Consider the following 61,078-nt stretch of genomic DNA (forward strand, 5'->3'; position numbering starts at 1 on the left):
GCAGCAGCAGCGTCGCGTCCTGGATACAAACGATCGCGCACGAGCAGGATCACGTATCTATGTCACATGATGCTCGTGCGCGAACCTCCGTGCGCGAACATCTAGATATCCCCCTTTTCCTCCGTACGGAGGAAAGACAAGAGCAATAGAACTAGAAACATGTTGCCCTCACCTTACCTACCTCGTACGCTGTGCACACCGTACACCACTCTTACTCTTGCTACTTAAGTGCTCATACCATAAGCAGCTAGCTGTCGGAGCCCATTCAACAAAAAAAGCATATAAATTAATAGTAGTATATATTACTAAAGGCAGTAATATAGCCTAGCTACTATAAGAATAGTACTTCTACTGTGATGACAAGCACTGTCTCTACCGTATGGAGCTGGGGAAGCATGGCAGAGTAGGTCGGCTCTATTTCAGCTAAACTAGGATGGGGAGTGAAGGAGGCGAAGGGTTTTCGCGAGAGAAAAGCTTGCGCAGCGCCAAGGTGCTAGCGCGCTCGCTTAACCCTTAGCAAGATCATGTGACTAGCAGCGGAGCTTGACAAGCAGCACCGTCACATCTACATTAATAAAGAATCTGCATATATAAGACTATTTAAACTGCAAAATAGACTATTATAGTGCTACTAATGCTAACAGCTAGGGCACAAGGCATTTACATGCACAAGGCAGCAGGTTTGTGCTAGGTGCGCTAGTAAAGAACACTACTACAGTAAATGCTAAGTAATAGTCTCTAAATGTGTACTTTATAAAGGCCTTTATAAATTTTTTTTTAGGAACTATTAAGTGCTATACCTTAGTTAGAATGCTTAAAACGCTTAAAATATTCTAACTTAATATAAAAAAAAACATAAGGTACTAAGTAGCATAATAAATAATAAGTAACTATAAGACTTTACTATATTAGCTATTTAAAAACTTTATACATAAAAAAATAAAGAAAAGAGAATTATTACAACACTAGCTAGACACACTTACTAGGCTAAATTTACGCTAACTGCATGTAGGGATAGAAGGTGGCCCTTCTAGAGTATGCTCTAGATATAGAAAGATATTAAGGCTAAATAGCTGCTAGTACAGTTGCTAGACCTTACAGCAGTAACACTACAACTACTTAGTTAAACAGTCCTAGTAGTGTTAGTCTACATTAAAATAAAAGATAAGTAAGCACTAAAAAAGATAACAAATTATATTTAAACTCTAATTTAAACTACACATAACTAAACTAGAACGCAGGTAGATGTAGTTCTAGTAGGTAATTTTAACTAACATAACTAATTATAAAGAAAGGATAATATGTTAAACACTTACTAAGGTAAAGTAAACTTTATTATACACCTTATAGTAGACTATTTACTTTACAGCTTACTTTCTAGGGGCCTAAAAATATAGTAGCAAGGAATAAGTAAAAGCACTATTAATTTAATACTAACTTTAGACAACCTAGTAGCTACAGCACTATGCTGTAAAGTCTATAAGACAGAACATAAGTTAGATTATAAAGTAATTAAAATAACTTTTAATATAAACACTTTAAAATAGTAAGTAAAAGCAAGACTATTATTTAAAAATGCACTATAGAAAGTAATATAAATAAAAGTTAAAAAGACACTTAAAGCTAAACTAATAAAAAGCAGTGTATAGCAACAGACAGATAGGCTAATAGAAGCAGTAATAAAGGTAGTCTACAAGCTAATCCTAAAAGCTAGGCCTTTACTATATGCAAAAAGATAGTAGACTGCAGACCTTACATAGCTATAAAGAGTATATACACACTAAAAGAACAAAGCAAAAGCAGAATAGTAAGTAAAAAGAATAAGTATAAAGACAGAATAATAAGTAAAGGCTATAGTAAAAGAATTTTATAACATAACATAGTAGCAGTGTAGAACCTACTAGAAGAACTTTCTAGTAGATAATGCTAACATTTAGAAAGCTATAAGATACCTTAAGCTAAATAGTACTATAATATTTAATAAAATACTTCTTCTAGAGAAAACTAATAGATTAAGCACAGAAAAAAATTTAAAAATAGTAGATAAGTTACTGCAAAATGCTGTAACATGCTGTAAAATGCAGCAAAATGCTGCAACATGCAGCAATTTGCAGCAACATACTGTTCGAGCTTATTGCTCGTACTATGTAGCAGCTTTAGACAAGCGTTCCTCCTGTCTTAACAGTAGGTGCGCATATCTAATAATAGTATAGCTACTATTTTTTTTTATAGTTTTAGAGTTTTAGAGAACTAAGCTTAGAGAGCTTAAAAAAATAAGCTTCTACTATTTTATAACACTTTTTATTTACTATAGTAAAAGTAGAAGTGTGTAAAAGCTTTCTACTTTTTAAGTAACTAACTTAAACTTTATATTTTCTAAGCTTAGGCAGATAGAATAGTAGAAGCAGTAAGAATTTATATATAATAGGCTTGTAGAGACAGACAGCACCCTACTACTAGCGACCTTCTAACGCTTCTAGGGAGCATCCTGGGCAGGGGAGCTTCTAGGAGAGTGAGCGCGGGGGAGGAGTAAGCGTGCTATTGCTTGCGGCTAAAAAGTTAGCCAATTACTATACAAAGGTAGGGAAAAAGCTATAGAATTGAAGTGTAAAGCTAAAGATAATAAGAAGCAAAGGCATTAGGCTATATGTACTATTGTCTAGGTGGTGGTGGTGGCGGTGGTGATGAAAGTAATAGTAGAGTTGGTTTAGTTGAAGCTGCTTGAGATCCTTGCTCTTCGAACGCGCGCGCTGCGGCGGAGCAAAGTAATTCCGCGCACTAGTCCTAATTAGACAAAGCCTCGGTGGCGCACCGCGGCTGGACTCTTCCCCTGCCACTGGAAGCTGATTTCAAAAACGGCTGTCCTATAACGCCCTAGATCTTTTTGTTCCACTATAACTATTTATAGACTTATGCGCTTGCCAAAAGCAAGCCACCAATGCATTGGGTAAACTGCGGCTGAACCATCTGCCTCGTATCATGCAAGGCTCCTTACCAAAGGAGCTAAAGCCCCCAGGTGAACTCGTTCGAAGGACATAAATGAACAGCCCTCCGAGCGACTTCGCGGCCATGGGCCTGGGTGTTGCTGTCTTTCACAAGGTGCTGCGATAACTCTGCCATGGCCTCATTACCACCGTTGCGGCCTTCAGGCCAAAGCTCATCAGCGCCAGCTCCACTCATTTCCAACGACAACTATGCCTTTTCGCTTCTACCAAGCCAAAGCACGTCAGCATCATACCCACTTAACTCTTCCAATCAGTACTCTCAGCCAGGCGCAGGTACTGCGCTACCTCAGAGCACGGGAGTGCCGCAGCAGCCGTATCCGCCGCCGCTGCTAGCGAACCCATACTCACAATCGTTGCCACAGGCGGCAGTGCCTCAGAATAGATACTCATCGCCTTATGCGCTACCACCCCAGAACGCATATTCGTACCCATCAGCTTCTGCAGGTCCTCTGGGTGGCGCATCGCGGGATTCATCCCTGCCGCAGCCGCAGACTTTCCAACCAGGCGCATCGTATACTTATGGCGCACCTCCGCAAGCAGTACCGCAGCAGCAGACGCCGCACTACCCCTCAGTCCCTACACAATGCGCACCAAATGCGCACCCATCAAGAACGCCCGACGGGCGGCTACCGCAGCACACATCCAAGGCAGATGTCCTCGCGACAGTCTCTATTCAGGATGGCGATGACCCCAAGTCTTTTGCCACTGCGGAGACGCTCAGTCGCTACACTAGGATGTTTCCCGAGGCGGAGAACGATCAAGGATGCCGGCTGTTCATGTACGGGCCGAAATGCCCTACCACCTTGTTGATGACGTTGTTTGAGCACTTCGACTTCCCGCGCTACTCGTTGTTCCCGTACGGTCTCTTCAACGACTTCGCAAAGACGAACAAGCCTGATACGGGCTCGTGCAAGTGCCAAAGATGCGCGAAGGGCGAGATCTGCGGCCATTGGGCCCTGTACTGCAACCTCCAATTTTATTTGCATCAAGATATCGTGCCGTCGTCGACAAAGCAGCCAAAGGTCGACGCTACGTCCGACGCGATCATCATTTCCTCGGGATACGAGTATGTTGAATGTTTGTTGTATTATCAGGTCTACGCGCTCACCAAGCCCCAGGGAGGAAAAGTTCCTCATGGCAGATTGGAATCTGCAGATTTTCCGCTTCCGCTCCCGGCGCGTTGAAACTACGGATTTCGCCTATGATGCCTTGATGTATCAAAACTACGAGAATTCGACCAGGTTGAGATCCGCTCCACTAGACTACCTGCTTTCTCAGCTTGAAGTCATTTTAACTAATTGGGGTGCACTGCTTACGGCATCATCGCGCTTCCTAGACTCATTTGTAAGTGAGAAATCTGACTTAACCAAGTAAAGTCTAACTACGTTGAAGAGATTCGAAGTCCTTCAAGAACGCTTAGAAACAGATCGCAACATCGTCAGAAACCTTGTTAGCGCGGCCCAGCGCTGGGAAGAATTTCGTCGAGTACTTCAGAATCAGCTAGTGAGCCTAGAGTCCCTCGAGAATATCCATGCCGATCCGAGGTGGACCGAAGGACGCGACGATTACTGGGAGATCATGGCTGTATGCAGCGGGTATCTGCGGCAGTTCAAGAACATTGACTTTCGTATTTGCACAGAGCTAATCAAAGAGACCGATAGCCTCATCCAGCGAGTGACCAATCTGATTAGCATCGACGAAGGGTATCGTTCGCGCGAGCAGAATGACAGTATTCGAAGACTATCATGGATCACCGTATGCACGCTTGATGCAAGACCACTGCGACCGGCTAACAGGCTGTATAGTTCATATTTTTGCCTCTCATTTTCGCAGCGGTAACTTACCCTCTTTAACGGGAGCCTGAGTTGTTACTAATCAGCAGACAGGGCATTTTCGGCATGAACGTGGACCTCTTCAGCGATGACCCTTCATGGCTATACTATCTGTACACTTCATTGGTAGTTATGTGCATTGCTATGGGAGGTTATACACTATTGCGTTCGAGAAGGCGGTTGACAAATCTGACCGTGATCGCTGCCTTAGCTCCATTTACGGTGGCGATCCTTCTCTGGGAGAAACTGAGCAAAGTATTGCCCAAGCGCAGCAAGAAGAATTACAAGCCCGTCATCGATCTTGAAAATCAGGAGCCAGATCCGAAAGATAACTTTGCAACAATGTTGAAGTGGGCTGCAAGTTCCGGCCAAACAGACGTTATCCACAAGCTCCTTCAAGACTCGAATCGCGATAAAACGAAGACGTCTGCATCTTTATCTTCGGGTGAAGCTATCATGATGGCGATCAAAAATGGACATGGAGATGCTGCAAAGTACTTAATCGAGTCGGAGCACTTTGAGGAGTATAGAGATGAGAAAAATGCGACGTTGGTCCATTGGGCAGCGAAATATGGGCAGCCCTCCGTAGTCGAGAAACTCGCTAGCAAGGGAATCAGTTTGAACGACAAGGACGCTGAAGGTCGTACTCCGCTGGACTATGCCCTCGATAGCAACGACGAGGACACAATAAATCTTCTCCTTAAAGGTGGCAAGCACATCAGCCGGCAGGATACCGTTAGCATTCAGACCCTGCATTTTAGCGCTCGGACGGGAGACATCAGCATGATTAAGCAGCTCCATGAGAAAGGAAGTAGTTTGGAAGCTCGCGACGGCAAAGGTCAAACGGTCATTTTCCATGCTGTCAAGGGAAAGCAATATGCGACTATGAGATGGCTTCTAGAGAACAACGCGAATATACACGCAGTCGACAAACAAGGATTTACCGCACTCCATATCGCTGCTCAAGAGTGCGATCTAGTGGCTACCAAGATTCTGGTAGAGAAAGGAGCAAACGTAAACGCCTTGTCGAGTGAGAGGTTGACGCCGCTGCTCTGCATCGTTAATTCTCAGGGCATTGATGTCCTCAGGTATCTGTATGACAAAGGCGCTGACATCGACGCGATGGACAACGACTCAGACCGCATTGCTCATAAGATAGCTCGAAAAGGAGATTCTGCCGCGCTGCTCTGGAAAGCTGCTTATGACCTGAGTTGCAACATCACAGTCTCCGGTAAGCAAGGGAATACACCAGCGCATCTGGCGGCAGAATCTGGAAGCATTTCTATCTTGAAGCATCTTGTCGAGAAGAAGGCAGACGTCCGCACGTGTGAGAACATCGCCGGCTACACTCCCCTGATGATGGCCGCCAGCGCTGGAAAGGCTGACTCAGTTCGCTTCCTTCTAGAAAACGGCTGCACTCACGACATAGTTGACGCCAATGGCAGGACACTCGTTGAGCTCGCCATCAGGTGGGGCAATCCCTCGGTGATGCAGGCGCTCCAAGACTTCGGCGCCAAATTCGATTCAGTTGACTTGAACAGCGACGCGCCACATCCAGTCTGGCACGCCATCTGGGAGGGCCAGTACGCGAGCGTCAAACAGGTCCTTGACAACGGGCTGGACGTAAATTATACACATCGCGGAATCAGCTTACTACAGTGCGCCATTGAAGCCGGTAACACTGACGTGGTACACCTCTTGATCGATGCTGGGGCCAACGTTGGGAAAGCAGATCCGCATGGCTGGTCTCCGCTCCATTCCGCTGCCTTTTCCGGCGATATGGATGCTTTGCTGCTTGCGCTGCAGCGAGCCAAGGATCCAAGTCCTAAAGATGAGTATGGCTGGACACCACTGGACCTTGCTTCGTTTTATAGGCACGAAGACCTTGTCAAGATCCTGGACCCAGATGGCAAAGTAACAGAGTTTGCGTGGTCACATCGCTCGTCGAAAAGCAGCGTGGGCGCTATGCATCACTACGTCCCGCCCATGGAGGACTCGGCAGTAACCGGATATGCAGAAGCTCCTAGCTCTGCAAAATAATGCACTCTGGGGATCCTCTTATATCAGGACCATGCAAGACGATGTTGGTGAATGAAGGTGTATTTACTCATAGCGTATTCTTATGACTGCTCAGACTTTTTTGGGAATATCCTAGACTTCCTTGTCTGGTTCTGATTCTTGTACCATCATCGTCTTCAACGCATAGTTGTTCAGCTTAGTATCGATGACCTCCCTTTGACTCTCATTCTGGAATCTGGAGCTTCTGGACGCCGATCTTTACCCAGTCGTTCCCTCGCCATGAAGAGCCCTCGTCACCGAAGAACTTCCCACTGATTGGTACTGTTTAATATCTTTTGGATACATCCGCCGAATGCTAGGCGGAAACCGAACACAGCGAAGAGGCCATACCAAGCCAATTTATCCGGTGCAATGGAGCACATGACAATTGGAGCAGGTGAAACTACGTCATATGACGTAGTGTTTCACCTCAATATGAGCGAGCGCAGCGGTGGTCGTTCTTTTAGTACTAGCGTCTTTCCTTATTGAAATTAGCGTCCTTTCGGCCCTTCACTATAGTGTTCGCTTGGAGCTCCCTTAAGCTCCTGAGACCAGACCTTACACCTTTGCTCAATCGATTAGTTTGGTTCTCGCCACCTGATTGATGACTCGCACCTCCTCACATGCCCTCTATCATCCGTCAGCTCCAACTGTGCGATACCTAATTATCAAATCCGTCCGCATCCATCACCATCATAACCACATACGGCTAGAACGATTCATCATAAATAGCCACCTCATCCCAATATCCAAACCACCCAGTTGAAAACGCAATCTTGTCATCGTACGTCCAGAACACATGTCCGTCTACCGCCCCAGTTTCAGAGGTCAGAATTTGCATGTCAGACCCGTCAGGACGGATTGTGCACTCGTCAAGGTCTCAATTGTACGCCGCGCGAAAACGATGCGTGACCCGTTGAGCGACTAGTCAGGCATGTTGTCCGTCGTGCCGCCCGTTATCGTGTGTTCGGTCGTAGTCAGCGCGCGCTTGGCTTCTGTTTCCAGATTGATGATTTTCAGACCCTAGCATTCGCGGAAAACGATTTGTTCGCTATGTCACAAGGAGCGTGCATCATTGAGTTGCAATCTTAAGCTAAAAGCGATCCATTGTCCGTCTAGCGACCAATTCAGCTGCATGGTGCTCTCAAGCTTTTGCCTCACTCACGTACGATCGACGTACATGCCACTCTTCATCGAGTCAAAGACTATTTTCTTTTCTGTGCCCTCTGATTTCATAACAGCGACGGTGCTGTTCCCCGTAGAGAATTCAGTGTTGGCGATTTTGCCTTGCATAGAAAGCGAAGGCATCACGGTTATGAAGGGGCACTCCCGTTCGTCATCCCAGCCCACAATAGGGTCTTCGACATGGCGCTCATAGAAGCCGGACACTCCGTAGACAACGTTCTTGCTGTCGGGAGACCAGGACAGTGAGCGCAGGTAGTGACGTTTGAACCGCGTGGCTTTGGCAGGATTCTTAGAAGAGGACAAGGTGTAGTTTACACTTTCGTAGTGTGGGTCGCCTTTCACGAGAAAACCAATGTCTCCCGTGTCGGAAATGCACTGCGGGAATAATTTGAGGTGGGGACCCTTCGACACCCCACATCAGCTAACTTATTCGAGCACTCCTTGATCTTGGATGTGAATGGAGAATATTAATGAAGGAACAATATACCTCTATGTACACCACCCTATCCTTGCCCATTTTAACATCAACCGATATAATCTAGGTCGAAAGAATGCTCCAAACGGTGATACATTGCAATCAAACACTAATCAGTATTCGATCAGCACAGGCAGCTCGGCTTGATAGAACTCACACTCCCCATCTGCCGCATCATACTTATCGGCCTCATAATAGATGATCCTCTTCCCGTCCTTCAGCCACTTCGGGCTCCTCAACGTCTTCTGCCAGCCCGCCATCGCCACCCGTCTAACCCACTTCCATCAACGCCGATCCCATAAATGCTCATACGAGGGGCAAATTCTCAACTTTCACGGTGCCCAAACCCAGACGTCAGCCAATCACTCGAGAACGCAATCCATTTACACGGCTGCCAACAGGGCGTAGTACGCTACGGGTCGCAGAATCCCAACCTGTAACTTCTTAGATTGTTAGTATATATGTAAAGGGTAAATTAAGTGGCTCTTACGCAGCGTAACTATAACTTCTCACTTTACTGCTACATACATCCTTCTTGCAAGCAGTTACGCTGTAATAGTTCTAATACAGGCTGCTAAAGCTGTTAACTTGCTATAAATAACGTATTAATAAAGCTAGTTATTTTAAAGTTTAATTGCTTTAATTATTACTAATATAAACTTTAACACTAAAAAAAAAGCTTACTTTACTATGTAATAATTAATAAACTATATAAGCCATAGTAAAAGACTTTAAGCTTAATACTAAGCTTAAGCATGTTAACATTTATAACTACTAGCTCTGCTAAGAGGTATAAGAAAGAAGGATTTGCATAAACTAGATCTCTACTATAGACATGCTAGCTAACAGCCTTACTAAGTTCCTACTTTAATAAAAGCATTAAGTGTTTATTAAATAACTAGGCTTTATTTGCCTAAGTAACACTCTAAAAGCTTACTCTACTAATATTAGCTTTAAAGCCTAAGCCTACTAACTTCTGTTTTGCTGTTTTGCACTTTTAAGTGCACTACTATACACCTACAGTCTATTAGTTATTTTTATACAGCTTTACTTTAGTATTTACTTTGTTAAAGCTAGGGAGGTGTGTCGCACGTGTCTTACGCGATATCACACCCATGTACTGCACTATTCACTTATTAGGCCTAGCTCCTTTCTCGTACAGTATATAGTCAGCCTAGAGCTCTATCGAGCTCCTTTGACTTTATAATACACTTGTACAATCCACTTTGTTTAGATCTTGGTACCTTGTTGACCCGCTTACCATATGCCCCCTCCCCAGCTCATGCAAGAAGCTGTGGTCACGTTCCTATCATGGCTTCTGGACCGAACGGCTGTGTCTAACTATTCAGCTCGGTTCGGATGAGATGAAAGCTATTTCCGGAATGGAGTTTACAATGCATGACCGGCCACCTCATCTACGTCTCTTCTACAAACAGGGTTCTTCGCCAGGAGATACGCGGCGCTGTCTCCAGAGGAGAGATTGGCCAGGCACTGGCTTCGGAGCATGAACGAGTTGTTGGCATCAGCAGATAGCATTACATGCTGTCAGGCCGCGATGCACACTGCCACAAGCTGACCGAATCATGGCATTAGTGTCGCTCAGACGTACGCGATAAGGTTTACGGATTAGGTCCGGAGGCGTGAACGGATCTCGCTGACTTTCAAATTGAAATTGCTGATAGAGGAGTAACGTACTTCACGGGCGAGTTGCTCACACACCTAAGTCGCTTACTTTTGCTAAGACCCTACTAAACTACCCTTCCTACACTAATGCATTCCCCATAACACTACTTAGACATGCTAAAAGAATGTTAGATACAGCTTATGCTTTAAGCTTTTAAACAAGACATAAAACTCTTAAAGAAATGTGCTATAGCTATGTGCAAGGTTTTACAAAAAATAATAAATAACTATAGCACTAGATAACCTTTACAAGCTAATTCTACAGCTAAATTATAAAGGCTAGGTAATAAAAAGGAGCAGGTAATTATTAAGACTATACTTAAGCTATATGCGCAAGGAATTTCCCCTTAAATAGCATTTATAGCTAATATAGCTAATTCTTTGCGCGCTAAGCGTAATCTAGGCTATATTTACATAAACTAGCCTAGTATGTTTATAAAGCATTATTTAGAGCTTAAAGTAACATTTAAGCATAAGTACAACTATAAGAGAGCCTTTTATAAGAGTCCTAGAGTAATTTAGGGCAGGTTTAGCCTTATAGAGAATATTAAAGCTAAGTATAGCATCTAGGATAATAACACGTACAACTTTAGCAAAATAAGGTTTATAATTAGCTAAATATCTCTTAACTATACTTACGCTTAAAACTTTACTTTAAGCTCTAAATAACACTTTATAAACATAATAGGCTAGTTTATATAAATATAGCCTAGATTACGCTTAGCGCACAAAGAACTAGCTATATTAGCTATAAATGCTATCTAAGAGGAAATTCCTTGCGCATATAGCTTAAGTATAGTCTTAATAATCACCTGCTCCTTTTTATTACCTAGCCTTTATAATTTAGCTGTAGAATTAGCTTATAAAGGTTATCTAGCGCTATAGTTATTTATTATTTTTTATAAAACTTTATATATAGCTACAGCATATTTTTTTAAAAGTTTTATGTCTTATTTAAAAGCTTAAAGTGTAAGCTGTATCTAACATTCTTTTAGCGCGTCTAAGTAGTGTTGTGGGGAATGCATTAGTGTAGGAAGAGTGGTTTAGTAGGGTCTTAGCAAAAGTAAGCGACTCAGGTGTGTAAGCAACTCGCCTGTGAAGTACGTTACCACCATATCTTGACTTAACGACAGCATCACTGCCACGCTGTAATGCGTGGAGCACTGTCGATTGCTTGAACGCATCGTACATATGAAGGTCTTTATATTCGCTCGAAATTGCTTCTCTAAGAATATCTACCATCTGCTTCTACACTCTATCTGCCTCCTATTTAGCTCTTCTTTACTCTACAGCATGAAGGCGCGAGGACGACTTAACAGAGAAGCATAGCCAGCACCTAGTCCTCTACTTCTTGAAAGTCTAACAAACGCTCAGACCATCGAAGAGCAATCATACACACCTATATTGAGCGCTAAGAAGAAGTCTTATTTTGCGGAATGTGAGCTTTACTTCAGCATGATGCCGTTGCTTTCATGGGAGCGCACGACATGGTCACAGCGTGGCGTTCGAGAACATCCCCTCCAGGCCTGATGTGCAGCGATGCTTACATGTAGACATTAATGCGGATGGCCATTTGTCTAGACAGATACGCGAGACTAACAATCAATGGTACTGTAGCGACTACAATATAGCACTGCCTAAAAGACAGCCTAAGCTGCACAAATTTCTAGGGGAAATCCAAAATAAAATTTACAGGTACGCATTTCCTCTATTTTTAGGGCTAATTCCTCAGCATGGACTAGACGGGAGCAGTATAGGGCTTCTTGTGGTCAACAAACAGGTCCATAACGAAGTTATAAGTCTAATGTATAGCACAAAGCCACTTAGACTTAAGTACATGGAAGACGACTTGAATTTTGATGATAATTTTTACTATTGGGACGGCTAGGATCACTACGTTGGACCTCCTTAGGATGGTGTTGGAACATCTTCACGGATGGTGGCGACCGTCCGAAGCAGGTGTCGCACGTGTCTCACGCGATATCATACCCATGTACTGCACTATTCACTCATTAGGCATAGCTCCTATCTCGTACAGTATATAGTCAGCTCAGAGCTCTATCGAGCTCCTCAGACCTTACAATACACTCGTTCAATCCACCTTGTTTGGATCTCGCTCCCTTGTCGAGTCGTTTGCCATATGCCCCCTCCTCAGCTCATGCAAGAGCAGGAGGTATTCGACTTCGTCAACAGCATCACCAAGATACTAGACCCCACTACTCCGCCAATTTTAATAGTGGAGCGAATGATCGTTTGCGCTATTCCTACAGTACTTCTAGACGCGACAGATGCACGGTCTCACAGAACAGCTGTCGACTCTCCAGCACCGCCTGATGACCACTGCGATGCGTGCGACATCGATGCATGAAAAACTTATCACGTCTAAAAACTGCCTTGGTGGACTCGAGTGTCTTATCTTGGAAGGTGTGTTCGAGTTCAATGACAGTAATTTAAGGCGGGCATGGCTCGCTTTCAGGAAGGCAATGGTCTTTGCACAGCTGATGAAGATTGATCAGCCAAATCCGCCTAAATTTCAAGTCCTTGACCCCGCTTCAAAGTTAGTGCCCATGTATCTTTGGTTTCGCATTGTGTACACGGACAGCTACCTGAGTCTGATGCTGGGTCTTCCACACGGCGGTCAAGAGACCAATATGGAGCAAAAAGTACCGGGCGAGACACCGGCTTGTAGACTCAGAAGAGCGCATACTCTTATTGCTCGGCGGGTCCTTGACCGCAACCGACGCTCGGCTGCCTGTGATTTCTCAGAGACACGTAGTATTGACTAAGAGCTTTTGACTGCTGCCAGAGAGTTACCGGACCAGTTTTGGACGCCACCCGACTTTCCCAACCTTCAGCCGAACACGCGAGAGGCACTCTGGGAGACCATGCGAGTGGCTGACCACCTTCATCACTACAGCCTTGTTCACCTGTTGCACTTACCATATCTCCTTAACTCACAAACAGAAGGCAGAGATCTTACCTGTTCAAAGGTTACATGCGTCAATGCGAGTCGCGAGATCTTGATCCCAGTCGTCGCATTCCGCACCTTCAAACGAAATATAGTCTCAGTCTATTGCCGCACAGCGGACTTCTGTGCATTAATGGCAGGCATAACGATACTTCTCGCCCACATTGATGGTCACAAGCTTGAGGAGGAGGACTGGCGGGCACACCAACGACTAGGTGATCGCGCGCTGGTAGAACAGCTTTTGCAGAGCTATGATTCTGTCCAAGATTGCATGAACGATGGCCTCACCCAGCAGAGTGCTGAACAATTACGACGCCTCTTGAAGATCGAAAGTGACGCCGCTCGGGGAAAGGAAGAATCTGCTCGCGATACGGTATCGAATATCCAGAGAAATTGCGGGGAACTTCAACTCTCTATACCCTACTTCGGAATCATCAATATCGGCCGCATGGGCGTCACAAGGTCACGGCAGCAGGACATACAGCCCTCACACACTCGAACAAGTGGAACGCCGTACCCCACAGCGACAACTGACAGTGGAGACCCACTCCTGGGCTCGAACGAACATCCCAGCTAGTTCCCGATGTCAACCTGATGCCACTACCGCCTGTCTTTCCCGATATAGGTCATTCAAACGACACATCTTACGACCAATACCCAAGATTGGCTGCAGGAGCCAACGATTGGGCGTTTCAGGGCATTGATGCAGCGTTCTTTGACAACCTAATGCGCCGGGCTGCAGACTGGGATCCATTACCACGGGACAGTATTTGATGACCTCGGGGTTATCCGCACGCTACAACGCTACCTTTCGTTCTGTGACAGCATTCGAAGACCTTCTAACCCTGCAGAGCAAAGCCCGTTGAAGCCTCCTGCTATTAGCCTCGATCGGACGTCCTGCGTACCAACCCTGGAGTCTTTGAAAACTCCCGAGAAACTGCTCTGCGATGCTTCTGTAACGGATGATCTCCCAACAGAACTGGATTGAAATGAGGTTCTTGATGAGATATGCCAAGCAATGGGAACCGTACCGGCCATTCACGGGTCCAAGTTTTGCGATTAAGAATGGACCTTCACAGGACTGTCAGCGAACACCGACAGCTTCGCGGACAAGGGACGCTTTTGCAGCTCTGCATATGCATACTTTATCCATGATGGCGAAGTTACATACAGGCAACGTTGCGACTTATTTATGAAGTGACAATGACATCATACGTACGCGTGCGTTGTTAGAACATCGAATACATACACCTAACGTCTGCGCTCAGCACCAATCATAAATTCCAAAATTCTTTCTCTAGGGCTTAATACCCCATTTTCTTTCTTCTAAGCCTCCATTACCACCTCAATATGTAGTCCGCACTTCACAAGGTCATTGGCCCCAAGAAGGAGATCCACGATCTCAATGGCCGCGTAGCCCTCACCACCGGAGGTGCCATGGGCATCGGTTAGGCATTTTCCAAGATCATTCCCTTTGGCAATTCTGACGCTACTCAGCTTCGAGATCGCGAAAGCCTTCGTGAAGGTAGGCGCCTGCGTGATCATGGTGAAGAAGCCATCAAGAAGATCAGGGAAAAGTGTGGTCAAGATGCGAAGATCGAATGGGAAGGCTGCGACATGGGCACCCTCTCTGAAGGCAAGGACGTCTTCACCAAAATCCGCGAACGTGAGGACCGACTCGACCTACTCATTCTCTCAGCCGGCATCAATGCCAACCAATTTGGCAAGACTAATGACGACATCGACCGCCATTTCCAGATCAATTGGTTAGGCCAGGTCTACGTGGTCAACTTACTGTACCCGTTGTTGCGTAAGACGAGTAAGATGCCAGACACACCAGCTCCGCGCTTCGTCTTCGAATCCTCGGAGCAGCATCGCGCTGCACCCTCAGTCGTCCACTTTGGATCGCCCGACGAGATAAACAACCCCGAGATCGGCAACCCCGAGGTGTACGGGAGGACCAAGCTCGCCATTATCGTAGGGGTAAAGTACGGGTTGCTAGATCGAGTGATCAAGCCTAACAACGAAACAGATACACACTCTCCGTGCACCCTGGAGCCGTAAGTCTCTCTCTTTAGCTCATGCACCCTACTAATACAACATTACAGGTCAACACAGCAATGCAACAACAATGGAAAGGAGCCTACCCCCGCCTCTTCGGCAAAATGCTAACCGGCATCATGCTCGCCGGCGGCCGCGACGTAGAGCAAGGCTCGTACAGCGCGCTCCGGGGATTATACGGAGGGTATGTTATAGTTGAAAGACAAACATGAACCTCGGCGTGCGTTTCTTCACGTATGTAGTCTGGTTACGTACGGAGATTTCTGCGCTAAAGTAGCGCGCAAGGCTATGTACTGGCGCGGTGTTTAATTCTACTTCTTCAAGGTGCTCGACCCCACACTTTCGATCGATTGCTTACATCGTTGCTCTTTATACCCAACAAATATACACAACACCCAACACCTGGGCAACCACGACCACAATGGAGTCTTCAGATTCAGTTCCTGAAGCGTCAGTAGCTGCATCGAGCGGCGCATCCAAGACAGTAGCAATGTCAGTAGTGAGTATTTGTGTTGACTAGGGTCAGGTGCTAACTGTGTCAGAATAATCCGCAACAGTACTGAATCTCCAATTCTCCATCTTTCCGGAGAGATTAGGAACATTATCTACGGATACTCGCTTGGGGGCTTCAACAGCAGTGTACGCAACCGAGAAAGGGCGCGGCGGAGTTTGCCGAATTGCGACCTATACGAAGTACTTGATCCGGTCCCGGAGTATCGTATCATGGGTTTACTGGGAGCTGAACCCCAATCCCGTCCTTTATATGATGAAAACTGGGAACCTTATCATTTACACAAAGAAGAGGTTCATCGCTACCATCTCCCTCCCCGGCCTCCACCGCGCGCTCTGAGCCAGCAGGATGCATTGCCGGAACATCTATGGCCCGGTTGGGCGCTACTAGCTCGCAACCTATTCAACTTGAGTTACGCCTGCCGTCAAACTATGTCCGAAAGCGCGAAGCTGGCATCGCCGTATACTGCAAATCTCTTTCGGTTCTCTTGCATTCGCACATGTAGAGCGCTATAGGTACTTGCGAGACAAACGACTATTATATTGGTTAGTGGCGCAAATGGAAAACTTTGGGTACGTCGACCACCACTCCGAAAGGGATAGAGGATTTCACTTCTTCTTCTTTGATGACTAGGAGTTGATCTCGTTGCGGAATACTCGCAGGATGGGCAAAAGGTACAGTTGTCGGCTGATCTTGACTGGGAAAATGAAGAGCGGATCTGATCTCTGATGCGAAAACTTGACAGAGGTCTGGGATCGTGATAATATTTACATGCGAAATCGAATTTTTCATCCGCATATATGACTTCAAAATCTTGTCAGGATAGTAGTTCCTAATCCATAAAGGTAGTGAGCGAGATAGTGTGCATCCCACTGTTGCGAGAATTATCAATGCGCCACTTAGGCGTACTAAGAGTAAAAGGTTCCTGGAGAAGAAGCGACAGAAGGGGATTAAGATTGCAATTAAAGAAGAATCACCAAGAATTGATTAGATCGAATGTGAGCGGCTGAGTCAGACTTGCGACGGCTTCTGCCGGCAAGCCCGACTGTGGCCCCTACCCACAATTTGTTGATATGCATACGTCGCATCCATCCTACCTTACTTCGTCTTCTCATTTGACTCAAGACCCTTTGCCCTGGAGATATCCGACTTTGTCGTTTTCCTTTCCCGGGCGACCCAATATATCGCAAATGTCGCCAGGATATTGAAAACAACGTAAACTGTCAAATATGCGAAGTTGTGCCATCGATCAGGAACGTGGACCCCGAACTCAGTGAGAAGGACGTTTGTGTCAGACAGTTGGCAGTATTCGCAGTTTTGTGTCGCTGACGGATTCCTCAGGTACCCACCAGCCATACCGATCCAACCTTCCATATAAGTATTGCATGTCAACCCAACAGGTGGGTTGATGTGAAGAATCTCCACGTCGGAACAGGTAATCTTCGTATTGGCTAGACTTGCGACGACCGTACCATCGATGAAGTATGTTAATGGCGACGCTCTGTATACGAAGTGCCAGAACTGCGGTAGATTCCCCGGTGTAACCAAAACACTGCATCAAACGTTAGCTGCTAAGTATGCTCATAGGACGAAGGAGCACTTACCCGCAGAAGACTAGTGAAAGCCAAAAGAATAGAGTAGCAATTTGAACAGCAGTCTCGGCATGAGTCATACCGACTGCTACAACTTGCGAAAATGTCGAGATCCAGAGACAGAAGAGCCAGATCATACCAAACGCAAGCCCACTTCTTTCTGATCCGGGGAAACTAGGGTCTTCGTTCCTCCATACACCGGTGGGGTAGTACCAGGTGATGAAGACGAGGACAGAAGCGATAGTTTGCCAGAATAGCTCGACAAGGATGTTGGCTGTGAGGAAAACTGTCCATGAGTAGGTCTTTGAGCGTTTCTCTCGAGCTTCGAATATTGAACGGCCATCCACGAGGCGCGGGATAACTTGTTGGTCGATAGTGCTGAAGAGTTGAGTGAATAGAAAGACAGAGAAGAAGATGTTGGTAATCCCTTGGATGTCGAGCCTTGCATTGAGGAATGAAAGCCCGTTGAGCAAAGTCTGCGTTATCTTAGCCCGAAAAAAGAGATAAAGGTCAAGGATGAGAGCTTACGGTGACCACACATAAGGTCAGTTTGCAATAAAGATAAACCCGGTCTCGCCAATAGTCCTGAAACATTCGTCGCGTCACAAGTCTTAGCTGAGTCGTGAAAGACGCAGCGTAGTAGCTGTCACGAGGCGTGGAATTTGAATCTGGGGCTGAAGCTCGGTGTTTCTTGAGATTGGCAATCTGATCCATGACCGATTCTCTCTCCTGGCTTTGGACCCAACATTCATGCCAATTCGTGACACGTCCATCTGGAGTAACGTCTTTGCTCGAAACATCCAAGATCCATTCGGCTGGATTCTGCGAGACATCACAATGGGCAGCACTGTTGCGCTCAAAGTACTTGATGACCGTCATTGCATCTTGTCCGACTTCTCCGAAGTAAGCAACTTTTCCTTCCGGGTTAAGGAGGAGAAGTCGGTCGAAAAGCGCGAAGAGTTGAGAAGAAGGCTGATGAATCGTTACCAGTATCGCTTGTCCACTGTTAGCTAGCTTGCGGAGCAACATGATGATGGACCACGCCGTTTGACTGTCGAGGCCTGATGTTGGTTCATCTAGCGAGGTATTAAGCATGTATCTATCAGCTACGAGCTGAACTTGCTTACCGAGGAAGAGTAGCAGTTCTGGTTTTGCTACCATCTCCACCGCGATGGAGAGTCTTTTGCGCTGTTCGACGTTGAGACCTGGCATGTCAGCTTCATGCTGAAATAGTCAAGACGCCGAGACTGTACCTTCGCCTGGAACACCCACAATTGCATCTGCGTATGATGTCATCTCTAGCAGATCAAGCACGTCATCGACTTGCTGCGGTCCATCTACGGATGAGTAGTCAGGGCGGCGCAATCGAATGCTGAACTCCAATGCCTCGCGAACCGTGGCGGTGGGTAGATGTATGTCATCTTGCTGGACGTATCCGACTTTGCGCTGGAAAAAAACATCAGGTGCTTCGTCTCCGAAATAGACGTCTCCACTAATATGTCCAACAGTGACACGCTGTGCGAGAACGTCTAGTAGGGTCGTCTTTCCCGCACCTGTCACTCCCTGTTATCTGGTTAGTGAATGTGGTGGGTTGAGAATGCATGACTTGCCATCAGCGCAGTTAGGCTCCTAGGTCGAACCCAGCCCTCGACGTCATGCAGAATTTGCCGGCTTCTTTTGCCAACCTGTATGGAGTAGCTGAGGTTGCTCCAATGGAAAACGGCTGCGTCGTCTGAAGAGATCAATTCAGATTGGGCCAGAACGTAGTTACCATTCTCTTGTAACCCCGCGCACGACTTCTCATCGTCGAAGTTGTGCGATAGAACCATTCCTCTGCCGGTCTGAGTGGTTCCTGACTCCTCATCACCTCCTTTGAATCTTCGATGGTTCACTCTTCGTCGGTGGATGAGAACCTCTCCACGCGAACGTTGCGCAGGTATCATCTCAGTTGCCACAAGGTGGGTAGCACCAAGGATCACGAACATCACCAGTAGGATCCCGAAGTTTCTATCTTGTTCAGCCTGTGGGTCCTCGCAATCACCATGTGACGTACCTCCAAAGGTGCGAGCCAACGTAGCTGTATTTTCTCTCAATGTAAGCCGAGCCATCAATGTCAATCTGGCCAGGCTGTGCGCCGATGACTGCGCATGTCTGATGCTGCATGTTATCCGCTCGCGATCCACTCAAAGGTATCATTTGGGAGCAGGGAAAGTGTCGGCTGCCAAACTACTATGGTTAGGATCGACTTGCCCAACCATGAACATCGCACTGACCTCGTTGATTATCAGGCTTTCGTACGCATACGCGACCGGATTGAGCCTTCGAAACCACGCTAACCAAGGTACCATATCCTTCGCAGGGATAATGTAACCGGTATACGCACTGAAGAGAAGGATGAGCATTGAGCTAGGCACCATCGACTGCTCGTGCGTCCTAGAGAGCGATCCGACAGTGCGGAAGTACATTGACATAGTCAAGATGGTCACAACCATGATTAACAAATACGTGAAGAAGGCGCTAGCAGATCTTCGAAGACTAGTCATGAAATACAGTGTTACGTTGAACATGACGGCAGTCGCTAGCTTGTTTGGCAGATCGCAAATGTATGAGGCGATGCTCTCAGTAAAGGGCTGGTAGAAAGCGTATCGGTGGTGCTTCTCAACTATTGGGCGCTGTGCCCACATCAAAAGTACCTGATATCCGGATTAGTTTGTACGGGGAATGTCTCTGAGGTAGAACTTACGTCAAATGCTGGAGCATATGCATTGATCATTAGTGAGAAGAATAGCAGGACAGCGCGCTTATCCATGCCGGCAGTATCATCAGAAAGGTTATAATAGACGCTTCCCACTACAATGGCAATGATAGTATTGCCGATGACACTACCAAGCTGGGGTCCGGGGTGATTTCGCAGTCTTTGGAATCCGCGTCGTATGCACAATGCGATTTGGGTTCGTGTTGATACATCATATGTACGACTGCACACACCAATAATTAGTCTATACCCGCTCAAATTACCAGGGTAAGCAATGGAACACACTTACCGAGAGTTCAAAGAGGAATGCAGCTTTCTACTATCCCGGATCGTCTCCTCAGTGATCTGTATCTGATCAAGAAGAGCTTTCGCTATATCGCTGCGACTCCAAGCCTCATTGAACTCTTCCGCGGATCGTGGGACACGGTTTTGGTATCCGTCACGGATGCGGCGCTCAGCTGGATTAGTAACAGAGGTAAGAAAGTCTGCTGATGTTGCTCGAGGAGGTTTTTCGAAGCCCATGTCAACAAAGTACGCAACGGCATCTGCAACAGGGCCGTAATAGATCTGATACCCTTCATAAAGTACCATGACGCGGTCAAAGCACTGCAAAAAGTTTCAGATATACTTCTGATAATGACGGCCCGAATGTTCATGACATACCTCGTAGATAGAATTTGATGCTTGGTAAATGCTCATCAGAACTGTTGCTTGAGTCTCGGTCGTCGATCTCCTCAGAATCCGTACCAAAGATAGGGCTGTCGAGCTATCCAATCCGCGAGTGCTGTTATCCCAGCACTGGAGTTGGCTTTGGCTTATAAACACTTCTGCGATGCTGGTGCGGCGTTTCTCGCCGCCGCTTAGACCTCGTATCATTGCGTTGCCGACTTTTGTGTAGTACGCAGCTTCGAGTTTGAATTTAGAAGCGATATCATGCGCTGTCATGTTTGGGTTTGACTTTGCATCATGGTTGGATCTTTGTAATTCCAGTGCAAACTCCAATGTTTGTCCCAAAGCTAGTTCCGGAAAATGAACGTCGAGCTCTGCCAGATAGATAGCATGACCTCGCAGTTGCTTGTGAGTGAGTGGCGATCCTAGGTCGAACGGTCAGTTGACCATCGCCTCCTTTCAGTCCAAAGCTCACCATCGTAGAGCACCTTCGACGCTTTGTCGGCATGTAAGCCAGGCATGTCACCAGCCAATGTCTTTAGTAGGGTTGAGCATCCACTTCCAGGTCTCCCCAGAACAAGAACCATTTCTCCATGTTGTACTAGACCATTGAAACCGTGCAGGATGTGAGACCTCGGAGTACTTCGCCATTGAAGGAGTTGTAGAAGTTTTCGCGGAAAGGCCAGTAGGTAGGAGGTGTCGCTCTGTTGGACGGTGTCGCTAGAGTGTTGTCCAAATACATTGAGTCCTCGAAAGGCGACGCCTGGCGCCGGCGACGATTGTCGGCCCATGGGCTTGTCCCAACCGAGGTTCCCTCGAGTCGATGTGTACAGGGTAAAACGTGGGGAGGGAAGAACACTTGCGAGCACCTGTTTCGCGCTAAGCGAGAATTTCACTGTTTTGGCTGTGCCACAGGAGTGCCTACAATATGACAGGGCTCCGGAAAAGGGAACGGATCCCCAATTTCCTTGCCCAGACGCGCCCCTCTCTTCGGCGAGGCATGTTCTGTTATCCCTGCAGCTGCAGCAAGGCGCAGCCACCACTTGGACTCCATGGTGCTCCAGAAGTTGCCGTCCTTGTGCGTGATGCTGGAGTGAACTAACCCGACATCACCCTTAGGCATCCATCAGCAACCCAGAGCGATATCACTGTGGGGTGAGCTCAACATGGCGCAAACGTTAACATACAACCGCGGAGTTTCTGCTTGTACTGATGACAAGAGTGGATCCTGAATGAGTATGCAGGGATCTATCTCAGTGCTCGGCTGCCTTTGAAGGTGGACTGGAGGTTGTAGCGCACGCGATGGAGGAGACATGGGTCCTTGAATGCGTGGTAGACGGAAAGCATTGTCGTTGGAGTTGCGTTACCCAGAGTGCTGATGTTCCCGGTTAGTAAGTAGAGTGCCTAAGTCGGAACGTAACACTGAAGCCTCACTCCCACACAAGAGCGAGGTCGGCCGCTGCAAGCGAGTCATCGTTGAATCCATCAGCTCCAAGGTACATTCGCTGCTGGTAGCGAATAACTTCCGATCCCCAGTACGGGTCACCATTGCCATCATCATAAATACAAGTCTCTGAAAAGTGCTGTCGTGCATAAGCATACCAAGGCGTGAACTGCCGGTGAAGGTTCTGGTGTCTTTCATAAGGTTTTGGAACTAGAAACTTTGGAACCAGTCTGGCGAGTAAAGGTGTCGAACCATCAAATTCCCAGATCGCGAAGGAAGGTCGGATTGACTTTGATCAGAGACGCATGGACCATTCTTCAGAATTCGAGCAGGTCAGGCATATCGTTCCAACCAGAACCCTTTAAGGACTCACACAATTTCTTGTCTAGTATTTTCATGTATCGGTGCGTCATAGGAGCGAGGCCAGGATCACTGAAAGCTCTTTTGAACCCTTCATGGGTCAGGTGATCAACCCGGTTGTTGTGCTTAACACTACTTCCTGGAAACTGCTTGAGGAATGGACCCGAGTTGTCCGCTTTGTATGTGGCAATGTCACGCTCGTCCATACCAAAGAGATGTCTGAGCACGTGCACGTAGAATTTGATAGGGCCGGATAATGAGCGGGCTTTCCAAAGCTTTGTGACGGTTTCTCGGTCTTGAAACAGATAGAGATCTTTTCCAAACACCCGGATCCTCGAGGAGGTGAGCTTCCCTGCCTATAATCTGTGAGCATCGTGAGTATGCAGACCGCTTGGTGTCGACACAATTCTTGTACTTACGACGCTTTCTTCAAGAAATCGGGATCGTTGAATATGAAACCTAGCGTATGCGCCATGGATAGAAAAATGTGGGGATACATTGGAGGGGCCTCATTGCTGACTGTGCTTTGCCGGACTTGTGCTTTTTGAAAATGGAGACGAGCGTGAACATAGTTGGTAGCAACGAAGATGAGTACCAACTGTACCAAATAGGAGGACTTCGCGTTGCTTGCTGAGTTTGAGTAACTGTTGGCGGAAGGCACCTTAGGGATAGATACCCGCGACGTGAAGTTCATCGAAGGAGTAACATTGAGGACGAGAGGGTGCCACGACATGATTGTGGAAGTATCCATACTGCTAGCTAGTAACTACAAAGTTGGACAAGGTTCCCATTTGATATATCATATCAAGTATACTGTGCCACCTCCCTCGAGTTCCAACTCCATGTTCACTTGAGCAGGCAACAGAATGTTCAAAGCCCGGCCAGGGGGTTGAATCCTATTTGGCCCCAGGAGGTTGAACTCCCCCGGGAGACAAACGAGTGTGACTGTTGCAGTACCTAATGGCTGGAGAGCTTACCAGGAATATCGTACTTGCTCCTAGCTTGTATTAGCACATATGTCTGTCGACAGCTCGGTATTACTTACGATCGGCCCAGGGTGACTGTAAGCCGAGCACCAGCTTGCCTATCAGCCAGGCGAAGGCGATGACAATTGCGAACGTAGTGATGCTGTTCGGGTGCTTCTGGCCCGCAACGAGGTTAACAGACCTTTGAGGACCAGGCGACATTGTGAGTGATGGCAATCAGGCGAAGGTTCGGTAGCTGAAAAGGAAGGATTTGTTTCTACGAATGTGGGCAGATATTTTCTTGAGCTGCGGCACTGCTAAAGCCGGTACGGTCCCTTTATGTCGGTCTTGTTGCCATATTGTTCATACCCAGGTTATGGCTTTGACCCCATTGAGCTGACTGGGTCAAGATGAGTTCGTGAGTTTTCTTGATATCGAGCGAGGCTCAGTATCGTCGAGAAATAAGATCTTGCATGAGAATGGGGGGTGACAAAAACGTTGAAGTCCACTGACCGGGGATTTTTGGTCGTCCCGAAGCGAAGCCTTGTTGGTCTTATATTGCGGCACAGCATTGTAGCTTAGCGAGAATGACTAGGCTAGTTGAGAACACCATAATGCAAGCTATGCAAAGACTACGGCGGAATGGAACTGGAATCCTGAAGTTGACATCTGGTTTGTTATTGGATCAAGAGATCGTACGATTCGTTGGGGCCAGGAGCATGCATTGGCAGGGGCTGAATCTCCATTGACGCCCCATCCGTGCGAAAGATCTTCTGGGGTAGACTGTCCTTCTGAGAGGTAACCCTGGTGTGAGAGAAAAATACACATCAGATATCGTATGAAGCGCCATGTCTCAATCGATGCTGGCGGCAAACGCAGAGGGAAGTACGCGAAGTCCGGAAGGCAGACACATGAATATTGAATTTAAATTACTTTACAATTGTGCGGCAACAGCTTTCACAGTTTCCTTGACTTTAATGGATACCAATCTACTGGCTATCCTCTGCTGAGAGCTCCACGCCCTTGTCTGATGCAGAGAGCACAACGTTCCAGATCTTTCCAGCCATTTCGCCTGCAGTGGGTGTAACTTCCACCTCCACATCCTCGTCTAGATTCGGTGGTGCGATGGTACCTGCCATGCCGGCTTTGTCCGTCTTGGGGCATACCCATTCGCTTCGGACAGGCTTGAAGTCGAACCGAGCAATGATCAGGGCAACAAAGGTTAGGATTTCTGTAGTCGCGAAGTGTCGGCCAGGGCAGAGCGTTGAACCCCCTCCAAAGCCTCGGAATGCGATTGGACTCGGTCGTTTCCGTGTTGGTGAGCGTACAAACCGCATATGTTCGAATCCGTCGACGTCTTCTCCATAAGCGAGTGTCGAGCTGTGCTGTACCGGTCCCGGGATCATGACGATGCCACCTTTCTTGAGCAGATATTTTCCATCAAGGAGATGGTCCTGCGTTACGACGCGAACAGATGTCCCAATTCCGTGGAATCGCAAAGACTCTTTCAGAATTGAGAGTAGGATCGAACAAGAAGCCTTCACCTCCACAATATCCAGAGTGCAAGTGTTGCCCTCGACTTTGCAGCATGCCAAAATCTCCTTCCTGCACTCCTCCAAAACCGTAGGGTCCGAGAATGTGTGATACAGTACCCAGAATGAGGCTGGAATCGTATTGCTGAGGATGCCAATGATAGCGCCAATCTCGAATCTCGCTACATCTTTGCCTGTGACACCTTGATCGATTTTGTGCTGGTAGTGGGACTGCACAAAGGCGGACCCCTCTTCGTGCGCGTGGGAGGCGAAATAGTCGTTAATGGCATCAACGATCTCCTTGCGCGCTTGGACACTGTCCCTCGCGAGTAGATTAGGGTACAAGTTCAGTAACATTATGATGATTCCAGGTTCAAATCTCCTGTTTTGTATAAGCAGCATGCATCTCCCGAGGTGCTGCGCTGGCTTACCAATAGGCGTCCTGAACCTTCGGGTTTCTGAATGGGTTCTTAGGGCCATAGACAGACTCAGTAGTCGCAAAAGTGATCTCTTTCTTCACCCACTCGAAGAGCTTCAATCGCGCCGGAGAACGGGACGCAAGTTCTTCGACAGACCTTGCCACAATCTCGACAGAAGATCTATTCATAGCGTCGAGTTGGGGGCCTGGACTCACGGAAGCATGAATAGCTTTGTCGAACAGAATGGCGTACGCATAATCGCCAACACCTTCTTTACTCCTAAGTAGAACTTTTTTGCCCTCAGGACCGGAACCCATAACATTCATGGCCACTTTAGATTCCATTGGAGCAAAGTCCAGTATGCGGACTTGCTTTTGCGCAACTGGAATAAGCTCGGTGGAGTTTATGATGTAGAGTCTCATGAACGGAATACGGAGGGTGTAGATAGGTAACCTGAACTTGTCGCTAACAGTCTATGAGTGCCATGAACATTCCTGATTGTCATTGTTACCTCACCGAAGGTCAATGTAGAACTTCGCCTTTTTTCTCATTCCAATCATGGGGCTCAGAAATGGGATCGCAGTTTCGAGTGCCGGAGGCTCTTTCGCATCTTGGGTGAACGCCAGTAAGCATCGCAAGAAGACATAGGTAGTGGCAATGCCTGAGGCAATGAGGATGACGTTGGAAGGCATCGTTGTTGTCAATTGTCAGCGACCGTGAAAGACAGGAAGTGCGCGAGAGCGAGGAGCTTCGAAGTCGCCTCTTTGTGCGACCTTGAGGCGTCGCAGTGCACTCACCCCGGAAAATAGCCGCCCTGACCCGGTCACTGCCATGTTGGTTCAATTGGATGAGCTGACAGTGTGGCGCACAGAAGGAGGAGTAGGGGCTAATGAGACGCAATCCTTGCAGGTAGGCTGACAAGGCAACCACAAACGCGCCTTATGCGGCAGAGTACTACAGGTCGAAACTGCCACCCAATAAGTGTACAGTCACCTACCAAAAGTCATTAGCCACCTAGCGATCCAAGCTCTGCAAGGGTAGAATAAATCCATTTAGGAGCGTAATTATTCAGGCAATTTGTGAGAGCACTGTGAAGCAGGAAGCATGAAGCGCAGAAGGGGGCACAGGATAGTATTGATAGACGAATCTTTGAGGAGACTCAGGGGTTCGTGAGAGGATATATATATATGTGCCCAAGGCCGGGCCGAGGGCTCTCCGGGGAGAGTCCGAGGCATGTTCAAGTTAACCGTGACACAATTACTAACTAAATTTAAATATTTCTATTTCTATAACAGACACCACAGGCAAGTTGCTTACACACTAAAGTTACTTACTTTTACTAAGACCTTACTAAACTACTTTTTTACCCTAATGCATTTCTAATAACACTACTTAGATGTGCTAAAAATGTTAGATATAGCTTACACTTTAGGCTTTTAAATAAAATATAACACTTTTAAAGTAATATACTATAACGTACTTTACAAAGAAGTTGCTTATACACCTAAGTTACTTACTTTTACTAAAACCTTACTAAACTACTTTTTTTACACTAATATATTTCTAATAACACTACTTAAACATGCTAAAAGAATATTAGATATACCTTACACTTTAAACTTTTACTTAAAATAGAACACTTTTAAAGTAATATACTAACTATAGCTATATATAAAGTTTTTTAAAAAAAATAACTAATATATTAAATAACTTTTATAAGCTAATTATATAGCTAACTTATAAAAGCTAAGTAATAAGAAAAAGTAGGTAATTATTAAGCATATACTTAAGCTATATATATATATATAAAATTTCTTTTAACTAGTAGCTATAGCTAATACAGCTAGTCTTTTACACACTAAGTGTAATCTAAGCTATGTTAGTATAAACTAGCTTAGTATAACGTACTTTATAGGCAAGTTGCTTACACACCTAAGTTACTTACTTTTACTAAGACCTTACTAAACTACTCTTTCTACACTAATGCATTCCCTATAACACTACTTAGACGTGCTAAAAGAACATTAGATACAGCTTACACTCTAAGCTTTTAAACAAGACATAAAACTTTTAAAGAAATATGCTACAGCTATGTGCAAAGTTTTATAAAAAATAATAAATAACTATAGCGCTAGATAACCTTTACAAGCTAATTCTACAGCTAAATTATAAAGGCTAAGTAATAAAAAAAAGCAGGTAATTATTAAGACTATACTTAAGCTATATGCGTAAGGAATTTCCTCTTAGATAGCATTTATAGCTAATATAGCTAATTCTTTATGCGCTAAGTGTAATCTAGGCTATATTTACATAAACTAGCCTAGTATGTTTATAAAGTGTTATTTAAAGCTTAAAGTAAAGTTTTAAGCGCAAGTATAGTTAAAAGATATTTAGCTAATTATACAGCCTGTCTTACTAAAGTTATACATGTTCTTATTCTAGATGCTATACTTAGCTTTAATATTCTTTATAAGGCTAAACCTGCCTTAAATTACTTTAGGACTTTTATAAAAAGCTTTTTTATAGTTGTAACGTACCTAACAGGTTGGCTGGCTACACAGGTTAGCCGGCCACTTTTGCTAAGCCCCTACTAAACTCTACCTATCTACATAATGCCTTAACAACAACACTAGATTAAATCTTCTAAAGAACGTTAGATACAGCTTACTCTTTAGGCTTTTAAATAAGACTTAAAACTTTCCTTACAACACGCTGCAGCTATCTATAATGTCTTTTATATAACACTAAGTAATTAACACACTAGACAGCCTTTACAAGTAGAATGCTAGCTTAAATTAAGGAATCTAACTAAGCTTAAAAAAAAAGTAGTTGTTAAGTATATACTTAAGCTTATTACACACAGATTTTTCTCTAGGCTTACAGCTATAGCTAATATAGCTAATTCCTTGCCTATAAAGCGTAATCTAGGCTAGGTTAGCTTAAACTAGACTAGTATGTAGGTTAAGCACTGCCCTAAGTTTATAATAAAGTTTAATTATAAGTATAATTATAAAAGAGCGCTTTATAAAGATCTAAAGGTTATTTAAGGCTAGTTTTACCTAGTAGCTAATATAAAAGCTAAGTATAGTATCTAGAATAAAAATAAGTATAACTTTAATAAGTTAAGCTTTATAATAGGCTAAATATTAACTAGAGTAGTTATTATAGCTTTAAAAAGACAAAAACAGCTAAAGGTAATATAGTAAAGTAATAAAAAGTAGATAATAGTTATCTAGGGCATTAATATAATAAAGTAGGCTATAAAATTACAGAGCTTTAAGTAGCAAATAAGGCTACTACATAACATAAATTATATAAAAGGAAGTAAATTTAGGCAGAAAGGACTTTAATAGTTAAGGATAGAGCTTGTCTAACTGCTTTAAAGGAGTTTAGAGCGCGTAGTAATAGGAAGAAGCTAAAGACGTAGGTGCGCGCTAAAAAAGGTAAGCTAAGTTAAAGGCAATGCAAGTAGTGCAATTAAACTAGGCATAACTTGCGTACATGTAAGTAAGTAGTAGAAGTAGACTTTAAATAATATCTTATGTTATATTACTTTATACAGGGCTAAAGTGGGCTGTTTTGCGAGAGAATAGAGTGGTTTTAGTAGGGGCTTAGCAAAAGTGGCCGGCTAATCTGTGTGGCCGGCTAACCTGTTAGGTATGTTACTTATACTTAAATATTACTTTAAGCTCTAAATAACACTTTATAAAAATACTAAGCTAGTTTATATAAATATAGCCTAGATTACGCTTAGCACATAAAGAATTAGCTATATTAGCTATAAATGCTATCTAAGAGGAAATTCCTTACGCATATAGCTTAAGTATAGTCTTAATAATTACCTGCTTCTTTTTATTACCTAGCTTTTATAATTTAGCTATAGAATTAGCTTGTAAAGGTTATCTAGTGCTATAGTTATTTATTATCTTTTATAAGACTTTATATATAGCTGCAGCATGTTTCTTTAAGAATTTTATGTTTTATTTAAAAGCTTAGAGTGTAAGCTATATCTAACATTCTTTTAGCGCGTCTAAGTAGTGTTGTAGGGAATGCATTAGTGTAAGAAAAGTAGTTTAGTAGGGTCTTAGCAAAAGTAAGTAACTTAGGTGTGTAAGTAACTTGCCTGTGAAGTACGTTATTTATAAAGTGTTATTTAAAACTTAAAGTAAAGTTTTAAGTATAATTATAGTTAGTAAATATTTAGCTTATTATAAAGCTTATTTTATTAAAGTTACATGTGTTATTATTTTAGATACTATACTTAGCTTTAAATTACTTTAAAATTTTTATAAAAAGCATTTTTATAGTTATAGTTATAGTTAAACTTTACTTTAAGCTTTAAATAACACTTTATAAACATTCTAAGTATCTGTATAGCATTTAGATAGTATTTGCACGCAATTTCTTCTTACATTAATATTATATAGAAGACCTTTAACCTAACTCTAGAAGGCTTGCCTTCTAAGCTAAGGTTACATAACTAGTTATATAACTAACTAGTTATCTAACTAGCTATATAACTAACTAGCTATATAACTAACTAGTATATAATTAAGTCTTTTAATAACTTATACTAATTAGATCTATTATAACTAATCTTTTATACACTAGCTTATACTCTCTACTCTTATAGCTATAGTCACAGACTATGCTAAGTGTATAAGAATAGATAGTCCTTCTAACACTAGGCTAGTTTATGCTAATATAGCCTAGATTACTCTTAGCATGTAAAGAATTAGCTATATTAGCTATAGTTGCTAGCTAAAAAGAAAACTCTTATATATGTAGCCTAAATATATGCTTAATAATTACCTACTTTTTATTATTATCTAGCTTTTATAAGTTAGGTATAGAACTAACTTATAAAAGTTATTTAGTATATTAGTTATTTATTATTTTTTAAAAAACTTTATATATAGCTATAGTATGTTACTTTAAAAGTGTTATATTTTATTTAAAAGCTTAAATTGTAAGCTATATTTAATATTTTTTTTAGCATATTTAAGTAGTGTTATTAGAAATCTATTAGTATAAAAAAAGTAGTTTAGTAGGGTTTTAGTAAAAGTAAGTAACTTAAGTGTGTAAGTAACTTACCTGTAAAGTATGTTAGCTGTAGTATGTTACTTTAAAAGTGTTATGTTTTATTTAAAAGCTTAAAGTGTAAGCTATATCTAATTTTTTTTAGCGTGTTTAAGTAGTGTTGTTAAGAACGCATTAGTATAGGAAAAGTAGTTTAGTAGAGTCTTAGCAAAAGTAAGCAACTTAGGTGTGTAAGTGTTAGATATGCGCACCTACTGTCAAGACAGGAGGAACGCTGGACGAAAGCTGCTACATAGTACGAGCAATAAGCTTGAACAGTATGTTGCTGCAAATTGCAGCATGTTGCAAGCTGGTCGCGCATAGGGCTAGTGCGCGAGGGACTCGGATCAGAAAAACAAAAGCCGAGCAACACGAGTAGAGCAGAAAAAGGATCGATAAATCAATACAATCAATCATCATCCTATACATCATATCCAAACCCATCATTCATCTCAGGAAGCCTAGAAACAGTGCTTCAATCTGACAGTAAGCAACTTGCCTATAGTGTACGTTAGCTATAAAAATAAAAAACTTATTTTTTATTAAACTTTATTTTTATCCTCTATATTTACTATTCCTCTATTCTGCTCTAGCTTTAACTCTATAGGTAAAGAGGTTTTTTTAAGAGTATTAATAACTCTTATAAATTTATTCAAGATTTTATTAATAAGTTGTTAAATGTAAAACTTATGTAACATACTCATGTCTTACAATACTTCGCGTATGTAGTCGAGATATACCATCCATCTTGAGTACGTCGCGATGTGTTTCTTATTATCGCAAAAGATACTGTGGAGCGTGAGCACCTCCCACACCGAGACAGTACCACTACCCATATAGAGATATGTCAGCAAACATGCGGATCTGGAGCGAGACTATTGAATCATAGCAATAACTTCGAAATCAATTTACGGAAGGCTTCTAAATACCATTTCGCGAGGACACCATTACGATCACGTGCAGAAAGACCACGTCCAGGGGACCCTAGTGCGGGGTAGCGGGTAGCGCGAGCCACTCTCCGGCCTGGCCCTCTAGGAACGAACCCTCAGGCTGCGTCCACCTTGTCTCTGAGGCTGTGATCGCGTCGACGTCGCGTTTTTCCAGGTTTGCTGCCTAGCACTGCCCTCCACAAAATATCCCTTCAATAAGAGATATATGCCGTCGACTGGAGAAAGCGGATCAATTACCCTACAGTAACGCAAAACATTTTGCGAATGGATGATAAGAGAACATACCAGGACCCTGACACGACCCACCCCGCAAGCCAAGCGTGCTTTAATTGCCACAAGATTGCATGTATCGTCCGAAATTGGCCGAAATTTCGGATCGAAGAGAATCCAAGAGGACACCGTATAGGAAGATGGCGCGACATTGAGAATGCTAAGGATTGTGTTTCTTGTCAATCCCTTGTTCGTTTGTTTAGCACTCAGGCCTACTACGATGCGTCCGTGATTATTTCAAGTGGTGATAATGAGGCCTCTAGTGATAGCGGGTGCCTCATTATTCGGTTGAGGGACGAAACCGCTGATCCTACGCGGCTAGAAGTGAGTCAAATTTATTTAGCCACCCCGTACTAGAGTTGGGGGATAGAACTTGTATTTCAGATAGACTGTGATACTGAAAGGGAATTCTGCTGATTCAAGTCTTTCCCATAGACCACGGCGTACAAAATGGTCCTCATCCCGTCAGAAGTTGTCGAAGACTGTGGTCGCCATTTCATAAGGGCAGATCCTGGGTGGATAAGCATTGAACGCATCAACCATTGGATCCGAGACTGCGGCTTCACTCACCAGTCCACATGTACTGAGTCCCAGCTAGGAAACAGTGAAGCGCCCGCAGAAGTCATGTTCATCGACGTGCAGAGGAATTGCTTGGTACCAGGTCACACGAACCAGTTCCAGATTTACGTCGCGTTGTCCTACGTCTGGGGTCAGCAACTGAATATTTTTCAAACAACTCGCGCGAATCTTAGGATACTTCTTCAGCAGGGCTCACTCTTAAATGCTTGGGACCGAATTCCTGCGACTATTCAAGATGCAATTATTTTAATCAGAAGCCTGGACATTCGGTACCTGTGGGTGGATCGACTATGCATTGTGCAAGATGATGAAGCCTCTATCGAAGGCAACATTGCACAGATGGCATCAATCTATGCTCGGTCTTACTTCACAATAATCGCGACTGAAGGGGATTCCGGGACGGGGATATCTGGTGTACAGGGAGGGTCAAAGCCAAGGTGCATTGGCCAGGAGCTGGTTGAGTTTGACGACCTTTGCTTCCTGGCAATAGAAAGATACGAGTTCTGGGGTGATGAAGATGCCTTGACACAAGAAGTCCACTTTCGCGGGGCTTATGAGATAGAACAGAAGCGCAGCTGGCACAAGAGAGCGTGGTCAGTGATCCCATCAACCTCGTCCACAAATTCATGAGTCGAAGGCTTGACAGCATGCTGAATTTTCGAAGGACCTTCCAAGAGCGGGTAGTCTCAAGGAGATGCCTCGTCTTCAATAACGACACAGTTTACTGGGAGTGTGGCGGAGGTATCTGGTCTGAGCTCTTGTCTTCTCCTCATATTCTTGCTCGAGATTTGACAAGCCACAACCGAAAATTTGGTGGGCCTCAGTGGCGCATCACTCAGAAGCTCTGGCCGGATGCGGCGCATTATTTCAGGCTTTGTGCGCAATTCTCGAAGCGTCAGCTAACATATGCCGGTGATGCACTGAAAGCCTTTAGTGCGATCATTCATACTTTTGCTCCTTCTTTTCCTGGAGGATTTTTCTACGCCTTGCCCGAATTCCTATTGGATTTGTCGCTCTTATGGACGTTTGTTGTTCCGCACAACAAGCGTAGAGAAATGTTTCCTTCGTGGTCGTGGATAGCCTGGGAGGACCAAGGGTACGGAGACTCAGGCATCAGTTTTTCAGACGCCATCGATGATTGCTGGTAAGCGCTGGTTTCTCTCTGCGCCAACCGTGCAACGGAGATCTCGTACTCACTGAAAGAAGGCCACCTACATTTACGAGTGAAGAACTACGCATCTTTCGTCGACCACTCAACATTTGGAGAAAGAAAAGCACTGTTACTGGTCGCATGGAAGAGATCAAAAATGATTACCACATCTGGCAGAACGCCGAAGATGACAAGGTTGGCGAGCTCCCCGGTTGGAAATCTTCCCAACAACCAGAAAAATACACATTGGAAGAAGTTGGCATGGACCAGATTGCGGGTTTTAGCGGCGGGCGCAACCCTCACCCAGTTCCACTCGATACCCGCACTTCAGTTCAGCCATTATCGTCATATATGTGGGAGCCATTCCTCTATTCACGGGTCCAAACGGCTACATTCCGCTTTGCGGGTCTTCCTGATCCGAATTGGGGAACAGTGGGACTCATAGATAATGAAGGAACGGGTGTTGGCAACCTTCGTCCACATGATGATGGTGTGGAGCGAGAACATCTTGGAAATACCGGCCGGGAGTGCTGTCTGATGGCCGTATGCGAAGCCACTATACCTCGATGGAGCGAGTTTGTACGGAGCATTCATTTCAACAGCAAGAGTCACTGGGATGCAAACAACCTTACCTACCCTGGAGTGAAGGACGGACTCACTTTCAAATGGATCGATGTTCTTTGGATTGAACGAAAAGGAAGTATAGCGTATCGCAGAGGAGTCGGGAAAGTTTGGTTGGATGCTTGGGAACGGGGATCTCCAGAAGAGGGTAACATCATCCTTGGGTAAGCTCTTCTGTTATCCTCATATGATAGGTGTCGGGTATGTGATGTACGAGCCCTGCACTCACTGATCGAGGCTTAGCAAGCGTTCGACTGTAAGGTTTCTCCTACCCCCGAGCGCCCGAGCTCCCATGGTATATAGTCTCTCGTGGGTAGTCAATACAACCTCACGCTTTCCTACCTTCCCTGTCTGTTCCGACAATAGGCCCGCGGAGATAATGACTACCAAAGCCACTAATGCAATACAAAAGCCGAGTGCCGATTGAACCTAGGGAAAATACCTTGGGGGAATCAAAGACTCTTGCTCGACTGTGTACAGATGTAGAAGGCCGAGTTTCGACGAGAGTAATTCCCTATTCCACAAGTATGTCCCAAGTTAGAAGAGGTATGAGTGCCATTCGTAACAAGAGCAAGTCCTCCTGCAGCTGAAAGAGCAGACACAGCCTTAGCTAGTGCTAAGGCGACAACTAAAAGCTTAGCAGCGACTAAGCTAAAGAACAAAGAGATATATAAAAACTATAGATATTCTAGCTAGATTGTCTTTCTATAGTTATCTTTAAATATTACTAGATACTTTTAATTGTTTTATTTACTATATAACGTACGTCACAGGCAAGTTACTTACACACCTAAGTTGCTTTCTTTTGCTAAGACCCTACTAAACTACTTTTTTTATACTAATGCATTCCTAACAACACTACGTAGACGCGCTAAATAGACATTAGATATAGCTTACACTCTAGGCTTTTAAACAAAATGCAACACTCTTAAAATAATATACTATAGCTATGCATAAAGTCTCTTAAAAAATAATAAATAACTTACACACTAGATAACTTTTATAAGCTAATTTTATATCTAACTTATAAAGCCTAGGTAATAATAAGAAGCAGGTAATTATTAAGCCTATACTTAAGCTATATGTGTAAGGATTTTTCTCTTAGCTAGTAGCTATAGCTAATATAGCTAATTTTTTACACGTTAAGTATAATCTAGGCTATATTAGTATAAACTAGCTTAGCATGTTTATAAAGTGTTATTTTAAGCTTAAAGTAAAGTTTTAAGCATAAGTATAGTTAGTAGATATTTAGGTTATTATAAAGCCTATCTTATTAAAGTTATATATATTATTATTCTAAATGCTATACTTAGCTTTAATATTCTCTATAAGATTAAACTAGCTCTAAATTACTCTAGGATCCTTATAAAAAGCTCTTTTATAGTTATACTTATGCTTAAACTTTATGTTAAGCTTTAGATAACACTTTATAAATATACTAAGCTAGTTTATGCTAACATAGCCTAGATTATGCTTAGCGTGTAAAGAATTAGCTATATTAGCTATAGCTGCTAGCTAAGGGGAAAATCCTTACGCATATAGCTTAAGTATTGGCTTAATAATTACCTGCTCTTTATTATTACCTAGCCTTTATAAGATAGCTATAAAATTAGCTTATAAAAGTTATCTAGTGTGTTAGTTATTTATTATTTTTTAAAAGACTTTATACATAGCTACAGCATGTTATTTTAAAAGTGTTACGTCTTATTTAAAAGCCTAGAGTATAAGCTATATCTAATGTCTATTTAGCGCGTCTAAGTAGTGTTATTAGAAATGCATTAGTGTAAGAAGAGTAGTTTAGTAGAGTCTTAGTAAAAATAAGTAACTTAGGTGTGTAAGCAACTTGCCTATAATGTACGTTAATTATTTATTAAAGCTATTACGTAAGCTTTCTTGCATGCTACCTAGCTTAATATAGAACAATATATTATCCACCTACTGTTACTATTCTTCTTAGAATAGTTTCTTAACTAGCTTCCTTAGTCTCTAACACTGCCAAGCAATAGGCAGGTAATGTAACGGCACAGGCAAGACAATGGGTCCGAATGCGGTATGAATCCACTCAGAGGCATATGGGAGTGCGTGGGGACTCAGTAACCTGGAAATGTCATTAACACCTATAGGCCTTGTGTTGCGTTTTGCCAAAAGGTTAACCTCCCAGCTAGCACAGCAGAAGGATATATGTAGACGGATAGCTGTACGCGACACCTTGTACAAAAGGATATCAGAAAACTACTAAGCTAGCTAAGGGGAGAGGTGCGACTAAATACTTGGGGGAATAGGGGTATAGCAGGGGGCAGGGCCGGGTCGGAGCAGATACGAGGAACCTTCAGATATAAGGTTCGCTCGGTAACTTTAAATAGAACGATTCAAGCGAATCGTTACAGGTAAGAAAGAATAGAAAGACATAAGAAGACACAACACTAGGTAGTTATATTCTTAGCATTCTACTATGCTTACGTTTATTATTTTAGCTACAACTGTTGTTACATAACTTATAATGTAAGCTGCTTTATTTATTATTATGTTTCTGTTATACTAGTTTTTTTAAAGTTTATATTCTTTTAGTAACACCTACTTAGTTACTGTAACAAGGTAGGCACGGTCAACCACGTGGCTTTCTCTCGCTTATAGAGGTTTAGGCTGGACTAGAGGCAACTGCTAGTGCTAGTGACAGCCCTAGCATTATCTATATATATTATACTATGCGAGAAATAATTAGCTTAAGTATTCTCGTGCGAAACTTTTAGTGCAGTGGAGAAAGTCATATAGTATCTATTTTGCAGGCAGGGCGCCTACCCTATTACAGTTACTATAGCTCTGTTATTTTTTGTTTATAATAACTTACTGTTACGACCATTGGTTGGGGGTACGGCCCACGGTGATCACGTAGTGATCCATATCAGGTGTAGTGTGATCGCAAGAAATATTCTGCGATCACTTTCAAAACCTGCGATCAGTGCGATCGCAGGCGGGTATATAGTCTCACCCTTCCTCCACTGTTTAAGAGGTTGTGGTTATTCTTATCTTCAAGGCACAGCCTTAGGTACAGCAATATATCTAATATCCTTCCTAACACAAAGCGTGCAGAAGACTGTTTTCTATTTGCAGAGAGACTAAAGCTACATCTTACCTTCTCCACCTCATTCATTCTTTACTAACCTCCCCCCTCACCGTACTTCCGGCTGGATTGTACGGAGGACTGTACACCCTCCTTGCACCGTCATACGTCAGAGAAGTATCACGTGACTCTCTCTACTCCGTCCCTACCTCTCACACCTATCTCTTCCCCAGGACCCTCCGTTACCGTCAGAGGACAAGTCGAGGTAAGGTATTATAACGCCTACTTATTTTTAAAGTTATTTAATAGAATAACTTCTTTATGTTTAAAGTCTCTAATAAATTACTATTTATAACATGTAGTAGTAACTTGTGTAACGGCACAGCCAAGACAATGGGTCCGAATGCGGTGGGAATCCACTCAGAAGCATATGGGAGTGTGTGGGGACTTAGAACCTAGGAATTTCTATTAACACCTATAGGCCTTGTATAAAGGATATTAGGAAACTACTAAGCTAGCTACAAGGTCAAGGTGCAACTAAATACATAAGGGAATAAAAGTAACAGCAGGAATTAGGGCTAGGTTAGGGTTAGAGCTAATGCAGGGGCCTTCTAGAGGTTCTAGGACGCCTAAGATAGAACAATTTATAAGAATTATTACACTACCCCCCCTCTATAGACTAATAGTTCTTATTAGTAGTAGTTATAGTATAAAGTATTACTGTTATATTCTTTACATTCTTAAACTAAAACTAGTCTAATTTAGCTAGTTGTTCTTACTCTAAGTATTCCTTTACACTACTAGCAGTATTCTTTAAGCTAAACACTATATATGCAGTTATTAATTATTAAAGTAGCAAGTGTAATGTATTAATTAAAAATAATTTAGATAAGATAATAAAGTTTTTCTTAAGTCCTTCTTTTTAGATTGTACACTGTAAGGTAGGCTACTATAGCTTTAAAAAAGTTTACTTAGGTATATTTAAAACTATAGTTTAGTACTTATAGGCTAGAAAAAAGCTTCTTTTATAAGTAAAAAGACTAATCTAACTAAAATACTTTTTTTTAATAGCTGCACTAATAAAGCGCGATTTAAATGTAGAAAACACTTTCTTTTTATTTACTCTAAAAGTTTAGAACACTTATTATGCCTTAGTTTTCTTTTAACTAGTAATAAAATAAGCTTATAAGAGCTTTATTATATTCTCTACACTTTTAAACTAAAACTAGTCTAATTTAGCTAGGTATTCTAGCTCTAGATAATCCTTTACAATACTAGCTGTGTGTCTCTATATTAATGCTATATGTGCGCACTTACTCTAATAGTAATTTAAATTAATGCTAGGGCTATCTATAATAAAGGCTTACTATTATTTAAACATAAGTTTTTTACTATTTATAAAAATTTTAATTTTAAATATGTGTTTAGTAAAGTAAATTTACTAAGTCTAAAAAGTGCCTAAAAGGTCTCTTACACTTAAAGTAGTAAAAGTAGTATAAGGTGTTATTAGAAGTAATTTAGTAGTTAGTAAAAGTTAACTAGTAGTTTTTAGCTAAATTAGCTACTTAAGCTATACTTATAATTAAATAATCTAATTATTAATAAATATACTACTAAAGGTTAACTTTAAATTAAGTAGAAGTATAGCTTTAAGTGCTGCAGAAGTAGGTTTAGCTGTTAACATAGGTTATTAATTAACTCTAAAAAGCTTACTTTAGCTAAAGCGTATTTTAATTCTAGAAGTAAGAAGTAGTTAGTTAGACATTAGTAGTTGCCTTTAATTTTAATAAGTTATTAGTAGTCTCTAAGTTTCTACTTTAGCCTACTTTTTACAACTTTTTTAAAAGCAATTTTAATTATAGAGGATAGAAAGTTCTAAACTTAAAGCCCTTAGTTAATAAAAAGTCTTTAGAATTCTATCTATAAACTAAATAGTTTAATATAATAGTGTGTAAGTATTATAACTTTGTTAGATATGCGCACCTACTGTCAAGACAGGAGGAACGCTGGACGAAAGCTGCTACATAGTACGAGCAATAAGCTCGAACAGCATTTTGCAAAAAATTGCAGCATGTTGCAGCTAGTCGCGCATAGGGCTAGTGCGCGAGGGACTCGGACCGGAAAAACAAAGCCGAGCAACACGAGCAGAGCAGACAAAAAAGAAAAAGAAACATTGATCAATCAATACAATCAATCATCATCCTATACATTATATCTAAAACCCATCATTCATCTTAGGAAGCCTAGAAACAGTGCTTTAATCTAACAAACTTAAACTAAATTAAACACATTTTAGAGCTTACATATAGTTAAACAAATAATTAGTGTAATATTATAATAAGGCTGTTACTAGTAAAAGTAAGTTTTCTAATATAATATAACAGCACAGACAAGACAATAGGTCTAAATGCAGTAGGAATCCACTTAGAGGCATATAGAAGTGCGTGGGGACTTAGAACCTAGGAATTTCCATTAACACCTATAGGCCTTGTACAAAGGATATTAGAAAACTACTAAGCTAGCTACAAGGGAAAGGTGCGACTAAATACATGAGGGAATAGGGGTAACAGCAGGGGTCGGGGCCAGGTCGGGGTCAGAGCCGATACAGGGGCCTTCCGGAGGTTCCGGGACGCCCGAGATGGAACGATTCATGAGAATCGTTACAACTTGTAGTAAAATGCAGCAACTAATAGTAAAATATAATAACTTATAATGTTAGTTGACCTAGGTTCAATCAAACAAACGTACGCCTAAGGGGCGTACTAAGAGGTGAGCAGGCAAAGATCTTCTTGTTATTAACTACTGCCCTCTCTTTTTATACAAAGAAAGAGGGTTCTTAAGTACACATAGCCCTTAACACATAGGCTAGATAGCTAACGTTTTAGGCAACCTAATTTAGCTGTACATGTGTATAGACGCAGCTATACTTATATATAAACACTAGCAACTTTTTACTTTTATACAGTTACTTACTTATTTATACATTAATTTTACTTTTTTTTTTTTTTTTTTTACTCTCCTACTTTCTTTTTTAGAGCTAACCCTTAGTGCTTCTTTTATTTATAATATCCCCTAGTGTCCGTACGCAGCAGCAGCGTCGCGGCCTGGATACGAGCGATCACGCACGAGCAGGATCACGTATCTATGTCACATGATGCTCGTGCGCGAACCTCCGTGCGCGAACATCTAGATATCCCCCTTTTCCTCCGTACGGAGGAAAAACAAGAAGCAATCAACACTAGTTACCTAACACCCCCGTGCGATGTTTACACCGTGCAAACCTCTCCGTCTCGTACGCATTTGCTGACACCAAGTGCTAGCTAGCAGAGAGTCCATTCAACACCTAGCTTCTTAGCTTATGTATAATTTAACTTGCTTTTAGAATAGTGCCTATGCTTAGCTAGAGTAAGAAAAAGTTCTTACTTAACTACATAAAAAAAGTTATTAAAATTATATGTTATTTATCTTTTAAAGTTATTTTACTTTTATAGTGTATACTTTTTTTTTAGTAGCTTACACATGTCTAAGAGGATATACACTATATATAAAGCTTATTATTTTAGTAGAGGAGAGTCTATATCTATTTTATTATGCAGAAGATCTAAATTTACTTTTTTATGTAACGTACTTCATAGGCGAGTTGCTTACACACCTAAGTTACCTACTTTTGCTAAGACCCTACTACACTACTTTTCTTACACTAATGCATTCCTAACAACACTACTTAAATGTGTTAAAGAAATGTTAGATATAGCTTACACTTTAGGTTTTTAAATAAAACGCAACACTTTTTAACTAATGCGCTGCAGCTATCTATAGGGTTTTTTAAAAGATAATAAGCAACTAACGCGCTAGACAACCTTTCTAAGCTAATTATATAGCTAACTTATAAAAGCTAGACAATAATAAGGAGCAGGTAATTATTTAGCACATACTTAAGCTAGATGCGCAAGGATTTCCCCTCTAGCTAGCAGCTATAGCTAATATAGCTAATTCTTTGCACGCTAAGCATAATATAGGCTATATTAGCATAAACTAGCCTAATATGTTTATTAAGTGTTACCTAGAGCTTAAAGTAAAGTTTAAGTATAAGTATAACTATAAAAGAGCCTTTTATAAAAATCTTACAGTAATTTAAAGCTAGTTTAACCTTATAAAGAATATTAAAGCTAAGTATAGCATCTAGAATAATAACACGTACAACTTTAATAAGATAAAGTTTATAATAGGCTAGATATCTACTAGAGCAGTTATTACAGGTTTAGAGAGATAAGGACAGCTAAAAGCAGTCTAGCTAGGTAACTAGAAGTAGACAATAGCTATCTAGGGCATTAATACTAAAGGGTAGGCTATTTTACTTTTTATTATTTTCTAGGGTAGCAACTACTTTTTAAACTAGTATAAAAAGAAAAATCTACTTTAGAATTAAGTTATTATAATCTCTAAGCGCAGCTAGACTACTAATTAGCTTAGTCTAGACTAGTTAAAGCACTTTAACGCGCATATAAAGAAGTGTACTATTAGCAGCTACTATCTGCTAGTTATTAATAGCTATAAAAGCTACAACTTGCTTTATTTCTAGTAATACTATAAAAATAATAAAATTATTACTATTTACATGCCTTTTTACTTATTACACTTTTTATAGCTACTTAATGTAGGTTGTTTTGCTTCTTTAAAAAAGGTGTATAAGCGCTAAGCTAAAAACCTTATACATAACTTAATTACTTATATTACAAAAATAAAGTTTCTGCTATGCTTTAAAGTAGCTTATAATGCTATAATTATTTCTAGTAATATCTAAGAAGGGTTTTAAAGCGCTAAATTAGTTCTTTTTAACCTATAATAAGTTATAATAGGCCTTAATGTAAAGTTACGCACTCTATTACTACTACTACCTATATATAATAAGCCCTAGCAGTTGTAAACCCTAAGCAATACTCTAAAACTTAGGTTATAATTAATATTTATAAAGATAAGAATTTAAAAGCATATAAATAGTTTACTAACTTTTATAGTTAAAGTGTTTAAGAAGGTTTTAAAGGGGGCAGTAATAATTATACATAAGCTAGTGTTAGCGTAATAAGAAATTACTAAGCTTTAAGTAGCTAATAAAGCTACTACATAACATAAATTACATAAAAGAAAGTAAATTAAGGCAAAAAAAACTTTAATAATTTAGAAAGGCCTATGCTTAACAGCTTTAAAAAAGTTTAAAGCGCGCAGTAACAGAAAAAAGGTAAAGAAGCAGGTGTAAGCTAAAGTAGGTAAGCTATCCTAAAGGCGCTGTAGATAGTGTAATTAGACTAGGCATAACACGCAAATGTGTAAGCAAGAAGCAGAAGTAGTATCTAAATAATATTCTAGGCTGTACTGTACTATATAGTGCCAGAGCGGGTTGTTATGGGCCATAATAGAGTTTGTTGGGGTGGGGTCTTGGCAAAAGTGAGCGACTCGGGTGTGTGAGCAACTCGCCTATGAAGTACGTTAGAATTATTTTAAATATATATGTAACCCCTAATAACTTTTTATATAAGGTGTACAAAGACGCTATAGCTTAGGGAAGAGTGTAGGTTAATTACTTTCTGTGCAAGCAATTAATCCTTAAGGGGGTAAAAAAGAAGAGAAGGTGTTAGTTAGTTACCTTCTATGTAAGCAATTAATCCCTAGAGAGGTAAGAGGGGAGAGGAGGTGTTAGTTAGTTGCCTTCTGTGCAAGCAATTAATCCTTAAAGGGAGAAAAAAGTGTTAGTTAGTTATTACCTTTTATATAGGTAATTAATTAAGGGGGGGGGGTGTTAACAAAGTAGGCTGCTAATAAGAAGCCTTCTTTATGTAGCTACACACATAGTAGGTTTCTAATTATGCAGCCTATATTGTCTTCTCTGCGTAGCTACGCACGCAGTAGGTAAGTAGTTGCATAGCCTATATTAACAGGAGGCTTTAGGGCGTATAAAGGCTTAGTAGTAAGCTCTTTTTGTGTAGCTACGCACGCAGCAGGTTACTAATCTTGTCTTTATATAATTAGTTAATCTAGGGGCGCGCATAATGCTTGTCTAAGCCCTCTCTGCGTAGCTACGCACGTAGTAGGAGTAAGCTGTTTATATAGTAGCAGTTTTATTAATTCTTACAAATCTATCTATTAAGAATAATATCCTTTGCGTAGCTACGCACGCAGTAAATAGTTTATTAATAAACTAATTAGTGTTAGTTAACCTAGGTTTAATTAAATAAACATACACCTAAAGAGTGTACTAAAAGGTAAGTAAGTAAAGATTTTCTTGTTATTAACTACTACCCTCTCTTTTTATATAAAGAAAGAGAGTTTTTAAGTACACATAGCCCCTAACGCACAGGCTAGATAGCTAATGTTTTAGGCAACCTAATTCAGCTGTACGCGTGTACAGACGCAGCTGTACTTACATACAGACATATAACGTACTTTACAGGCAAGTTGCTTACACACCTAAGTTACTTACTTTTACTAAGACTCTACTAAACTACTTTTTTTACACTAATGCATTTCTAACAACACTACTTAGACATGCTAAAAGAATGTTAGATATAGCTTACACTTTAAGGTTTTAAATAAAATATAAAACTTTTAAAGAAATATGCTGTAGCTATGTATAAAGTTTTTTAAAAGATAATAAATAACTATAGCGCTAAATAACTTTTATAAGCTAATTCTATAGCTAACTTATAAAGGCTAAGTAATAATAAAAAGTAGGTAATTATTAAAACTATACTTAAGCTATATATATAAGAATTTTCCTTTTAGATAGCATTTATAGCTAATATAGCTAATTCTTTACACAGTAAGTGTAATCTAGGCTATATTAGCATAAACTAGTCTAGTATATTTATAAATTATTATTTAAAGCTTAAAGTAAAGTTTTAAGCATAAGTATAGTTAATAAATATTTAGCGTATTTTAAAGCTTATTTTACTAAAGTTATACATGTTATTATTCTAGATGCTATACTTAGCTTTAATATTCTTTATAAATCTAAACCTACTTTAAATTACTTTAGAACTTTTATAAACAGCTTTTTTATAGTTATACTTATACTTAAATGTTACTTTAAGCTTTAGACAACACTTTATAAACATACTAAGCTAGTTTATGCTAATATAGCCTAAATTACACTTAGTATGCAAAGAATTAGCTATATTAGCTATAAATGCTATTTAAGAGAAAAATCTTTATGTATATAGCTTAAGTATAGTTTTAATAATTACCTACTTCTTCTTATTATCTAGCCTTTATAAGTTAGCTATAGAATTAGCTTATAAATATTATCTAGTGCCTTAGTTATTTATTATTTTTTAAGAGACTTTATATATAGCTGCAGCATGTTTCTTTAAAAGTTTTATATTTTATTTAAAAGCTTAGAGTGTAAGCTATATCTAACATTCTTTTAGCATGTCTAAGTAGTGTTATTAGGAATGCACTAGTATAAGAAAAGTAGTTTAGTAGGTCTTAGCAAAAGTTAGCAACTTAGGTGTGTAAGCAACTCGCCTGTAAAGTATGTTAGTAAAATATAGTAAATTATAATTAGCAAAGGTCGTTCCAAGATTGACGGCAGTCTAGAATAGGGCACTGAGAAGCAGTTAAAGGGTGTACGCTAGAGCCTGATATTTAGAAGTATTTTCCATAGTTTTAGGCCTATTGGAGCAGCGGTGTGGGTGAAGAGACCATTCTTGGACAAGACCCAAAACGATTCGAGACAGCGAGATCCAGCGCTGATGAGAATTATTTGGTGTCTCATTATCCCCGAGAATCGAAGTTTTTGCCGGCTAATCCATGTTCCTTTGCTTCCATTGTCGGCTTGATCTTCCATATCAGGGTTAAGATATTGCCAGTAAATCTTCAGGGCGGGTACCCTGGGGATGGCAGGGGCAAGAACAATACTTCCCACCGCAATGTAGAGCAAGTAGTACGATTGCGAGTGACACTTCGACGGCTTCGTCACAGTTCTAGAGGAATTATCAGCTCGAACGGTCCAGTTGAAAGGAAGAATCCGGTCAACCCAATCATCCATGGCCATGTCTCCAGGTTTCTTGGACTGCTCTCTCCAAGCCTCATTGCATATATATTGACTCCGGTTCCCAATCGACAGAGCGTCATAGTCAGATCTACAACAGCTTTGTCCGATAGTGAGAGTTCTTTGGCCGTGCCGTCGCAAAACGAGGTAGTGTTGAAGATCGCTCATTCGTGGGTTCAACAAGCACTATTCCCATGACAGTGATCGCACATATTAAGGCCGATGTTGTTCATGATGGCTTGGTGTAATTTTCAGCAGGGTGAGTCAGGCGTGCAAGGTGAAGATTGGCCGATGGGAGGCTGTGCGCCACAGGCTTGTCGGAAACGTTTAGGTGCCCGCGCCAACACCCCGACGTATTGTCGGTATAATCAAAGATCCGTACCTTGACTTTGATGCTGAGGCGCAGCTATTCGAATCCGTTGAAACAAACACAAAAAGTAATTTTTTGAGCACCACAGTGAAAATGCGACTGGAGACATCGGTCACGTGGAGCGGTTTCATGTGCGACAAGATCGGCTCCGCCCTTCTTCCCCTACGAGATAAGCGGTGAGAGTTCATGCAAAGCCTCGGGCAAGGCTAAATCATACGATATGATCCGGTCAAGACTTCAAAAAAATCCGGTCAGGTATCGAAAGACTGAATGCATCGTCGCTAACGTCGTCCAAATTCGGCAATTGTGGCTTGAGGCGTTCTCACTCCACTACGCCAAATCCGGATTGACCAGTGAGATATAAGCAGGGAAGGCTTTGATCACGTCTCGTGAGACCACCGGAATGGGATATCTCTCCAATTGGGGAAAGCAAAGTGAAGCAGGTCTGGATACTCGATATGGGAAGTTCCGCAGTACCTGTGAGGAGGTAGCAAGGGTTGCATGTGACCGAATCGATTAAGAATCAATAGTATTACCCAAGAAGTTGCATTTGATTTGGACACGTCTGCGCAGTTCAGAGCTGCAAGATACGCCTCAAATAATCTATGCGTTGCCAACGAAAAGAGTCGCCACCCCTGCAAAAGCTGTAAGAACCCAATTCGTCGTAATATCCGTAATCCCGGGCGGACAATACCTGTATCCTTGTTAATGAAGGAAGAGCAATTTCTAATGCAGAAAAGGAGGTCTCTCACTTTTCTCCCGCCACGTTAACAAACCCTTCCCAGAACATCCACTGGCTGACGTAGGAGGTAAGACCTAGAATAAGAGCCAAGTACATCCACTTGAGACGGATGGTGTCCCGCTGCCATCTATGCGGGTACCTCTTCATCTCCTCTCGGCGATCTGCCTCCCATGGGTCCAATACTTCTTCGACGAACCAAGTAAGAAGCGACGTTGTTTGTCGAGGGGTCAGCCTGGGCTGTTTCGGATCATAATTGTCTCGGATTGATGGTGTTTCATGAACATAGGAGGTGTTTTGCGGTGCAATGGCAATGCCAGTCTGGGACGCGCCACTCCCAGATACTACATTTTTCGGGTCAGTGAATGGGTCGGTAGGGCGTAAGCTGTGACCTTGGCCAATTTTTCTTTGGTCTGAAACATTATCGATAACTAGTTCTTCATCGATGGCAATCGTGTCATAGGCCGAGTAGTCTGCGATCGGCCTTGCACGCGTTCGTCTAAAGGCTCTAGGTTGCAAAGCCTCGGGATGCAGTCTATCACTTGTAGTTGGATCTCTAGCACTCTCTTCGGCAGAGAGGAATACGTTGCTCTCATGAGAATTCGCGGTACGAAAACCCTCTCGGGGAAGGTCGGTCAGATAACTAGATGAAGATATAATGTCGCGAGACTGAGGAGCTGGGTCTAACAGGTAGAAGCTTGGCCTGTGAGGTGAATCGGGCCGAGCATTCGTTCCAGAAATGGGAGCCATTTCCAGTTCCGGTTGAGTATTCATTTCTTCCTGATATTGGAGAAGACTTGAGGAGTCACACCTTTCTGTATGCGTACGAATACTCTTTTTACGTGACAGTGAGCGCTGCATGCTATCGCCGAGGGGCGCTCTTAACAAATGGCGCCGGATCCAGGTGCGCACCTTTCCGTCCGGAATGATCATACCAAACCATCGTCTTACATGACCTGGGATGATGTACTTGCTGAAGAATCTTCGAGCACCGTTTGGCAGACGGTAAGGAAAGGAGGATGAGTCTTTTCGGGCCATCTTCACGAGCCGAGCACCTGGCTTCGGGACGGCGGTCGTGTCTTTCTCTTGGTCTTCGGTTAAGCCGCAAAATGTAGAGCCCATCTTGCGCCAAAACTTTTTCCTATTCTCTTTCCGTTTATTCTTTAAATCTTCGCTGGGGTTCGTAGCTTTTTCGAATCTCCTCACGGACTTCCCAAACCTTAGAGCTGCCAAGACCCAGAAGGCGAAGAGGATAGGCACAGTAATTGCCCAGACCAACGCACCATTGTACATGCGGCGGGCTGCGTGTCCTCGGTAGTACTGGTACAGGTGGTGTGAGATGTAGAACTCTCGGATACGGCCGATATGTGTCGTTCGTACTAAGGAGTACGCCCCCAGCATCTCCATGAGCAGTTCACTGATCGCTGCGCTGTATGCGACCTTAGTCCATAGCCCGACCACGTAGAGGTCATTCTTCTTGGTACTCTTTCTTTCCAGATATTCTACCAGCCGTTTCCGATTAAATAGTCCAATGATACAGGTAGTCCAAGAGAAATTGGGACGAGCAAACCAAAGAAAAGCGAGTCGCCAAGGATGGATGTTTTCAAATCCTGGTCTTGTCTTTATATGAAACGCATTGTAAATAGTAACTCCTGCACTCAGTCCAGCCCAAACAAAAGCAACCGATAAAGCCTGCACGACATCCTTCGTGGCAGAGCTGGACGTGCTAGATTCACGACAAGGTTTACACGTGAGGCAATTCCATAGTTGCTCCAAAGGCCAAGTTATGTAGACCTTCAAGTACTCATTCCAGAGCCATTTGATAGACAAGATACATCGCTGGACCAATTCCAGAGCCTCTGAATCGTTCAAGGACCTAAGGATTGGAAGTGTGAAGTGCCACTTCCCCGAATAGTGGAAGAACAATTGGATGTACGGAATGGATATCAGGGCGAGAAAGATAGCTAGACTTTCTAGCGCAAAAAGCTTAAGATAGTATGAAGGACGGTGGCATTTCGGGGTTCTGCGAACTCCTCCAGTGGAGTCGTCGTAATGGATTGTCCAGTTCCAAGGTAATATGTACTCCAGCCAGTCGTCGCGTGCCATGCCTCCAAAGTACGTAAAGTTAGCTCTCCATTCCTGAGTACAGTGTCTTTTGATCCACCGGGCAATATCGAAAGGTTCGTTTCCTGAAGCACAGCATTCGCCGCTGATATACATCCAGTCATCCGGTTGGGACTGGCACAAGCGTGTAGAGTTGATGATAGGCCAACCGTGTGTTCGGCATGCTTTGTCGTCCTGGCATGATGGCGAGGCACACCAATCTAAGCTTGCGTGCTTTGAGATGCTTGCCCATAATTCTGAGCATGGATGTCCCGTCGGGCAATTCGATGATAGAGTAGAGTGGTTGCCGAGAACACAGCCTTCTCGGAAACAAGGGGGTGCATGTTCCAGAATGTCGGTATACTGACGATACGTAATCAAGGAGCCGCATATCGGAGTAGAGGATATCGAAGAGACAAGCAAAAGCAGTGTGAAGGTCTGAAGGTAGATCATCTTGTGGGTCGGACATCATCGTGGAGATTCATCTCGGCGACATGGACCCGTTTTAGAGATTTCCTGATCACTCTGGAACGACTTTTGCTGGCGCGTCTCCTCATGACGTTCTGAATCATGCGACCAATGTCTCCTGTTGGGTTACTGATTAGAGTGTGAATCAGGCTGGGCTCACTACGTCGCGAATATAATCCTCAATCGGCCGCTGTGGCTTGTGGCGTCCTCACTCCACCTTTTGGTGCGGCTCGACACGGTGCAGCTCGAACATCGACGACATCCCGAACCCAACTCGATCGTCAAGGAATTGGACAGACTGGATCTCTTAGGGTCTGGTGAGGGATTTCGAGCCTATCTAGATGACCCGAGTGATTAAGTGCACTTGGGTAATCGACGCAAGCGATCTTAGCGTTTGGTAGTATACAAGGGTACGGCGGACTGTTAGCTGATGAAGGGAAAAAACTAATTGCGAATTTAAAAATTCTTTACTCTACACCTATACATCCCTAATTATAGCTTTTAGCTACTTACAACTTTATTGCGGAGCGAGCTTGCGAGTGAAGCAATCTTAAGAGCAAATAACAGCCGGCTAATTGTCAGCCCTAATTAGGTTTAGCAAAATTCCCTCTTTAGGATCTTAAAGTTTATGCAAATTTATGATTAGTTATCTAGAAATTAGTTAATTATTAGCTTTAATTAAGGGAACGCATTCTAGCCCTAGCTTGTCGCGCTCCCGCCTCCAACACGTTCTTGCTCCTGCAACAGTCTTCCTCTTCTTTACACCTTGCAGTCTCTAGCGTTGCGCCTGTTCCTTTCACCGCCTAATACTGCCACGTATGCTGCAGCTTGTGTAGTTTGTTGCCTCTGCAGGAATTTCTCGGGGTACTGGGGAGCTCTGGCGCTGCCTCTGCCTCTGCCTCTCTGTCGCCGCAAAGACTCTATCATGAACCACCACAGCCTCCCGCACCGCCTGCAACTATTCACCTACTTACTTCTATAGATAATAGCTTCTAGGATAAGGTTCCTCTTGCTGCTGTTACAGATCCCTTAACTGTTTTGTTTGCACAACCGCTAGTTTTGCTTCTTCAACTGCCGTTTAAATATAATAGGCTAATGCCTAGAGGTATTAGTAAGAGATTACCTAGCAGCATTAGGAAAGCCATAAAGTAAATTGCAGCAAATTGCAGCAGATTGCGCCAAACTATAGCAAATTACAGCAAACTACAGTAGATTACAGCAACAGGCAGCAATCTCTAGCAGATATTAGTTGTGTTGCAAGTGGCTCTACGTATAGAGAGCGTTCTAGGGGGGTAATGCCTCTAGAAGAAAAGCTACTTTATATACTACTTTATATATTACTATATCTACTACAATTATATACCTCTTGCTATTTTAAGCTTTGCCTATGTATAGAGAGGGTTCTAGAAAGGGAACGCCTCTAGAAAAAAAAACTACTTTATATACTACTATTACTACTACTATTACTATTATAATGTTATAATTTCAAAGGCTAATATTTAGTTTAATACCTATTCTAGTATTTTTTTAAATATATAAAGTATTTAGTAGATTAATTTACATAACAACACTAATAAATTAATAGTTAAGCATTAATACTATTTTATATTTTAGTAAGAACTTACTTAATTTATAATATACTTCTACTTTTACTTTTAATCTTTTTTTTACTTAGTTTTCTAACTTTATCTAATAGTATAAATATACTACTATAATACTACTTTTTTACTTGTATCTTTTATTAAGTGTTACTAAAGTTATTAGCTTTTAAATAACGTACTTCACAGGCAAGTTGCTTACACACCTAAGTTGCTTACTTTTGCTAAGACTCTACTAAACTACTTTTCTTACACTAATGCATTCTCTACAACACTACTTAGACGCGCTAAAAGAACATTAGATACAGCTTATACTTTAAGCTTTTAAATAAGATATAAAACTCTTAAAAAAACATGCTGTAGCTATATATAAAGTTTTATAAAAAATAATAAATAACTATAGCGCTAGACAACATTTACAAGCTAATTCTATAGCTAAATTATAAAGGCTAGGCAATAAAAAAAAGCAGGTAATTATTAAGACTATACTTAAGCTATATGCGCAAGGAATTTCCCCTTAAATAGCATTTATAGCTAATATAGCTAATTCTTTGCGCGCTAAGTGTAATCTAGGCTATGTTTATATAAACTAGCCTAGTACATTTATAAAGTGTTATTTAGAGCTTAAAGTAACATTTAAGCGTAAGTATAACTATAAAAGAGCTTTTTATAAAAGTCCTAAGGTAATTTAAAGCAGGTTTAGCCTTATAGAGAATATTAAAGCTAAGTATAGCATCTAGGATAATAACATGTACAACTTTAGTAAGACAGGCTTTATAATTAGCTAAATATCTTTTAACTATACTTACGCTTAAAAGTTTACTTTAAGCTTTAAATAACACTTTATAAATATACTAGGCTAGTTTATGCTAATATAGCCTAAATTACACTTAGCATGTAAAAAATTAGCTATATTAGCTATAAATGCTATCTAAGGGGAAAATTCTTATGTAATGTACCTAACGGGTTGGCCGGCCACACAGGTTGGCCGGCCACTTTTGCCAAGCCCCCACTAAACTCTACCTATCTACATAATGCCTTAACAACAACACTAGATTAAATCTTCTAAAGAACGTTAGATACAGCTTGCTCTTTAGGCTTTTAAATAAGACTTAAAACTCTTCTTATAACGCGCTGTAGCTATCTATAATGTCTTTTACACAACACTAAGCAATTAACGCGCTAGACAGCCTTTACAAGTAGAATGCTAGCCTAAATTAAGAAATCTAACTAAGCTTAAAAAGAAGGTAGTTGTTAAGTACATACTTAAGCTTATTACACGCAGATTTCCCCTTAGGCTTACAGCTGTAGCTAATATAGCTAATTCCTTACCTATAAAGCGTAATCTAGGCTAGGTTAGCTTAAACTAGACTAGTATGTAGGTTAAGCACTGCCCTAAGTTTATAATAAAGTTTAATTATAAGTATAATTATAAAAGAGTGCTTTATAAAGATCTAGAGGTTATCTAGGGCTAGTTTTGCCTAGTAGCTAACATAAAAGCTAAGTACAGTATCTAGGATAAAGACAGGTATAACTTTAATAAGTTAGGCTTTATAATAGGCTAGATATTAACTAGAGCAGTTATTACAGCTTTAAAGAGATAAGAACAGCTAAAGGTAATATAGTAAAGTAATAGAAAGTAGACAACAGTTATCTAGGGCATTAATATAATAAAGTAGGCTATAAAATTACAGAGCTTTAAGCAGCAAATAAGGCTGCTACATAATGTAGATTACATAAAAGGAAGCAGATTTAGGCAGAAAAGACTTTAATAGTTAAGGATAGGGCTTGTCTAACTGCTCTAAAGGAGTTTAAAGCGTGTAGTAATAGGAAGAAGCTAAAGACGCAGGTGCGCGCTAAAGGAGGTAAGCTAAGTTAAAGGCAATGCAGGTAGTGTAATTAGACTAGGTATAACTTACGTACATATAAGTAAGTAGTAAAAGTAGACTCTAAATAATATCTTGTGTTATATTACTTTATACAGGGCTAAAGTGGGCTGTTTTGCGAGAGAATAGGGTGGTTTTAGTAGGGGCTTAGCAAAAGTGGCCGGCCAACCCGTGTGGCCGGCCAACCTGTTAGGTACGTTATATAGCTTAAGTATAGTCTTAATAATTACCTACTTTTTATTATTACTTAGCCTTTATAAGTTAGCTATAAAATTAGCTTATAAAAGTTATCTAGTGCTATAGTTTTTTATTATTTTTTAAAAAACTTTATATATAGCTGCAGCATGTTTCTTTAAGAGTTTTATGTTTTATTTAAAAGCTTAAAGTGTAAGCTATATCTAACATTCTTTTAGCATGTCTAAGTAGTGTTGCTAGAAATGTATTAGTGTAAAAAAAGTAGTTTAGTAAGGTCTTAGTAAAAGTAAGCAACTTAGGTGTGTAAGCAACTTGCCTGTAAAGTATGTTAACCTATTTTAATAAGGTGTTAACAGAGAGAGAAAAGAGCTATAAGCAAGTATAGGTCTTCTGTACGTTAACATCGAAGTAGGATTATAAGATAATTAAGAAGGTAGATATAAGTAAAGGCATAGTGCAAATGTTCTAGAACTGCTTCTAGTATAACAGCTAATCTAAACTTGTTGCAATAGAGAGAGATCTACAAACTGCACAGAATAGTTACAGCCTACGCTTGTATATCTAGACTTTAGAAGAAGGTCTATAGCGTATCTTAGCTAAATACACTCTCTATTACATAGACAACGCACTAATACACACTGCCTATAACACTACTCTGTGGCTAAATGCTATAGACATTAACGTGCTTTAGTAGCTACTCTACTTGCTAGATCTTAATCTAATGAAACACCTATAGTAGGCACTTAAGAAGAATATCTGTAAATTGCACCTTAAGTTAGAGAGCTAGGGACTAGAGGGAGCTAATAGAGAGGCTTTTATTAAGGCTGCTAAGGAAGCTTAGCAAGCTGTACCCTAAGATCTTATAAAGACGCTAATTAATTTAATGTTAAAAAGAATCAAGGCAGTTATAAAAACTAGAGACTAGCAAACAAAGTACTAGCATAGAATAGCAATTAAGCTGCTAATCGAGCCTTAAAACTAACTTCATCGACACGCAAAAGAAGGTTGTAATCTACAAAGGCGAACTTTTTAGACTAGATAACTCTGACATACATGCGCTGTATAAGAGCACTAGTTAACGAAAGCGATAATCTTAACTACCCAGTCTCTCGCTCGAAGCATTCCGAACGCTATATGAAACCCCCAACAAATGAAAGTCATCGCCGCCCCACTCAACCTCTCGCTCAAACCTTCGCAAGCGCATCACCCATCAGCACCCGCTCACTCCCCGTCAAAAGCGCCAACGCACTACAAAGCTCCTCCAAAATCCGCTCCACCGTCTTCTCCTCAAACCTCCCCAAATTCCCATTCACAATGACCCTCAACCTAGAGCTCTCCGCCTCCGGAATACCCGTGATCTCCACATTATGCAGCGGCGACTCGCGCAACACCATCCTCGTCAAGCCATCGGCGCCCTCCTTAGCCTCCTCCTCGTCATCATGGCGCGAAAACCCATCGAGTCGGATGCTTTGGCCATGAATCTGGCTTTGAGGTCGCATCTCGTAGTTTTGGAATGTGGTGCAAGCGCCGAAATCTGTTGTTGAAGCGGGCCAGTCTGTGCAGTTGCCCTTCAGATCGTCGAAGCCCAGGGTTTCAAAGGGCAGGCTGTCGACGTACTGTGATTGGACGTTCTGAAGGACATCTCCTAGCGTGGCATTCTCGTCGATGAGGACCCGCACAGGGACTTCGTTGGTGCAAGGGCCGACGATGTTCTGCGACGTGCTCGGTAGGTTCTGCCGTCCGGATACAACGCGGCCGAAGAGGAGGTCGGTGGATCCGGTTTCCTTTGCTAGCATGATGGCACAAGCTGTTGTGAAGACTGTGGCTGGCGTGATTTTGTATCTAGCTAGGAAGGGCGATGGGATGGTCTTCTCCACGATGTAGGTTCCGCTGAGTCTGGGCGCGTTTTCGAGATTGCGTCGCACGTCTGGGATGATGCTCATTGAGGAGTGTTGTAGGACGGAGCTCCAGTAGTTATAGCCGAGTGCACGGCTTTGTACCATGTGCTGGATGTAGCTGGCGAATCTTGACGGCGTTGCAAGTGTGTTGCCGTTGTGGAGGGCGTGTAGGGAGAGTACAATGTGCTCGAAGCTCAAGCCATCGTACAAAGCGTGTGACATCCGAAGTATTACTCGCACCGTTGATTGCTGTCGCTTGAGAATGGCGATGCGAAGTAGTGATTGTCCAAGGCGGAGGGGTTGCTTGAGATCCATGTCTACTACCGAGCGGGTCGCACTTGTGATATCGCTATCCGTTTCAATTACCTCGATCGGGACAGCAAGGTTTTCTAGAACCACTTGATGCAGCGTGCCTTTGACGGATACGAAAGTAGTGCGGAAGATGTCGAAATGCTGCACAAGGGCCCCACAGCTGCTGGCTAACCTCTCGCAATCCGTATCGGAAGGGAAGTCGATGATAAAGACCGGAGGGACTCGTGGATTTCCTGTTGTTGGATCATGCAAGAACCGTTTCTGAACCTGAGTAGGAGGGTAGACGTCAAGAACCTTGGCCGAACGATCTCCTAGTTGTGGAGTGATCTCATTCTGCACGAAGTCCGAGCGGTCACCCGCCTGAAGGAGCTCGAAGGGAGCGCTGTCTGCTTGTACCGAAGCGGATGCTTCCGCCTCTCCATTCGCTCTCAGCTTGAGCGATAGCTCCGAGGCAAGATCGGCGAGGACAGGATTGCTGAAAATATCTCTCACAGACAGGCTGGTATTCAAGCGCCGGCCGAGACTCGATGCGAGCTTCGTCGCCATGAGGGAATGTCCACCAAGCTCAAAGAAATTTTCCGTGACGCTGACCGCCACTCCTAAAACGTTAGTAAACTCCTCACAGAGCAGGCTTTCCATCTCGTTGCGTGGGGTCACGCGCTCCCGAGATAGCCTGCTCTTGGTCACTGTCTTAGCTCTCTTGGCGAGCTCCTTTCTGTCCACCTTACGATTAGAATTGAAGGGCATCTGGTCCAGCACCACGATGCGGCTTGGCACCATATAGCCAGGTAGCAAGATCTGTAGACGGTCCCGAACTTGCGCTTCAACCCGACGACTCTGTAGTCCTTGGAGCGGCCGATTTGTGCGTGAGTTCGGCACTTGATTGGCGTCATCGGCAGGGAATTGGATGAGCACACGGCCTCCATCATGTCGTGATTGGTAGTTGTGGAACACTGCATCGACAGCGCCGTTCTGAGATCGTTGACGAGCCCAGCTGAGCTTAACTCGTAAGCCCGCTTCTTTTCCAAGCTCAACTAGGTCAGCGGCAGAGAGGGCAGGACAGCGTTCGGCCTTTTCGCGAGCGGCTGCTATCCAGTTTTGTGTAGTTTCGTTGTATTCTTCGAGGGACTCGACCAGGCAACGTTCTAGGATTGTCTTGCTGTACGGAATGTTGCTGATAGCAATGGGTTGGTTGCTGGGAGAGCTCTGCAGAAGGCTAAGAAGAGAGCTACGGTCCATCTTCGACACGTGATAGTCGTGCCAGACGTCAGCTGCGATTGGATGTACAGCTGGCGCCTGATCTGCCGTCTCATGAACGTGTATGACAGCCGCGTATCGGTACGCGCTGAGTTCGTTAGTAGCCCTCATCATCTTCGGTAGGATCTCGACATGCGACACCCGGTCAGCCAGACGACTTGTCAGCTGGGTGAAGAACGCAGGATCAATCAATAGCTCTTCCTCTCGTTCCCCAATTTCTGCAATCTTCTGTCGTACCTCATCCTTTGACGCCTTATTGCCGAGCGTGTGTAGAGCTCTTGACACGAGGAACTCTGTGTTGAGAGTATAAGATCTGATGTCACCGAAGAAGATCCTTCGTACACCAGGAAGCCCAACTAGCGTGTCTACAGCCTCCATCAAATACTCTGGTGAAGGGAAATATTGTGCCACAGAGTTGACGATAACAAGCTCTGACTGGAGACCCTTCAGACAACCAGCGTCAGTCGCTCCACCAACTTGCATGTCGACTCGGTCTGCCAGATCTGGCACGGATTGCGCCATGTCGCGGACGAAAGAGGCAGCCGCAGCCGAGGGATCAATACCAACGTATTGCTGTAGGCCGTCACCAAGATTGAACAGGATCATACCTGTACCACTGCCGACCTCAAGGACATGGCCCGCAGCCTGTCCGTCTAGGATCTGTTGAATAGTATCATCAAGCCATTCATTCATTTCATCCTTAGGAATGTCTTCTCCATCGTACATCGAAGTCCATCCCATGAAGTCACGACCGATGCTCGAGCGATCGATATTGTAAATATCCGCATATCGACTCTTTTCAAAATGCTCTTGCCACCCTTCTAAGTGACTGTTGGCAGTGGCAGTATTGTCTTGCTTTTGCGTGTCGTCGCCGCGCTTTGTAACGAACCCGACCATCTCCACTCCGGTATCTTCTTGGTCATAGCGTACTACAACGGCGGCGTCGCTAACAATGTCATGGCTAAGGATAGCGTGCTCAACTTCAGCTAACTCAACACGGTAGCCGCGAATCTTGACTTGCTGATCTAGACGGCCAAAGAACTCAATCTGGCCATCCATTGGCCTGTATCGGACTCTGTCGCCTGTGCGGTATGCTCGAACCTTTTGACCCTCGATAGTAATGTCGACAAATCTGTTGAGATCTAGAGCCGAGTCTGTGTATCCACGCGCTAGACCATCACCTGTTACCACAAGTTCGCCCATGACACCAGTTGAGACAAGCTGTAGGTGCGCGTCCATAATGTAGGCACCTGAGTTGCTCATGGCTTGGCCGATTGGTACGCCATTGACATATGGATCGTGCCTGTCGATTTTATATAGAGTGCTGACAACTGCGTTTTCTGTCGGTCCGTACGAGTCGTAGACTCCTCCAGCTCCACCATCGACAAGAGCTTGTGCTTGGAGAGCGTCCCGACTATCAACACGGTCTGCGCCAACGAATAGAACCTTCAAGCCGTGAAGACAGTCTGGATAGCTTGCGAGACATTGTTTGAGCAGCATTGATGAAAACATAGAAACATTAATCTTCTCCTGGTTGAATAACGCACCAAGCGCTCTACTGTCTAGCGTCGTCAAGTAGTCTACGCAGACAAGAGACCCGCCATTCAGGAGCGCTGAGAATATCTCCCACGTAGCGATGTCGAAAGCGATAGTTGTTAAATGGGCGACACGTGACGACGGTGCCATCATTTCTTGCACGTCACTATTCTTGACCAGGCGGACGATACCTCGATGCTCCACCATGACACCTTTCGGTTTGCCTGTTGAGCCTGATGTGAAGATGACGTAAGCGAGGCTGGTGGAAGAGGGCGTCGGCAGGATCGTTGTAGTGGTACCTGCATGTCCCAAGGTCTCAGCAATCAGTACCATCTCAACATCCGGTAGCATGATGTCCGGACGCCGAATGTCAGTACCAAGGAGGGCGAGCTTGTGGCCAGAGACAGCTCTAAGAATGGTCTCAATCCGGGCGGTAGGGACATTAATGTCGAGAGGGAGGTACGCAAGACCAGCCTTGAGGATACCAAGGAAGGCTGTAATTGTTTGGCAGGAACGCGTTGATAGGACTCCGACTAGAGTCTCGGGAGCCATCTTTCGCCTACATAGCCAGCCAGCCAGGTCATCAGAGTATCGGTCAAGCTCAGTGTACGTCAATTCGGTTGACGAGTCCTTGACCGCTAACGCATTTGGATAGAGGGCCACCTGCTCGCGGAAAACGTCGACTATACTAGATTCACGCGGATAGTCCGTCTTTGGTTCCTTAAGTAACCCTTCGTTACGCAGCTGCGAGACGCCGTCTGTAAGTGGAAGCGTCCCGATAGGCGTCTCTGGGTTGTCAAGGCCTCGTCGCAGGACTTCGTGGAAGACACTAAGCATACTCTCAACCGTTGCGGCTTCAAACAGCTCAGAAGCGTAGAGCACGTTACCACTTAGACAATTCTCTTCCTGGAAGAGATGGAACTCCAAGTCGAATCTGGTAGTTAATGCAATAGGTATTAACTCGCCCTGCACGCCCTCAAACCGAAGCCGTCCCAGATCTCGTTGGGAATGCACAGCGAAAGTGACCTGGACGAGGGGATTGCGAGATGCGTCACGCCGTCCTGGTAGCAGGGCTGAGACGAGCTGTTCGAAAGGTATATCTTGATTGGCAAATGCTTCTGTCGCTGTATGGCGCACCTGCTGCACAAGGCCTTCAAAGGACTCCTCGGTAATAGTAATACGCATGGCTTGGGTATTGACGAAGAATCCGATGAGGTTTTCGAGCTCTGGGCGGTTCCTATTAGCGATAGGAGTACCTATAGTAGCATCCTCGGTGCCGGTGAGCCTATAGTGAGTGGCACGGAAGGCCGCCAGCAGGACGACGAAAGGTGTCACTTGCTGAGCACGGCAGTAAGCCTGCAAGCTCTCATATAGGCCCCCTGTGATGAAAACTGGAGCAACACCTGCTTGGCCGGAGAGTACGTCGGGTCGTGGCTTGTCGCATAGAAACTCAGCTGGGGTACTGTCAGTGAGCTGCTTTGTCCAGTAGCCAAGCTGCCTCTGCTGCTCAGCAACTTGGTCCGCTTGCTTCTGCCACAATGCGAAGTCGCGGTATTGAATTGGGAGCGCCGGGATCTGCGATGACAACTCCTCACCACGCTCCCCGCGGAGTGCAGCGGTGTAGAACACGTCTAGTTCTCGACGGAGGACATCCACTGACCAGCCGTCAGAGATGATGTGGTGCATTACGACAGATAGAATGTTGTCGCTCTCGCCGATTCGTAGTAGACAGACCCTCCAGCCTGGTTCAACCGCAAGATCGAATGGTCTTGTCTGCTCTGCCTTCACTGCGTCGAGCACCTCAGCCTTGGTATAAGTAGAAGCGTCGACAATGCGGAGACCTCCAGAGCGACGCGCGTGGACGACTTGGGCACCAATGCCACTGTGCTCCTCAAAAGTAGTTCTCAAGGTCTCATGTCGCTGTTCAAGAGCCTGAAGAGCAGCGTTTAGTGCGTCGACATTGAGCGGACCACGCAGGCGGGTTGCTAGCGGGATAATGTACCACATCGCTTTGACATTAAGTTGATCAAGGAACCAAAGACGACCTTGCGCAAACGACTGTTCTACAGGTCCGCTATACCCCATCGGGACAATGGCGCGGTGTGGGCTAGTGCCTTGTTGGATTGCCGCTGCAAGATCTGTGAGGATGGGGTAATCGAAGATATCCTTGACCGCCACGCTGGCGTTGAGCCGTTGGCCGAGACGCGTCGCAAGCTTCATAGCTGTCAAGGAGTGTCCGCCTAGCTCGAAGAAATCGTCACCCATGTCGAAGTCTCTTCCTAGCAGGTAGTTGAGCTCCTCGTAGAGTATGGTTTCCGCGTCGTTCTGCGGAAGCATGCGTGGACGTTCCTCCTCACGCGTTGGCAGTTCATCAACTTGACGAGAAAGCTCTCTTCGGTCAACCTTGCCGTTAGCATTGACCGGCATCTGGGGGAGAGCTCTGATCTGTGCAGGGACCATGTAGGGTGGGAGTGTTGCTTGTAGTCGCTTGTGCACCTCCTTCTCAAGCTGCCTTCCAAATCGCTCTGCTGAATCATTTGGAGAACCATTTGTAGCTTGTCCTGTGAGGCCACTTTGGCCGGCTGTAATGAAACCGAACATTTCCGGCTCTTGTCCCTCTTCATGGCGGATAACGATAGCGGCATCGTCGACTTCGTCGCAGCCGAGCATAGCATTCTCTATCTCAGCAGGCTCAACGCGGTGACCGCGAACCTTGATCTGGAAGTCCATCCGCCCAAAGAATTCGATTTGGCCATCCCTTGGTCGAACTCTTACGCGATCACCTGTACAGTAGGCCCTGACTCGTTGGCCATCAATCGTGACTTCAGCCATGCGACCGATATTGAGTTTTGGATCGGTATATCCCCGAGAGAGGCCGTCACCTGTCACTACTAGCTCGCCCATTACTCCAATGGAGACAAGCTGCTGCTGTGCATCCATAACATAAGCGCCTGAGTTGCTGACAGGGCGGCCAATTGGGACGCTGCCGACGAATTGATCTTTGGGGCGTACGTTGTAAATGGTACTGAGGACTGCATTCTCGGTAGGGCCATAGGCATTATATACTCCTTGTGGGACATGAGCCTGAGCCTTGACTGCATCTTGGCCATCCAATCGGTCGCCGGCAGCGAATAGGACATCGAGACCGCTCAGCATGGATGATGGTGCTGTAGCCAGACACTGCTTGAGTAACGCAGGTGGGAACATTGCTCCACGGATCTTCTCTTGCATGAAAACCTTGCTCAAGGCTTGAGTATCTAAGGTAGTGAAGTAGTCAATGCAGACTATCGTTCCACCGTTCAGCAATGCTGCGTATATTTCCCACGTCGAAGCATCGAAAGCAAGGTTTGACAAGTGTGCTATTCGAGCTGTACGCGGCTGTCTGTTGACTACGTTACTGTTCTTCACAAGGCGAACGACGTTGCGATGTTCGATCATAACACCT

At 43.2% G+C, this 61,078-nt stretch overlaps 15 protein-coding genes across 15 annotated transcripts; 7 read left to right on the forward strand and 8 right to left on the reverse strand.

Annotated features, from left to right (window-relative positions):
* Positions 1 to 2,707: 2,707 nt before the first annotated feature.
* BDR25DRAFT_363909 (uncharacterized protein) lies at positions 2,708 to 3,071 on the reverse strand (the record flags this gene model as incomplete). Its single annotated transcript, XM_033696804.1, has 3 exons — positions 2,708 to 2,735; positions 2,795 to 2,874; positions 2,937 to 3,071. The coding sequence occupies 3 exons, from the start codon at positions 3,069 to 3,071 to the stop codon at positions 2,708 to 2,710; spliced, it is 243 nt and encodes an 80-aa protein (XP_033539395.1).
* A 12-nt stretch (positions 3,072 to 3,083) lies between these two features.
* On the forward strand, positions 3,084 to 5,090 carry BDR25DRAFT_127654 (uncharacterized protein). The gene is made up of 3 exons (XM_033683785.1): positions 3,084 to 4,071; positions 4,124 to 4,349; positions 4,398 to 5,090. Exons 1-3 carry the CDS (start codon positions 3,119 to 3,121, stop codon positions 4,842 to 4,844), a joined length of 1,626 nt encoding a protein of 541 aa, XP_033539396.1. The 5' UTR covers positions 3,084 to 3,118; the 3' UTR covers positions 4,845 to 5,090.
* A 278-nt stretch (positions 5,091 to 5,368) lies between these two features.
* BDR25DRAFT_156553 (ankyrin) lies at positions 5,369 to 5,971 on the forward strand (the record flags this gene model as incomplete). Its single annotated transcript, XM_033683977.1, has 1 exon — positions 5,369 to 5,971. A coding segment is annotated over one exon (603 nt), but the record flags the coding sequence as incomplete, so codon positions are not given.
* A 69-nt stretch (positions 5,972 to 6,040) lies between these two features.
* BDR25DRAFT_200255 (ankyrin repeat protein) lies at positions 6,041 to 6,355 on the forward strand (the record flags this gene model as incomplete). Its single annotated transcript, XM_033684379.1, has 1 exon — positions 6,041 to 6,355. A coding segment is annotated over one exon (315 nt), but the record flags the coding sequence as incomplete, so codon positions are not given.
* Positions 6,356 to 6,391: 36 nt separating this feature from the next.
* On the forward strand, positions 6,392 to 6,736 carry BDR25DRAFT_200880 (ankyrin; the record flags this gene model as incomplete). Its single annotated transcript, XM_033684384.1, has 1 exon — positions 6,392 to 6,736. A coding segment is annotated over one exon (345 nt), but the record flags the coding sequence as incomplete, so codon positions are not given.
* Positions 6,737 to 7,951: 1,215 nt separating this feature from the next.
* On the reverse strand, positions 7,952 to 8,597 carry BDR25DRAFT_320648 (uncharacterized protein; the record flags this gene model as incomplete). The annotated part of the gene is made up of 3 exons (XM_033691919.1): positions 7,952 to 8,010; positions 8,065 to 8,455; positions 8,568 to 8,597. The coding sequence occupies 3 exons, from the start codon at positions 8,595 to 8,597 to the stop codon at positions 7,952 to 7,954; spliced, it is 480 nt and encodes a 159-aa protein (XP_033539400.1).
* A 71-nt stretch (positions 8,598 to 8,668) lies between these two features.
* BDR25DRAFT_363911 (uncharacterized protein) lies at positions 8,669 to 11,631 on the reverse strand (the record flags this gene model as incomplete). Its single annotated transcript, XM_033696805.1, has 10 exons — positions 8,669 to 8,800; positions 8,835 to 8,860; positions 8,892 to 8,967; positions 9,781 to 9,847; positions 9,880 to 9,896; positions 9,966 to 10,046; positions 10,117 to 10,249; positions 11,362 to 11,463; positions 11,529 to 11,549; positions 11,615 to 11,631. The coding sequence occupies 10 exons, from the start codon at positions 11,629 to 11,631 to the stop codon at positions 8,669 to 8,671; spliced, it is 672 nt and encodes a 223-aa protein (XP_033539401.1).
* A 694-nt stretch (positions 11,632 to 12,325) lies between these two features.
* On the forward strand, positions 12,326 to 13,783 carry BDR25DRAFT_347694 (uncharacterized protein; the record flags this gene model as incomplete). The annotated part of the gene is made up of 2 exons (XM_033694300.1): positions 12,326 to 13,013; positions 13,047 to 13,783. Exons 1-2 carry the CDS (start codon positions 12,527 to 12,529, stop codon positions 13,781 to 13,783), a joined length of 1,224 nt encoding a protein of 407 aa, XP_033539402.1. The 5' UTR covers positions 12,326 to 12,526.
* A 626-nt stretch (positions 13,784 to 14,409) lies between these two features.
* BDR25DRAFT_387092 (NAD(P)-binding protein) lies at positions 14,410 to 16,411 on the forward strand (the record flags this gene model as incomplete). Its single annotated transcript, XM_033698043.1, has 8 exons — positions 14,410 to 14,421; positions 14,563 to 14,653; positions 14,711 to 15,194; positions 15,239 to 15,266; positions 15,315 to 15,451; positions 15,592 to 15,759; positions 15,810 to 16,279; positions 16,329 to 16,411. The coding sequence occupies 8 exons, from the start codon at positions 14,410 to 14,412 to the stop codon at positions 16,409 to 16,411; spliced, it is 1,473 nt and encodes a 490-aa protein (XP_033539403.1).
* Positions 16,412 to 16,857: 446 nt separating this feature from the next.
* Positions 16,858 to 21,619, reverse strand: BDR25DRAFT_274341 (uncharacterized protein). Its single transcript, XM_033687399.1, has 12 exons — positions 21,270 to 21,619; positions 20,789 to 21,219; positions 20,415 to 20,731; positions 20,114 to 20,348; positions 19,644 to 20,063; positions 19,424 to 19,596; positions 18,981 to 19,377; positions 18,624 to 18,933; positions 18,498 to 18,575; positions 17,899 to 18,446; positions 17,383 to 17,846; positions 16,858 to 17,330 (listed from the first exon to the last, which is right to left on the reverse strand). The coding sequence occupies exons 1-12, from the start codon at positions 21,583 to 21,585 to the stop codon at positions 16,877 to 16,879; spliced, it is 4,143 nt and encodes a 1,380-aa protein (XP_033539404.1). The 5' UTR covers positions 21,586 to 21,619; the 3' UTR covers positions 16,858 to 16,876.
* A 2,888-nt stretch (positions 21,620 to 24,507) lies between these two features.
* Positions 24,508 to 26,241, reverse strand: BDR25DRAFT_274346 (cytochrome P450). Its single transcript, XM_033687400.1, has 3 exons — positions 26,031 to 26,241; positions 25,527 to 25,979; positions 24,508 to 25,477 (listed from the first exon to the last, which is right to left on the reverse strand). The coding sequence occupies exons 1-3, from the start codon at positions 26,204 to 26,206 to the stop codon at positions 24,553 to 24,555; spliced, it is 1,554 nt and encodes a 517-aa protein (XP_033539405.1). The 5' UTR covers positions 26,207 to 26,241; the 3' UTR covers positions 24,508 to 24,552.
* Positions 26,242 to 31,673: 5,432 nt separating this feature from the next.
* Positions 31,674 to 34,753, forward strand: BDR25DRAFT_387095 (HET-domain-containing protein; the record flags this gene model as incomplete). Its single annotated transcript, XM_033698044.1, has 7 exons — positions 31,674 to 32,137; positions 32,249 to 32,985; positions 33,057 to 33,536; positions 33,599 to 34,327; positions 34,358 to 34,364; positions 34,407 to 34,458; positions 34,644 to 34,753. Exons 1-7 carry the CDS (start codon positions 31,808 to 31,810, stop codon positions 34,751 to 34,753), a joined length of 2,445 nt encoding a protein of 814 aa, XP_033539406.1. The 5' UTR covers positions 31,674 to 31,807.
* A 10,098-nt stretch (positions 34,754 to 44,851) lies between these two features.
* Positions 44,852 to 45,439, reverse strand: BDR25DRAFT_363918 (uncharacterized protein; the record flags this gene model as incomplete). The annotated part of the gene is made up of 1 exon (XM_033696806.1): positions 44,852 to 45,439. One exon carries the CDS (start codon positions 45,437 to 45,439, stop codon positions 44,852 to 44,854), a length of 588 nt encoding a protein of 195 aa, XP_033539407.1.
* A 784-nt stretch (positions 45,440 to 46,223) lies between these two features.
* On the reverse strand, positions 46,224 to 48,954 carry BDR25DRAFT_127717 (uncharacterized protein). The gene is made up of 2 exons (XM_033683786.1): positions 46,336 to 48,954; positions 46,224 to 46,276 (listed from the first exon to the last, which is right to left on the reverse strand). Exon 1 carries the CDS (start codon positions 48,934 to 48,936, stop codon positions 46,390 to 46,392), a length of 2,547 nt encoding a protein of 848 aa, XP_033539408.1. The 5' UTR covers positions 48,937 to 48,954; the 3' UTR covers positions 46,224 to 46,276; positions 46,336 to 46,389.
* A 4,860-nt stretch (positions 48,955 to 53,814) lies between these two features.
* Positions 53,815 to 59,970, reverse strand: BDR25DRAFT_248851 (aureobasidin A1 biosynthesis complex; the record flags this gene model as incomplete). Its single annotated transcript, XM_033685990.1, has 1 exon — positions 53,815 to 59,970. The coding sequence occupies one exon, from the start codon at positions 59,968 to 59,970 to the stop codon at positions 53,815 to 53,817; it is 6,156 nt and encodes a 2,051-aa protein (XP_033539409.1).
* Between the last annotated feature and the right edge of the window lie 1,108 nt (positions 59,971 to 61,078).

The sequence above is a fragment of the Lindgomyces ingoldianus genome (assembly GCF_010093535.1).
Source record: "Lindgomyces ingoldianus strain ATCC 200398 unplaced genomic scaffold BDR25scaffold_88, whole genome shotgun sequence".
Lineage (NCBI taxonomy): Eukaryota > Fungi > Ascomycota > Dothideomycetes > Pleosporales > Lindgomycetaceae > Lindgomyces > Lindgomyces ingoldianus.

What these genes read in the sequence shown, in the direction of transcription:
- BDR25DRAFT_274346 (XM_033687400.1), bottom strand. Translation starts at nt 26,206, where the DNA reads ATGCCTTCCAACGTCATCCTCATTGCCTCAGGCATTGCCACTACCTAT. An exon ending in AAGTTCTACATTGACCTTCG is followed by an intron (nt 25,980 to 26,030) that starts GTGAGGTAACAA and finishes ATAGACTGTTAG; the next exon opens with CGACAAGTTCAGGTTACCTA. An exon ending in AAGGTTCAGGACGCCTATTG is followed by an intron (nt 25,478 to 25,526) that starts GTAAGCCAGCGC and finishes TATACAAAACAG; the next exon opens with GAGATTTGAACCTGGAATCA.
- BDR25DRAFT_127654 (XM_033683785.1), top strand. Translation starts at nt 3,119, where the DNA reads ATGGCCTCATTACCACCGTTGCGGCCTTCAGGCCAAAGCTCATCAGCG. An exon ending in ATCATTTCCTCGGGATACGA is followed by an intron (nt 4,072 to 4,123) that starts GTATGTTGAATG and finishes ACCAAGCCCCAG; the next exon opens with GGAGGAAAAGTTCCTCATGG. An exon ending in CGCGCTTCCTAGACTCATTT is followed by an intron (nt 4,350 to 4,397) that starts GTAAGTGAGAAA and finishes ACTACGTTGAAG; the next exon opens with AGATTCGAAGTCCTTCAAGA.
- BDR25DRAFT_274341 (XM_033687399.1), bottom strand. Translation starts at nt 21,585, where the DNA reads ATGGGCCGACAATCGTCGCCGGCGCCAGGCGTCGCCTTTCGAGGACTC. An exon ending in CATCAAATTCTATCTACGAG is followed by an intron (nt 20,732 to 20,788) that starts GTATGTCATGAA and finishes AACTTTTTGCAG; the next exon opens with TGCTTTGACCGCGTCATGGT. An exon ending in AGAACTGCTACTCTTCCTCG is followed by an intron (nt 18,447 to 18,497) that starts GTAAGCAAGTTC and finishes ATACCTCGCTAG; the next exon opens with ATGAACCAACATCAGGCCTC.
- BDR25DRAFT_127717 (XM_033683786.1), bottom strand. Translation starts at nt 48,936, where the DNA reads ATGATCTACCTTCAGACCTTCACACTGCTTTTGCTTGTCTCTTCGATA.